This window comes from Papilio polytes, unplaced genomic scaffold, assembly GCF_000836215.1.
Source record: "Papilio polytes unplaced genomic scaffold, Ppol_1.0 DF824124.1, whole genome shotgun sequence".
NCBI classification, from domain to species: Eukaryota; Metazoa; Arthropoda; class Insecta; order Lepidoptera; family Papilionidae; genus Papilio; species Papilio polytes.
The window spans coordinates 74,848-143,610 of NW_013525080.1; the positions used below are offsets into that span (position 1 = coordinate 74,848).

Consider the following 68,763-nt stretch of genomic DNA (forward strand, 5'->3'; position numbering starts at 1 on the left):
GACAAATCTACGATAGACCCGCCCCGACTCCGCAAAGTTGGACTGTTATCAGACAATTTACAATTTGGTAGGACAGGCCCTAAGTATTGTATTTATTTATAAGCACAAGTATATAAATTTAATAATAAATTATGTTATTTTTTTTTAGTTTTTTAAGCTAGCGCTTGTCCACGATCTAAATAAATAAAAAAAAATATGTAACGCATAGATTTTTCGACAAAATTTCAATTTCTCGCTTGTTTGTTAGCAATGAAAAGGCGTCATTTTTGCCGTCGATGAACAAAAATTTCATAAATAGAACACGCTATTTCGCGTTCTAAAATTTCGCTTACATTTTAACATTTATTTCCGCTTTATTTGAATATTTTAAAACAGGAATATGGAGATAAAAGCGTTCTTCTGTTCATCAAATTTAAATTATATTGCAGAACGAATACTGCAAACTAGTTTGTATGTTACCATGAATCCAAGGACTAAAGCTTAACTTGCCTAAGGCCGTAATCAAACTTCACAAGCCTCTGGAGCGTAGAATATATGCTTTGGAACACATACGTTTTACCCTCATTCTAAAGCGAATTGGTGACCGCGCTGCTAAGTGTTTCAAAGCTGCTCATTAAATGAGATTTAAGTGAGTTTTAGTCATATCATTCATTCGCATACATCCTTTTTATTATTTGTTCAAATATCATTGAATAAAATAGCGCCTTTTGAAATTAAATAGCTAATGTTTCAAAATAAAAATTACTATTAAAAATATATTGGCGCGCACATTTTACAAAATAGTTTTTCTCGCTTTATAGAAGAATAGGTTGTAAAGGTGATTTACATTGTAACGTCATTCGTAGTACTATAATTTTGAAGTTTAGCGTATGATTACAGGTTAGGTAATATTAGGTTAGTTCGTTATTGCCAATACGCTGTGGTGAGCGGCAACTTGCCAGCATTATAACGCATATTAAGAGAGAAATCCACTGGAAGCATATTCCTATTTCCATTCTAGGACAATTGTTAGTACGTTGAGTCGAATGTTGTTGGGAATACGTTTATGTTTTCATCGAACTAATAACAAACATTATATTGCTTTCAGTTTTAGCTGTTTAAATTATTTTAAGAGCATTTGAAATTTTTATATGTTATCGGAACTTTTGCTTGCATCTTGTAATACCAGGTTACTTTAAAACTTAAATTAAACCTTGATCGCATTGTCAGCCTACTAATAGAGTACTTAAGAAGTTAGTTTATTTGAGCGTTTGAAGAGAGAATGATAGCGATTATTATGTTGTTAAACATGTGTTTTAGTAGTGCAAATTTAAGTTAAACTTAGATGTAAACTTTGTACTAATATTTGCTTCATTATCATCATCATCATCACCTTATCCTACTCCTGTAGGGTCGGCGCAACAGGTTTTTGTCCTCCACATAACTCTATCATACGTCATCTCAGTCATCACTCTCTTTTTTGATCATGTCACCTTTTAAACAATCCATCCATCTCTTTCTAGGTCTACCTGTACCGATGTACCCTTCCACACTCATATCTAACGTTCTCCTTGTAATTTGTTTATACTCAATTTATTCCTGAGTTTAACTTTATACCGTGTTTATTTATAAGGCTGTAAAACGATAAAAGCACGAAGTATTTCTATACTAACTAAGTAGCTTATTTGAAACATTTTTACATATTTACACTTGTTGTAAAATTTAACATAGAGGAATTTAGATTTAAACAGTGGATGATATGTTAAGTGAGTACTCGCATACGAAACCTCTCCCAGAGTCCGGTTAATTAAGTTTTCAGACGTGGATAGAGATAATTATCTAAACCTTTTTCCTCGTTTAGTTTTGGTCAGACAACATTTCAACTTTTACCGCTACAGACCAAATGGAATCAAGTTCATTTTAACAGAATATTTCATAAATGTTTTACTAACAAATTAACATTTTATGTATGTTTCAAACCGAGATGTTATTTCGAAAATAAAATAATTACTTTGAGCGGATATACACGGATTGCATTATACAGTCCACCGTTTCAGTATTTAATGACTGTAAACTACAGTCCGTCTATGGCGAACATTAATTTTGTATGAAAATTACGGAACTAAAGCTGAATGTTTGGAACTCGACTGCACAATGCAGTCGGTATTCATAGTGTTTTTATAAATAAATGCAGTCGAAAAACATATGAATAAAACTTTTTAGTTTACTCTTTAACGGCTTAAAAGAATATTATTTAATTAGTAATTTAGTCCATGAGTTATGTATTGCATTAAATGTTACTTATTTTTTTTTATAATATAAGGCGGCAAACGAGCAAGCGGCCACCTGAATCCGCCAAAATGGCAAAGCGACCGCTGCCCATAGTTGCCTACCCTTATCCGACAGATGAGGAGACGCACATAAAGAGGATATTTCCCCTTCCTATGTATCTCCTCCTTTGTCAAATCCACTTCCCCTTCCCATCCTCTCCTTATAAGAAAAGTTATTTGTTAAAGCGGTCAATTGCAACAATCGTAATGATCTTCACACTTTAATATTCTATGTTAATTTCACTACTTCAAAAGAGACAGACCAGTAATTTACTGTAACTTTGTAGAGAATTATTTATTGGTATTTCCAAGTCGATATCACCCTTTTCAATAACCTCCCTTAGATTTAGCCTAAATCATGGCTGGTGTTGCCCATGTCTGTTATTGCGATTTTATTATTATTTATGAATCGGTTGTGAATTTTCAAAACAGTCATTTTTGCACTAATAGCTATTTTGTCGGCTAGAATATGAATCCTTTGTACATTGGTGTGTAGACACTTGAATTGAGTGCCGTCAAGCGGGCTACCCTCTTAAACGATGTCATCCAAAGTGAGTAGACGGCTTAGGGTTGTACAACGGGTGCACTAAATTCCATCGTGTGTAATACTAGGTTATCACTAAGCATAACATTAGTCGAAAAATATCTGTCCCGTCCTTTAAAAAAGATGTTCCATTTTTGAATTTAGATCAAATTAAGTAACTCGTGAGCAGATATACACAGTGAAACGGTTTCGTATCTGGCATGTCTGGTACTAGTATCTACCGCTGTCGCCACATTCAAGCTCGTTACTTCAATACCAGTTACTGGAATGGGGTGCTCGTTCCAGTAGCTCGCATTGAAATTTGGCAGATACTAACTAGTGTAAACGTTGTCATTCCCGCCCTAAGGGTGTCACAATAAAAGCGCGGATACGAGGGCGGTCTTTGAGCGCGTTATTCTCATGACAAAAATGGGAGCTTTGTTTGTTCGTATTTGAAGCGCGATGTGTCCCATGCTAAAAGTATTTGATATTTGCTCGTGAGGTCCCCACTTTTTGAACACGATTGTTGAGGGAGACTGAATTTTCTATTTAGCTATAAAATTCTACACCTCCTCGTGCTTAATTTTGACTATATCTGTTTTAATTTTTATAATTTCTGAGCAATTTGTATAGTTTTATCTCATTGATAAATTTATGTAAATTGTTGAATTTGTGTTTTTGTGATGTCTTTTTTTATATGTTACCTTAACATATGTACGTTAATATTAACGTTTTCTAGATATCACTGTTATATTCTATTAGTAAATTATGTTACCTGTGTATAATACATCAAAAAGTGCCTTTCGGATACTCCGAAAGGCACTTTTTGTAATCTATACAAGGCATCATTGTAATCTATACTATTATAATAAAGCGTAAACACATTTGCTGCCTAAGATCTCAGCAATTACAGCATATTTTTGAATTCTTCTTTTTTTTAATAAAAGGCCTTACACTTACGTCACGCATTAGGATATATATTTTCACGCCATTTAACTTAGGGGTAAATATTTTGGATAAAAATCCTAATGTGGGAAAGAGACCATAAGTTGCTGCCAACATCAAGAAAGCAAGGTTGCCATCATGTCATGTCATTTTGACATTTGTTATTGATAATTTGACAAATGTAAACAATACAATAAAATTTTCATAATTGCATGCGGATGAAGCCGCACGGGAACAGCTAGTATTTAATAAAGACTAGAACCTGAATAGAATTCTCTAGAAGCACCTTTCATGTATGTTTGATACAACATAAATTTAAATATGATGTACGCTGAAAATCATATTTGTTGAATTCTGAAATATTTCAAGCAATATCACGTTTAGCAGAAATGTTTAATTCTGTCGGGATTCTCTATTTAGCCACGTCAACATGTTATGTTAGAGAATATGAAATTGTTAGGTAACGATGTACCTTCTGGAACAATACCAGTCGTGGTACAAAACCCAGCGCTACTGTACGCAATGCAGGCTGTTGTACCGAGCAACTGTACACCAACTATTGTTGTGAAGACCTATACAGAAATACATGAGCTTTATTCCCTCAGTCAATTTTAACAATCACTTAAGTCCAGTTTCCCAGCTACGTTAAACCATTAGTTTTAGGTTCGATAACTTTATTTAATTAGTTGAACTACGTAACTTTAGTTTTACCTCGTTGAAACATAAGTCAACCTAAAAGTAATGAATCTCAAGGTTGTTGTCATAACGTGGCAAACAAGCAAACGGCCACCTGAATCCACCAAAATGGAGAAGCGTCCGCTGTCAATAGACATTCGTAGCAGCGGATGCGTTCCCTTCATCGACGGAGGAGGAGACGCACATAAAGATATTTTCCCTTCCTATGCGTCTCCTGCACCGTCAAATCCACGTTCCCTTTCTATCCTATCCTTATGAGAATAAGGGTGGGAAGGAAAAGAGACCAGAGTTGGACCTCCTGTAATCAAAAAATTAATGGGTACTTCAGAAACCAAGCATTATTCAGCTAAATATTATATTCAATTTTCATAATGCAGGCTACACACGTTAGGTTTTGCGTCACGGATTTTGTATATGTTTTGGTTGGTTGTCAGGTTTATGAATACCAGCTTTAGTACCATATGGTAAATTTCTAATCTTGTTTTGTTATACTTACCGAAGTCACTTTATTTCTATATTAGGCACACATTTACAAGCTAGGCATTACCGATATAATGTCAAACGTAACATTTACATTTAAAAATAATTATTTTATGTAGAAACTATAAATATTTGCTTGGAACGCAAATAAAACTGTTGTGAATATTTCTGGACGCGAGTATTTGATATTTTAAATTCGATTCTATTGGTCATTCATGAATGCATATTCAACAGATTATGAACACAAAGAGCAAATACTGAAAATAACGCACTAAAATTGAATTTGGTACGTGTTAAATAAATTCATATTTTAAAGCATATTGAAAACGTAAAAATAAGCGTTTATTTAAACAACAAACATTTTGACAAAATGTGTATGTTTAATATGTACATTTTTTTTAAATGTTATTATAGTGGAAGTCCGCTATTACAAGTAACAAAAGAAAATTATTTAACAAGTTGTTGAAGTTTGCTGGATTTCTTTACAAGAAAAATATTTCTTTTTAGTATAATCGTGCTCGGAATATGTTTACGCTCGATGTAATGAGTTTTGCTTGTTTTATTACTGTAAAAGCAAGTATCTGTTTTCCATTAAGTTCTTTATTAACTCATAAATCGAATAAGGGCTGACTTTGACTTGATTTTTAATAAAAAGCATTTGGTACGCGAGATTCATTTAAATCGTTACAAAACTTTGCCTTATAATACTTATAAATAAATAATTAGGCACTCATGTTCCTAATTCAGAAAATAGGGTTAGGTTTTAGGTATTCACTTTGACATCTTATCATTTTGTAACATAATTTATCAATTGTTTGAGATTCTCATAACATCGTTTAGTATAAAGAGTAAGAGCACAGAACTAGTGTGCCGAGAGGCCTAAATCTAATCCTCCCAAGTATATTTTCTACGGAAAGAAGGATAGATATAATTTAATTGTTCTTCCCTTAATTTTTTAACAGTGGCGAACGTCAAAAACAGCTCCATTTTTTGCACGAATGGACCGATTTACCCGAAGTCACGATCACATAGAAGATAGTCGTGAAGTAGATGCAATTCTGCATTTCGTCTGATGAGTGTGTGCGCCGGCTGACTAACATCCACATTATTCCTTATAAGAAAAGGATGGGAAGAAGTGGATTTGTCAGAGGCGAGGACAGTCAAGTATTCTCTAACGAGATATATCTTTGTTGCCTCTTCTGTCAATTAAAGGTAACAAATCTGCTTTTAAGGATGTTTATGGACAGCGCAGTGCTAATTTCTGTCTCCTGAACTTATTCATGTATCATCTGCTTATTTTCTTGTCTGTTGTGTGGTTTCAGGTAATCCTGCTTTGTCATTTTCTAATCTAATCTAGAAACATATAGAGGAGAATATGGCGTTGTAACGAATTCTATTATTACGGTGGTTGCGGTTTCAAGACAATTTAGTATATGTTGGTATAGGACCGCTTCGGTGGATGCATGACGCGGTCCGTTGAACACAAATGTCTCCCGTTTCGTTTGACTTGGAATATGTACTTTGATATTCCTGTCGCCGAGCTCAAGGTGACCTGTGACCGAATTTAAACAATACATATTGTTCGTATGACAACCGCTTAGTTTTATGACCTTTGTATCCTAGGTATCTAGTAAGAAATAAATCTCAAACTAAATGTGCTTGGAAATTATTATTTAAACGTTGAGATTGTGGAAAAATGAAATTTCCTTCGTCAGTTTTTTCTATGAAAGAGCAACAGTTTCATAAAAAGTATAAAAGGATCGCAGCAATTTAAGGCGTACTTTGTTCCATCTTTAAAATTTCCATTGGAGAGAGAAAAACTTATACTTTGCAAACAAGTTGCGCATTATAAAGTGCCGGATAGCTCGGCACTCAGATAATCGCTCCTATCACATTAATATAGTTTATTAGTTTATTTATTCAGCTCTGAACTTAAATTATATATAATAAAAAAAACAAAACCGACTTCGAAACAAAATACACTAAAAACAAAATATTCTCAAAAAAACAGTACACTAAAAAGTAATGAAATAATTCCTTAAAAATAGTAAACCTCCCTTATTGTAGCTGTTATGTCTGTATTGTACAATTATTATTACTTTGATGTCAGTGTTAGCCAAGGTACATATGCAGTGATATTTATACGTAAGGCTTTCTACATTTGTACCATAACAATTGACAGTTGAAAGTATAGTAACGTTTAAGTAATGAATCTAAATTGACTGACACCGACTTCACATTAAACTTTTTATATGTTTTCTTTGGAAAAAAACTTGTAATAAGGTGGTAGAGGTATCCTAGAAACCTCTTTTTAGCTAGAATAACAAATTATCTGTTAATTACATTTTCCAGTTTTCTTTTCTTTAAACAATTAATGCCAAAGGCAAATTGACAAAGTTGTGGAAATCCTTTTATATGTAAGTAATTATTTAAAAGAACAATTTACCTTGCATGGATATAAGAAATGTATTTAAAAATATAATTCTTATTTATTTCTATATTTCTAAGCTCAAATCTTACTAATCTTACTTCTTACTAGTATTATAAATGCGAAAGTTTAGATGGATGGATGGATGGAGTGATGTTTGTTAGAGTTTGTAGCCTAAACGGCTGAAGAGAGAGAACAGAGGATAGTCTGAAAAAACACATAGGATACTCACTTTTGTTTTTTTTTTTAATTTCACGCGGACGGAGTCGCGGGCGAAAGCTAGTAGCTTGTATAGAGAGATGGGCACATTACTCGATTTTTACTTGTACAACTAAATAGTTGGCTGCGAAACAATCGACAATCGCACAACAGTTGTGCGATAGTTTAGTCAAAGGTGTGCCGTTCTCAGAGGTTTTGTAGAAAAATAATGAAATAACACAAATGTAAATGTTATTCGCTACATCAAAATACTCGTATATTGAGTTCAAAGTGAATTGTTATTTTAAATGAAGTCTCCATATTTATTATCAATTACTATAGTTATTTTATTTAATAATTGAAAAGCTCTTTTGTACTGATTAACAATGAACTGACCAACGAATATATATAATTACAATTAAACTAGTAACAGAGAAATAAATACAAACTCATTATAATATTTCAATGGATTTCAAATTAAAGTTTTAAAACAAACCAATAATTTCTATACTATACTATTATAATAAAGCGTAAACACACACTTCTTTGTTGCCTAAGATGTCAGAAATCACAGCATATTTTCGAACAACTCTTTTTTTTTAAAAAAGTCATACACTCACGGTATGCTTTAGGTTATATATTTTCACGCCGTTAAACTTAGGGGTAAAAATTTTGGATATAAAACTCTAATGTGGGAAACAGACCATAAGTTGTTGCCAACATCAAGGAAGCAAGGTTGCCATGGTTTGACATCATGTCATGTCATTTTGACATTTGCAATTGATAATTTGACAAATTTGAACAATAAAATGAACTTTTTATAATCCATGCGCATGAAGTCGCATGGGAACAGCTAGTCTAAACTAAAATGAATTTTGAGGACGAAATCACGCGCTAAAACTAAATTATACTTTATATAATACACTAGCTGTTTCTCGCGACCTCGCCTGTGTGGAATCAATAAATAATAAAAAATATAGCTTACGTTACTCACAGATAAATTACCTTTCCAATGGTGAAAGAATTTTTAAAAACAGCTCAGTAGTTTTTGCGGCAATCAACAAAAATCCAAAAATACAAACATTCCTTATTTATAACATTAGTAAAGATTTTTTCGATATATGGATGCTTGTTAACACGTAACAACGGCCTACAAAATATCATTATAACATGACACAGATGTAAAACAAAATCTGGAAGAACACAAACTTAATAAGTTTATTTGTAAATCCGCGCGAACAAAGTCGCAGGCAGAAGCTAGTGTCAATATAAATTTGACTAACAAAAGCGGCGAGGTCCGCACTAATCCGTTTGTGCAAAATTTTGGTCAAAGGATTTGGATTAGGAATCTGTGTGGGACTGGTCAGTTCAGAATATCGGGGAACTGACGACCCTCCTGGTGGGGTTGTAGAGGGGAGCGGCGGGGGCTACCGGGGGACAAAGGGGAGGGTAGTGGGACACCCTCAGAGCGACCACTGCCTGCGTTCAGTCAGAAGAGAGCTTTCGTGGCGGTTGGTCGTCGGTATTACCCGCCTGCGATGTGTGCGCTCAAAGTTTACACGGACGGATAAATAATGACTCAGTGCGAAATGTTCGGACTAAACTATGGCGCGAGGCGTCGCGATCGGCCCAAGAGGTAATTATATTTTTTTCTTTGTTTCAGGTACTTAGTTTAATTTTGATGAGATTTTTATAGTCGCTCGGCGCGTTGTTAGCGGCTATTGCGAAGAAAAAAATATATTCGGCTCTGCGATTGCGGAATTTCATAGTATTTAAATGCTTTTTTAAATTATAGGATACTAAAAAATTAAAAAAACAACACTTGTTTTTATTAAAACGACTTTATAAAAATATTACTTTTAAAGAATTACTCAAGTTAAAGAAATGAAATACTTTTTCATAAAAAAAACTAAATAAAAACCGTATTTTTTTTATTAATCCTGTATTCGGAAAAAGAAAAAATGTTGTGTGAAAAATACAAATAAAATATTTTTCCGATGAATCTTCAACCATTTTGTTAAAAAAAAGTCATTTTACTAAAATAAATGGTCTGTAGAAAATGTATTAGAATTTATCTCGAATAAAGACATCCTGTCGGATATCCGTACTGAGATTTCGGTTGTCTCCAGCGCGGCGACAGCGGCCGCGGTGGGCACATAGCGTAGAATTTCACTACTGCGGCATTTATACATTAATAAATATTGTAATCTGTGTTTCACAAAGGGTAACGAAAGGGACAACAATTTGTATCAGTACAAATGTTACGTGAGTGGAAATCTACGGTTATTCAACAGTAACTTTGTTCGCGACAGATTAAATAATCGTCTTTTCTGTCGTTATCTCATACTTGAATATTTCAAGTACCTTAAACATCTTTACTTTTGTTGCTTTCGGTTCAACAGGGTCAAGGAGTCGGCTTCTTTTGTCACTGTTTATTAATATTTCATTTTCGTGACAGTTTTTTGGACAGTAATCTTTTTTCTACAAAATCGTTAATACATTTTTTTGTGATTGACACCTTAATTTGATTTTTTTCAAAGATACTTACAGATAGATTTAAGAAAAAAATGTTTAGAAAAGTCTTTTACCGGATATATTTAAAAAAAAAACAACTGCAGGTAATATCATAAAAATTAGCTTAAGAGCGGGCACACCTTTGATTAAACTCTCGCACAACTATTTGGTCGATAGTCGTTTGTTTCGTATTCAATTCAACTCTTTAGTTGCACAACTAAAAATGGAGTAGTGTGCGCTACATATAAGCTCATATTTTTTTTATATAACATAAGGTGGCAAACGAGCAAGCAGCCACCTGAATCCGCCAAAATGGCGAAGCGACCGCTGCTCATAGACATCCGCAATTGCTTACCCTTATCCGACAGAGGAGGAGACGCACATAAAGAGGGTATTTCTCCTTCCTATGTATCTCCTCCTCCGTCAAATCCACTTCAACTTCCAATCCTCTTTTTTAAAAAAAAAGTGCGGTAAAGAGAAAGGGAGTTCAATTAGGCCTCCGTATAGGAATCAAAGCGAGACTAAACAGTTATGCGATAGTTTAGTTCCAGGTGTGCGCACGCTCTAGCATGAAGGGGTTCATAAATATCAGTACATTTAAAACTTTTGCCTGCCTCATTAAAAATTGACGTTATTTCAACGACATAAATAATGTAAATGATAGTTAACGATTCTATGAACCTGCCGGCGTATTGCGGACCAGTCTGTGAAAAATAAAAATTCTTTTGACGATAGAAATATGATGAAAGCCATAAAAACTTTTTTAACCGCCTTTAAATTTGTGGACCACTAGTTTAATATAACACTAACCGTTGCTCGCGACTTCATCCGTGTTAAATTTAAGAAGAAAAAAAAAGCAATAAGAACATCCAAGCATTTTTATAATCTTACTTAATATTTTAAATGTGAAAGTTTAGATGGATGGATGGATGTTAGAGTTTGTAGCCTAAATAGCTGAAGGGATCTCGATGAAATTTGGCATACATGTAGAGGATAGTTTGGAATAACACATAGGCTACTTGCTTTTGTTTTTTTTACTCCACGCGGGCGGAGTTGCGGGCGAAAACTAGTATTAGTATACATTTTAACTTTAACAAATTAATTTTATATTAAACTTAAATATACCAATGTGCGCTGCAAGGGTAGGCAGAACGAAAAGTAAAATATTAAGAGGTTCGGTTAATTTTTTTAATATCCGTCTTTGGCAACATGATACCATTACATATAATTTGCAGCATAATAAATGCACCCGACATTTCCATTTTATTTATTCGTTAAGTGGAGATTCAATCACACTGTGGAAAGAACGGAGGCTGGAGGCCTAATATCAGTCCCTTTTCCTTTCCATCGTTTACTTAAGACGAAAGGATGAGAAGCAAAAGTGAATTTGACGGTGGAGGAGACGCGTAGGAAGGTGAAATATCCCCTTTTATGTGCGTCTCCTCCTCCGTCAATTAAGGATAGGCAACGCATCTGCAATTGCGGATGTTCATGGGTAGCGGTCGCTTTCCATTTCGATGGATTTAGGTGACCGCTTGCTCGTTTGCCATCTTATATTATTATAAAAAAATATTATAAAGAATAACCAAACTCATGAGTATAGGAGCCACATTTAGGTTTACGTTGCGCCACGTCGTCAGTCGAGAATTTAAGCTAGTAGGGGGGGGGAGCAGATACCATTTCCATGATCTTACTTGTAGCAATTTAGTAACTAATTTTCATTTTTGGAGTGTCTACGGGGTTCTGCCCCTCCGCCTCCCTAAAGAGTCCCAGGTAGTGCAATGGTTGAGAGTGGGATGGCGTAGCGTGCGTAGACGCAGCTGGCACTGATTGGACGCAGAAAGGCTAAGAAGCATGTCAATGTCTCAGTAAATAAAACTATTGTTAGTTTATTTTGATAAAAACAGATGTAAGGGGGATTTCAGTTTTACCTTACGCAAGCTAGATGTAAAAGCGCACTCCCATGTAATAAATAGCTGCGTTGACATTTGATTTTAAAATAGCACGTATTGAAAGGTTCGACGTTTGTTCAGTACAGCACGTGTCATGTTAGCTAACTTTATGTGCCCTTTGGAAAAAATCTATTAGATTTTTTTTACCACGCATAATAGTTTGTCGTTATATGCACTTATCTACACATATAAAATTGGAGTGTCTGTAATATAAAAAAAAAAAATCCAGATTTCGGGAAGATGATGTATTTGTGTTGTTGCATAAAAAAACATTGTCTATCTGTCTGTCTGTTTGTCCGCAAGCCGCGTTTGTTCCAGGTAATTTCCGAAATGGCTGGGCCGATTTCGACGATACTTTCACTGGAGTTAAGCGGACATGGATAGGCATGTTATGGGCTACTGTTTTTTGAATTCCGCGCTGTCAAAATGGCGGAACGGGTGGTCCAAATTTGCGCTAGCAAAGTTTGAGGGCGACAACTTGTTTAAAGTAAAATGTGAATGTAAGAAAGAGGTATACTGAGATAAAAACATTTTTAAAAATAATGCCTTATTTTACTTGAATTCCAATTTGATTGCATAATAAAATCGAACAGATATTCGAGGTCATCGTGTAGCAAACGGCGGACCCCAAAATATTTCGGTTCAAGTTTTTTGCCCGTACCATGATTGGTCGATAAAATAAACTGGGGTCCAGTGATTCAAAGTAACTCTCCCGTGCGATATATCACTATTGGATTGTTTTATGATTCGATATTTCCGAAGCAATCGAGTTCGCAGTTACGATACATGGGTATACAGAGATAATAATTATCTTGGTTATGTTTTTGTAAATAATTTTAATAAAATCTTCATAAAACAAAACAATTGATGCATAAAATATCAAAGGATATAATTAATGATGAACATGAGTTTTCACTGACGAAACATTTTTATAATCATACCTAATTGTAAATGCGAAAGTTTACATTAATGTATGGATAATTGTTACTACTTGTATCCAAAACTGATTAACTAATGTGTAGTTATTGCGTAACAGATGTAGAGCAAAGTGTGGAAGACTTGATTTCTAACTAAGTTATTTTTTTTACCGCGCGAACGAAGTCGCGAGCAATAACTAGTAATACTTATCTCGGGTAATTCGGGTATAGTGATAGGGATATTGACAAAGGAAATAAAAGCATAATGTATTAATATCACGTTTTTGGCAATAAAATATAGTGAATTAATAGAATATTTGCGAGAACATTCTTAGGGTAAATTGCTACATAATTAAGGGCACGAGTGGGTCGGTCTCCGAACCCTATAAAATAAGTAGAATAACATCTCAAGCCGAGACTTCCGTATGAAAAACGTATTACTCGTAATGAGAGACTCTCTACTCGGGGTTTCTTGTTTATAGGAAAAATAAATAATTTAATCCAATGAATAAATTAGTATTAGTAAACTACCCACAATTGTTAAACTCAATATAACTAATAAACCATAGAAGAATCAGGGAAGTAAAAATTCGATCTTTCAAATCGATCCGAATATTTTTCGATCGATCTCCAACAAGAGATAATACTTTACTATTAATATTGCGACCTACATTGTGTTAATGTGAACCAAATCGATTGTATTTATTTTTTTAATATACAGACCTCGGATAAGCAGAAATGGATAAAGATAGAGTTCGGTTTTCAAATTCATGAAACTAGTCGCCAAAATACAAAAAAAAAGAAAAATTTAGATATTATTAACATCTTTGAGAAAACGAATTCGATGAATTAAAAAAGATCCTATATAAATTGAAAATAAGGTTTAATATCGAATTTTATTGTTATAATTTTATTCGACGGACCCCTAAATGTTACGGTTGAATTTATTTCACCCCATTCAATGATCGATCGATGTGAGGACAAGGGGAACAGGATTTGATGCAGCTTGCTATAGTATAATGCATTATTTTTGCAACATTTAACGATCTAAACATCATGACTCTGCCGAGACACTTTGTATAAAACATAATCTCTACGTTTTTCAAAGAGAATGTTCAACTATACGTCCCCAATGACGGGTTCGGAGCCTACTCTAAATTAGAGAGTTGGCCTTAGTCAATCACGCTGGCCCTTTGTTAGTTGACATCACATATATCTTTGAGTGTCTTCTCTGACAAACATATAAAATTCAAAACTAAAAGATAACACATTAGTAATGGATTTCAAACTTGGACATACTATGGTCCATTCCGATAAAGAGCTTAACTGCGCCATCGATACTCTTAAACAGAACTCTGTACAGATGTTACAAATTCGAAGATTTAAAGGCGTAAACAAATGAAAAATTATAATTTATTAATCATACCGGACTCGAAAGACACCTTACACTTCAAACTCGATCACATAATAGAGTAGTTCATCAAATGTTGCTTACGTTAAAAACATGTCTCTTTTGTTAGTCAGGCAAAACACATTTTTTTGTTGCACCAACAGAGCAAGCCTAACTCGATTTACTCAACTTAATATATAAAAATAAAGCTGCACAACCGCGTCACACTAAAAGCATCCCTTTTAGAGAGTGGATGGGTTTTATTCTTCGTTTTTTGTTATCCCGATTTCCCTATGACAAACTTACTCAAACATAAAATATCGCACCGGACCTTTTTTTGTAAATAATTTTATTTTCATGCTTGTAACAGTGATTATAACAAGATTTAGTTGAAATTAAACAATAAATTAGACGAAAATTACCCAACTCTGGCATGCCACCTAGCATTTGGCACGTTTCTGTGGTATAATTGGTACTTTAACCTCTTTAAGTTAAATTAAAACTGTGTATAGGTCGTAAGACAATATTAATGTCATCTTGTAAGAATTAATGCTCGCAAAGCAAACGTGTAATAAAATAATTTTAGTTCTAGAAATAACACCTTCTTAGTCTGTACCAGTTCACTTTTTTTTATCTTTAAGCCTGCTACTGACAGTTTTAACTGATCTGTTAGAGACCTAGAAATGTCGTACATTAAAACACATACTTATCCGAAAAATTACCCTTTTGTCATTATAGTAAAAATCATTCACAATAACGATAAATTTGTTGAAACATTAGGATTATTTCCAACCGTCACCCACTCTGTCCCAACATGGGAACAGATGAGAATAAAAAGGTTTATCCGTCCCACCATTCATTCATTTCGAAGAGGGCACGTTTGGAACTTATTTTACTTCATAATGGTTTCATCTGTCACCTTATTGGTGATAGGTGGACTAAAAGGTGGGACGGATGAAACTTTTGATTCTCATCTGTCCCCACGTGGGGACAGTGCGGAGACGATTGGGATTAATCCTAAAAATACACTAAATTGATGTAAAAAATATAAAAATAATTTCGAGTATCTTTGAAAAGAATATTCTCTAAGGGAGAATTTCTTTTTTGTTTTTGTGTAGTCGATGAAATTAATTTATCGATACAAGATGTTAGATTTGTTCAATGAAAAAGAAAATCTGTAGACATAATATTGAGTGGAAACTTAAAGGGGCACCCCGACTAGGCTTAGGCACATCATAAGTTATTGTCAAATGCTTTGAACGTTGGGCTTGTAACATTCATACAAAATAATTAAATAAGTCCCTTTCTCTTTACCACCCTTTTCTTGTAAGGAGAGGTTAGGAAGAGGAAGTGGATTTGACGGTGGAGGAGATGTCTAGGAAGGGGAAATATCCTGTTTATGTGCGTCTCCTCCTCCGTCGTATAAGGGTAGGCAAAGCATCTGCAATTGTGGATGTCTATGGGCAGCGTTCGCTTCGCCATTTTGACGGTTTCAGGTGGTCGCTTGCTCGTTTGCCACCTTATGTTATATAAAAAAAAACAGATAGGTGTACAAAGCACGATACTGCTGTAATGTGTGATACGTATACTAAGGGCCAGTCCCACTACTGGCTGACAAAGATTAAGATTTGAATAGTATTATACAGTTTAAACCGTTTTGATATACTAATGGAATAAATGTTAATACTGAAGAAAGTTACAGACAATAAAAGTTTTTATATTTTTACATTTTTATGTACACTTAAGTGGAATAACATTAAAAAGATCAAACTAAACCTGTCAGATCTATTTTCATACACTGAATACGAATAAAATAATCTATATGTATCCAAAGGGCATATGTACAGGCTTAGGCAAATTTATTTCAATATCTGACTTTGCATATCAGATTTCGTATTAAGTGCCGAAGTTAGAATAATATTTGTTCAACCAATATACAATATAACGAAAACTTTGATAACGTGGCATACGACATATTTCAAAATAATACATTTATACTTTATTTTTACATGTAAAGAATTTTTATCGCTTGTGGAATTCTAAAGAATACGACATTAAGGGCCTGTCCCACCATTGGCTGATAGAGGCCCAGATAGCTTAAAAATGACGTCACTGTCAGATAAGGGAACAAAATCGGTTATTTCACATCACATATTTTAAACGTTTGATTGTTATCAGACAATTTACAAATTGATAGGATATACACTAAGAAAACATTATTCTCTTTATCAGTCTGTGTAAAAATTCGAATTAATTATTCGTTATTTTTAATTAACATGTAACCTCTAGTCTCCCTACTATTAAAAACAACAATTTAATTATTGTTTTGGTCCAATTAGTGAAGTTGTGAAATAAAATTGACGAGAACCAATGTATCTATGTTTTAAAATGTAATATACAATCGGTAAATCAGACGGTGTTCCACATTCAAAGCTGAACATTTTGAAACCAGACGCGGAACAAAAATCAATACAACGCAGTTTATAAATGTATCTGTAGGAAAAAATAAGTTCCACTCACTGGTATCTAATTAGTTATTCATATTACGAGGTGGAGTTTGTTTCATTGCAATGAACAAGGCAATTTTTCCTCAAGTCGAATACCGCGAATTTCTACGACTGTACCTTGATCACTGCGCGTCCAAGAGGCGTAAAATTTCATTTTTTACTCTTTAACACATCTCTCTTCTTGATTCCCAGACCATTTTTTTTTTCTAAAAAAAATCGTTTAATACGAATTTTAGTAATGCGTTCCGCTCATTATTCTTCAGTGAAAACATTTTTGCGAATATTTTCCGAGAGCCCGTTTTTCAACAAAAAGAGTGGCAAAAAAGTCTCTAAACCGCAGTCTCGGTTAGCCTGAGGTTAAATACAGAAGGGGATGGTTTTGTCCGACCTTAATTATTAAATAGATGATACTTTTTCGTAAAGCAAAAAGTTATCCTCGAATTTGTTAGCCTTATCAGGAATTAGTGGCGTTTAATTGTTCGTTGTCAGCGCAAACGTTTTACGTTGCTGTGCTATTGTTCTCGGATCGCTTCCCCGGTGAGGTATTACAAACACTTCACTTTGCATTTGACTTATTTCTTTTATTTTAATTAGTAGCACTTAATTTGATTGCATCTTTTAAGCTGGGATTTATGTTTACAATTTAGTTTCATCTCTTTGTTTATCTCAATGTAGGCACCTGAGGTAGGACTAGATCGTAGTCTTCCAAATCGATTTATCATTGGTAATTATTGAATTCAGTAGTTAATTCCTTCTTAATCATGTCAACTTTACTTGTTAGACTTACCTTCACCTTTACCAAACTACAATTCATTATGTAACCACTATAAATTATTTTCCTAATACGTCTTGATTTTTTCTCCTTTTAATGCTTCAAGCTTTCTATCCATCAAGAGTAAACAGGCCATAGCTTAACAATAAATATACCCTTTATTTTAATTCATGTACATTTCTATTCAACTACATTATATAAGTTATCTGAGGATATTTCTCAATTTAGGAACGTGTTAATTAACACTCTTTCCACTGAAAACTACTGAATATTATGTTTGGAATATTCTTTGTTATATTTATTTGGGAACGAGCGCTGTGCAGTTTAGTCTGGCAATTAAAAACGTTCTCAAATTCACAGACCAACAAAGTTTTGTTCGGCAAAGCATCGTAAAGAATTCCACCGTAGTGCACTTACAATTTAGGTCATCGTTGTGTTATAGATATTTAATAATACATATCTTTTCCAATTATTCTGATACAAATATTTTAGATTTCCATATTTTCCTTGATCACGGTATCACGCGTGAACGGTTGGACGGATCTCGTTAATTATTTTTGTTGTTTGTTATTATCAAGGGGGAGATTATAAGAAAATTGTCAATTAAATTTGGCATAAACATAATACATATCTGGAAGCATTACTAGTCTTTTAGTTTGTTTTTGATATCGCGCAAAGTCACGTGCCAAAGCTAGTTTAAGGTATTTTTGTTAGTTTCTGGTTAGTAAGAAAAAAATTCATAAAAAAATAAAGAGTATAAAATTGTCATACGTCAAGGCTCAGCTTCTTCGATGTTTTTTCTTTGGTAGCAAAAAACATACATTACTCACTGTCATAAGTTAACTTCATTATATTCTATCATTTATTTATTTTTCACATCTTTGTCGAATGGATAAAATCGGTATCGAGCCTAATTTCCACTTAGCAAAGAGAATACTACAGTTAAAGTGACCCTAGAGAAAAAAGGGGGTCAAAGAAAAGATTTAAAATCGATTATCGGGAAAATGTAAGAATCGTGTCAGAAATACATAATCTCTACCTACCGCTCTGAGTTCTGGGCGTGAGTTATCTTGTTGTATATGAAATATTCACGTTTATTTTCAAAGGTGTAATATTTTACTGACATTTGGGATTTAGCAACTCTCCCTACGGAGTTCGAGTGTACAAATAATAAAAAAAAACTAGAATGTAATAGTTACTAGCTTTCACACGAGACTCCGCTGCACAGACTTAAAAGAACTATGGTATTCCAAGCACCACATAGTAAAATATATCCATCCATCCATCTAGATAATCGCATTAAAAATATTTTTACATTCCAATTGCTACAAATGATAAAAATTGTCTACATTAAAAATATTGATTTTTCTATAGTGAGACGAAATTACAAGACAAGATACTAAAGTCGTTTCAAATATCAAAGTATAAGATAATCTCTTTTAGACTTTCGTTATTAGAAACCGTTCTCAGCTATCGATTATAGCATCTTAGGCGTGACGTCATTCTCTCGAACACTAAGAGCTTTAAAATGAACCAGGCTGGGTGTCATCAGGTGATAGAATAGCAATTTGGATCGTCGACTCGATTAACCCGCACTTTGATATCGTAACAAACCATTTATACGCCGTGAAAGTGATTTTGGGCTACTTACGTTATAACGTATTTTGTTTAAATTAAACTATAATATCGTTATTATTTATCCAAATTTATTCTTACTAAAGAACTAATGTAGATACAACATTGGTCAAATTTAAGGATCAAAAATTTTTGAACACCAACGTCAGCGAAAGGAAACAAAAAAAATGAAAAATTAAATTTTTACATGTTAGGTAATTATTTTAAAATACTTTATATATTACACAGAAAACAGAAAGTGTATTATGATAAAATATTAACATTATCCCTAACTCAAAGTCTGTGGTTAAAAGGTCTTTGACATAATGCTATAAGGAAATATGCGAAATGTAATCCATTTGATGTTGGTTGTGTTAGAGTACAAGAAAGTTGTTTGATATTTTTCATTATGTACAGTAGAATCTCGTTATTTGCGATTTCGTTAACTGCGGGTTTACACTTAGCGGGCACGGCACAGAGTTTACGGCAAAATATTTGACATTTAATATTCGTGACATCCGACCGGCCGCCTTAAGTCTATTGTAGAGACATCATCATCATCATCTTCCTGCTGATCCTATTCCCGTAGGATCGGCACAACAGGTTCTTGTTCACCATATATATTATACTTCATCTCAGTCATCACTACCTTCTTGATCATGTCACCTTTCACGCAATAATACATCCAACATAGACTCTCAGTAAAATTGTCAGTATGCAACTGTCCGTTGAACTGTTCAGCCAGAAGCGTCTATAGTGGACTTTAATTAGTCCTTTTTGTTGTGTATTATCGTCCTTAACCGGTCATAACCGCAGCCATGATTTGAGACGATCCTGATATCTATTATTAAAACTATATTATTTAAAAAGTTAACTGCATATCTTGTTATTTAACTAACATTGGTATAATACAAAATTCAAATGTATCTCAAACATTAACTAAACGTAAACATAAAAGATATAATCTTTTTCGCAGTGAAAATGAAAGGTAAATTCATTTTAAACGTCCCTTTTACCTTTTACCACTACACAAGCACCCATAAGCGGAGATAATCCGCTTAAGTGACATTTAATGTTCTAATACGATTTAACCTTTAATATGACATGGAAATACTCGAGAAAAGAATTACCTTGATGCTACTATGTTTACTTACGAAATGTAACTGAAGCATTTTTAAACATAGTCTGCATTACCACAAAAAATACAACAAGAGAGCACACATCTGCGACTAAACTATCACAGTTAGTTCCGCTTTAATTTCTATGAGCTTACCATATATGGAGGTGCGCACACTACTCGGTTTTTCCTTATGCAACTAAGCAGTTAAGTGGGCTGCGAAACAATCGACAAACGCACAACAGTTGTACGATTGTCTAATCAAAGGCGTGCGCCTGCTTTTAGATGCTGTTTAGTTATGCACATGTTTTTGCCGTCTACTTGATTCAGTTCGTATATACCAATCTTTAGGTGTGGACAAATTAATCCCTCAGTCTTAAACACGCTAAATTACAAACGGTTTTTATTATCTTTTAAATTTATCTTTACCACCCTGAGTATTTGATGGTCACTGATGGACAACCTTAAACTTCCTTTTATATCCTCAACTAATATACAATGAACTAATATATCTACTTTACGTTCATTGTCATATACAAAATACACGTATCAAAATGTAAAAGTAAAATACCAATAACATTTTAGAATTAGACAACTGTATAAATAGAAAATACAAACGTTCCATTTTACAAAGACTATAATTGAAAGAACTCTTTGTCGACAAAAGCTTTTCTTTGCAACGAGGGTCGTTTGCTATAAGCCGTTATTATAGTACATCCACTTTAGTACATCTTACGTACGAGCCTAAAGGTCAATCAGAATAAAGGTTCTATAATATACTATGATATTTATACTGCCTTCGAAATATATATGTTACGAACAGATTAACAATTACGACTGTCTATTATCATTCTAGATATTTTTAACCTGACAAAAAAGATTCCTAATCGGTACACAATTAAATTCGACTAGCACCATTTAAACATTGTCGAAAAATCATAAGTTATTGACAGTAACCCTAAGTCCTATTTCCTGGATTATTGTTTTACAATTATAGTCTAAATTGCATCAACATCTCATCAAGCCCCTACTAAGGGGTTCAGAGCCTATCCTAAGTTAGAGGTGACAAGGCCCTCGTCGATCACGCTGACCCAGTGCGTGTTTATTGACTTCACACATATCTTTGCCGATGTGTCCAAACATCATGATGTTTTCCTTCACCGTAAATACGTCAAGTAAATGATATACATATGGTATTAGTAATACCGATGGCGGGATTTGAATACAGGGCTTGTGGATTACAAATCAAGTTCTCAAACCCCTAAGCCATCGCCACTCTATTATAGTCTAAATATAAACGTAATTTGAACGAGTTAACCGAACGGAAATGAGTTTGATCTGTGCTTTAATATAGAGTCCTTGTACTTTATTATAATCTCTGAAACAGTATTTAAGTATCCATCATAGTCTCAAGTAGACGCGCCGATGTCACGGTACAAATAGAGTTGAACCACTTGTGTCCGGTTTCCCGACTGTGGTTGTATTGCGGCCGGTATACGCAACTATAGACTGTAAATGGCTATTACAATATATTTTATAAGAAGTCGCACACATTTGACTATATCGCACACTTTTTTATGATTGTCGATTGTTTCAGTAATTCAACTGTTTAGTTGGAGAACATAAAATTCGAGTAGTGTGCGCACCTCCATAGAATAGAAATCATAGCGCGACTAAACAGTTGTGCGATAGTTCAGTCAAAGGTGTACTCACGCTCTTAGTACGAAACATGTCACCGGATCATACCAGAAGGTATCGTCTAAAACGTTTCACACGATAATTGCTACTCTGTTAATATTTGGGAATAGTTAAGAAAATTATAGGAAAATAATTGATTTACCATCTATACTATTATAATAAAGCGTAAAAACACACTTCTTTGTTGCCTAAGATGTCAGCAATAACAACATATTTTTGAATAATTCCTTTTTTAATAAAAAGCCCTACACCTACGTTAGGCTTTAGGTTGTATATTTTAACACCATTAAACTTAGGGGGTAAATATTTTGGATAAAAAACCTAATGTGGGAAAGAGATCATAAGTTGCTGCCAACATTAAGGAAGCAAGGTTGTCATCATGTCATGTCATTTTGACATTTGCAATTGACAATTTGACACATGTAAACAATAAAATAATTTAATGGCATAAATCGCACGGCAACAGCTGATTTATAATAAGGATATAAAGGCTTTTGTAAATATAGGTGGTATTTTTAATTACTTCTATAAAACGCAATTGTTTTTTTTTTGGTAAGACAAGACCACCCTGATTATATCGTAAGTAAGTCATTAACCTTTCAAGTAGTTAGTATTCCCTTGCATTATTCTCAAGACGATTGATGTTACATATTTAATCAAGCTGCCTATAGTTACTATGTTTTAAACTGATTTTAAACCTTTTATAAAAGGTACATTGAGTTGTGATATGAAAGGTGTCGTTTTATTATTTTTTCAAAGAGGTAATTTTTTATTTTTATTATTTACGAGCCGTCGGCCGCAAACTGCCTTCATCAAACAGACACGCAGAGAGACAGACCATTTTTTTAATGTTATTATCGTTCATATACCGTTTCGTTATATATCAGCAACGCAAATACATTATCTTCCCGAAATCTGGAATTTTCCTTTTTATATTACAAACAGACACTCCATCATCATCATCCAATTGGCCTTATCCCTTACGGTCGGCACAGTATGTGCTGCTCTTCCATACATCTCTATTAGCCGTCATATCTGAATCCAAACAGACACTCCAATTTTATTATATGTATAGAGTAGCAATCAGAATTCAAACAACAACCGTTTTTAGTTACGCTATTCTGGGTTGTAACCTATACCTACGAATATTCAAAATTAAATTCAGATCGGATTAGACGTTCGAGAGTAACATAATAACCATCCAACCAAACAAAGAGATTTTCACAAAATAATTAATGAGTACAGATGGGAAGACTGTTAATATTTTAAACACTAACTTTCCCTTTCGCTAAAAATAAAACAAAAGCATGTAGCAAAAGTGTTCTTCCAAACTATCCCTTTACATCTTGGTATCAAATTTCATCGCGATACGTTCAGCAGTGTAGGCTACAAGCTCTAACAAACATCCATCCATCTAAACGTTCGCATTTATAATATTAAAATGATAGAATTTGTATAAATCAGGTGGCTTCTATTTAAGAGATTACGGTAATAGGGTTGATTTATGTTCAAAAATTTCTTGCCAAAATTAATACTGTTTGTACAAATTAAGATTAACGGGTAAGCACAAACGCTATTAGCTTATTGGTTTTTGCTAAGCTATTTGAATATTGTGAGTAACCTTATAAGGCAAAATTAAAAAAGCTATCGTAAAAAAAATTATTGAAAGGAATACCAAAATGTATTTGTTATTTTTGTTAATTGAGATTGGGGAGAATTTAGTAATTTATTATACAAAAGTAGCTATTGTATAATACAAAATACTTTTTCTTTCATGCGTATAATTTAATGTAAATGCGTAAAAAAACCGGTATTTGTAACACGTGCGGTCTAATTTTAACCCTTTAATAATGCTTGCAAAGCTTCAACAAAAAGGCCATTCATTCTCCCTTGCTGGTGTAGTCAAAGAATTAAAATTGCTTCCCACTTAGGATTGAATATCGTCCAACGAACAGTCGCCGTAAGAGCTATAATTAGGCATTTAAGTATGTTCCTATGATAAATTTTCGTCCTAATTGAATTGAGCGTCAAATAACATTTACCAAAATGGGTCGGAAATAAACGGCCTTAACTTTACATCTTTTGTTATTTGCCCTTTATTAAATGTATAAGTTGTTTACTTCTTAGCCCTAATTCGCACACGCGTTTTTTAACACTGGAAGTAGTAGCTTTTTAAACGCATTTGGTCATACAAACGTTTTTAAAATGACTCTTGTTTCGTTCGCACAACGAGATAAATACCCGTTGCGTTTTAAAAACGCTGCCATTTGTTTAATCTGCGTTATGAAATCGCTCGTGTGAATGGTGAACTACGAGTACAAGCTTTTACGTAAATCGTGAAAAATAACATTTACATTAATACGTAAAGCGCACTGCTTGTATCACCTTTCAAGGAAATTGCGAATAAAAAACGCGAACGGATGCACGTATTTAAAACAGTTAAAGATAATTTTGAGAAGAGGTTTTATTAATCATACTTATACATATACTATTATAAATGCGAAAGTTTAGATGGATGGATGGATGGATGTCTGTCAGAGTTAGTAGGCTGAATGGATTTCGATGAAATTTGGTATACATGTAGAGGATAGTCTGGAAGAACACATAGGATACTCGCTTTAGTTTTTTTTAATTTCGCGAGGACGGAGTCGCGGGCGGAAACTAGTCAAAAATATTTTATTTAATGGCGACTAGTAGTTAAAATATTTACCGTATGTTAAAAAAATATTAAAAAAGAGCGTTGTTGTTTTTAAATTAATTTGACGTGTGAATATTTGTGACAATTAATAACATCCGGCTTTTTGTCTGTTTATCCAATCGTGGTCGTTTTCCCTCGCCCACAAATTAAATATTACGCAAAACGTATTTTCATAATAAATTATGTAAAATTAAGGATTTCGTTAAAATGTTGTATCCATTTATATGTCGTTTTGCAATTGAATATGTCGTTACTTTATTGAAACTTTTGCTGTGCAATTTGTTCAAAATTCTGTGTATTGTTTTGTTAATCATAAAATAATTTGCTATTTGATATTTGGGAACTAAATCACTTTGATGATGATGATGATGATGATGATGATGATGATCATGATGATGATAATAATATTTGGGAACTAAAACGTGTATCAAAAATCATAAAGCTATTTAGAAAAAAGCTATTAAAAAAAGATAATTTTTAGTTTTAATAGCTTTAAGCTAAAATTGTTAAATACTTTCTTGTCTTAACAAATTTTTTAGGGGGCAGAAAATATTTACGGACGATTACTTGAGTTTTTTTTTACTCCAAACGACTTTAGATCCAGGTCTTACTTAGTTTAGCAGGCGACGTTCAAGTTAACTTTATTTTGCTTCGTTAAATCACTGCAGTATCGGGGTCGCTTACTCCCGTAACTATCCAACTGAATTTCAGTTGCAGACTTTGACTTTAAAGAGACAGGATAAGCCAAGCATGCACATTACCTTTTATCAAATCACAACAGTGACTTTTTAGCTTGGATACTAGTGTGTGTATTTTATGATTATGAGTTCATAAATACGTTCCAATAATACGTAATTCTTATCTTATTTGTTCATATGGATATATATCCTCATGGTTATGGTTACCACACTCTCGGCGTTTGTTTACTCATCATCACCAGCTCACTATACGTCCCCACCGAGGGGCTCGGAGCCTACCCTAATATGGGGTGACTAGGCCATAGTCAACCACGCTGGCCAAGTGCGGGTTGGTTGACTTCACACATAGCTTTGAATTTCTTCGCCGATATGTGCAGGTTGCATCACGATGTTTTCCTTCACCGTAAGAACGTCGGGTAAATTATGTACATATGAAAATTCGAAAAATCGAAAATCACATTGGTACATGGCGGGAATCGAACCCAAGACCTGTAGATTACAAGTCAAGTATTCAAACCACTGAGCCACCGACGCTCTTTTTTCTTTGTTTACTAGTTGTAGTTAACAGCGGCCCTTTGTCTAGTCCATTTCTCTACAGTCAATGTTGGAAAATGATCGTTACGGGCAGGCCATGCGTTGACAGTACTACGACCTCTCGAAAAGTGTTGCAACTTCTTTCATATCAACTTATATAGTTTCGTTAAGTTGTAAGAACTTACTAAAGTCACTTATCTTGTTGAGATGGTTGAGTGAAATTCAGCTAGCATTTTTATTTTGTACTAGCTTTCACCGGCGACTCCGTCCACGTGGAATTTAAAAAAAAAACAAAAGTGAGTCGCCTATGTGTTCTTCCACACTATCCTCTACGTCTATGACAAATTTCATCGAGATCCGTTTAGCCGTTTAGGCTACAAACTTTAACAAACATCGATCCATCCATCTAAACTTTCGCATTTGTAATGTTAGTAAGATAGAGGAAAAATTATCTGCAATTACGTACTTCGCAGTAAGTACCTTGCCCCTTTGAACTAAGGGTAAAATACGATTTTTTTTTCTTTTAGAATATATTTCAACGTCCTCTACTAAACTCTATACACATTGTTAATTGCTAAAACTTTAACTTAATAACAAGAAGTAACTAACTAAAGACAAAATCATTTATTCCTGTTTCTGATGTCAAGTTTACTTGCTTGTAACAAAAATATTACAATAACAAAGCGGCAACGGCGTGGATATTCGTAAAAGTACAGCTATTATTCAGCGTAGGGAAGAGTAATCTTCGCGGACAGCTGCGTAGATTATTCGCAAACTATGGGTGGGCCCCCAAACACGGACCCTCCCGACTAAAGACGAGATTTTCACCCCCTTATCTTTTGACATTGCATTTATACCCGTTTTATTTTGATTTAAATGATATAGAAGTGTTTTTAACAAACGAATATTTAGACAAAAATGCCGTTTAAGTAAATGAAAGTTGAAGAGCAATCGATTTAAAAATCTCATGCAACGATTTATGTCCAGAATTAACTCTAACTTAACAAATCTTGATGTTATCTTGTGTGATTTGGTTTAATAATTTTTAATACCGTAGAAATCGTAATATCTTGGTTTTATATTGATCATTTCTAATCAACACTCCCACTGCTATACGCAGTCATATTTATCGTATACTAGCTATCGCCCGCGACTCCGTCCGCGTGGAATTAAAAAAAACAAAGTAAGTAGCCTATGTGCTCTTCCAGACTATCGTCTATATCTATACCAAATTTCATCGCGATCCGTTCAGCCGTTTAGACTATAAACTCTAACAAACATCCATCCATCCATCCATCCATCTAAACTTTCACATTTATAATATTAGTATGATTTTTTAACAAAATGTTAACAGAGTTAAAGGTGTGTTACAAACAGATCGATCCATCGAAAGGGAGAGAGGAGAGAGGAGAGAAGAGGGAAGAGAAGTAAATATCTACATTTAATTGATTAATAATGTTGTCTACTTATTTATTTAATTATCCATTGTTCGATAGTAATACAAGTGTAATTGAACATTAGAGTAGTTTAGTTATGAACTAAGGTTGTTGGGAATTTTCAAGATTTAGCATGAGCGGTGGCCAGGTAGGGTAGGTAGGGTAGGTAGGTTAAGTGTTGTTATGAATTATTGATGAGATTGCAGCGAACTCTTTGTATTTCAAATTCCCTATTCCGACATAGTGCGCCATTCTCAGTGGAACTTAATGAACCATTCTTTACGATATGCATGTTTATTATGATTACTTGTATTTAGTAACGAAAACTTGGATAATACCAAAAAATTGATAAACCCTTTTTATTACACTTATTTACACAATTTGGTTGGAACCTTGGAACTAAGACTGGGTTCTGAGTTTCAGTACTAGAAGTAGATTTCGTTTCTATAATCTTGAAGGAATGACTTAGGGCCTATCCCACCATTGGCTGATAGAAGCTCAAATAGCTTAAAAATGAAGTCACTATCAGATAACGGAACAAAATCCGATATTTTACACGTTGGATTGTTATTAGACAATTTAGAATTTGGTGAGACAGGCCCTATGTGCAATTTTTAGTGCAAATGAAAAGTAGTTAGGGTCATAAGGCAATGCTTAGGGGGCCCTAAAGTTGTGTAAATGTATACATATTCATACACCTGACTGTACATGTCAGGTATTGGAAACTAAAAGTCCAAACATATTCATATGGTAACAAAACGTTGGTAGAATCGATAACAATAATGTAGCAGCATTTTGCAGCACGGCATTACCCGCCCGTTGGCTGTCTATCAAATAAAAAAGTTATTAACCTACTTCCAGGTGTAATCCGATGCACCACACGAGAATTAAAAACTAAACAGCCACCGACCATCGAAACTTTATGCCCCTACCAACTGAAACAGTTGTACATAATAGTTTGTGTTGTGAAAAAAGTTTTTATGGAATATGAATCCTGTGGTTGACATCGAATTATATTATATAATAGTACAAATGACGCATAACATTTTATTAATTCATTAATGTTTGTTTTCGTGTTTGTGTCAAGGTTATTTTATTCTCAGTTTGTGTCCTTTACAAGTCACGCCTTTTTATAATTTACTGTGTTGTTTGTAACACGGAATGTAGGAATTTGGAAAGAATTATTTTAGGGTTAGGCTCTAACGAGTAGATACTTGTAGAATTTAACTGTTTATCTGTCAATAATTTTATCGTAAACGAAAACCCATAGTGACAGATATCTTTCAACATAGAATTCGTGTTTAGGAAGCGCACCCATCAACTATCAACCTTCGTTGCCATTTTCGACATCCTTAAACCATAATAACTGTAATGATTCTACCATTAATTAATGTTGTGTAGATTTCGAATTCCATCGATATCTGTCCCGGATTCCCATATGAGATAACCTAGTTAAGGGACAAGGAACCACACCTTATAGTAGTTTTACACGAGGACAGAACAGTAGACGCGGTAGTCCCATTGTGGCGTACAACGTCGAATTCACAATACTGTTTCAACGGTGTGTGTTCAAACAATAGCATTACTAGTATACTATTCCGTCCTTGTGCGAAAGCATTAGTCTATAAAAGAACATGTGGAATATATATTAGATTCCTTAGACTACGTAATGAATAATTCATTATGAGACTCTAACTGCATAATCAGAAAGCCATATTCTAGGAAAGGCGCATCGGCCGCGGTTACTGCCACCACGAATTTTTAATGAGTACTGGCCCTAATGTCTACCTTAATTACAACCTCGTCTACCACGTAAGGACATCCTTTTAAAATAAAAGAAGGTGTCTTGATGTTGGTACTGTTTGGTAATATAAACAGACTTCTTCGAACAGTAAAAGTAATTCTCAGCAGTGTAAATGAAAAAATCTTTAATATAACGAAATATAATAATACATCAAAAAACATCTCTTAATAAATTTAGAATATTCTGCTTAATTTTTTTTTTCATTAAAATTCTAATTAAAAAAATCTTTAATTATACACTACAATTTTAATCTTACTTTGGTTTATGATCTTATGTAAGTAATAATTGAAGTTAATTAACTTTCTAAGAAGAAACTCTTAGCTAGACCTTTTTAAAATTGTGTTCATTTTGTTATCGACATCTTTAGAAACTTTTGACATTTTAATTGAGTTTTTATTTCCACATAAACCGCATTTATTACTCTAGGAAATCTGTACTAATCATTTATAACAACCCCAGAGACACCAAATATCATCAATGGAAATCTGTATTAAAACGGACATACCTAAAAAATTATCTATCGTAAAATGATGCGGAAAAATCACAATACAAGTGCAATAAATGTATCTAAAATGACAGCTTCGGACAGCGGTTTTTTCCAATGCACGGCTTGCTATTGAAAATAGAGGTCGACGGTAACTGAAAAGGTGAAAACCTTTGACTTTAAAAGACAAGACCTGTAAAGCGCGCTCATAAGTTCATAAACGAATAAGTTCTAAATTTGCTGGATTGAGTTCTCGTTTTTATGACTAAATTTGTTAGACAGTAAATTTATAAAGATGTAAGTGTCCGAATATGGATATTTACTTTGTCTAAAAAGGAACTTGTCAGAATTTAAAACAACGACGAATCTGCCTAGTCCATTTTTGTATAGTCAATGTCGGTAACTGGAAAGGTATTGGTTATTTGTTCGGTTTGATGGAATCACGTAGCACTCCGTGTCCGAGGCCCGACAAGCTACTGTCACCTAATACAAGGATCCAACTGAACATAAATTGACACTCCAACTCAACCTCACAACTTTTATAAGCGGATATACAAATGTTTAGATTTTTTTCTTCTATAACTATCTTACTAATATTGTAAATGCGAAAGTTTAGATGGATGGATGGATGTTTGTTAGAGTTTGTAGCCTGCATGACAGAATGGATCTCGGCGAAATTTTGCATACACGTAGAGGAACCTCTGGAAGACGGAGTCGCGCGCGAAACCTAATTATTAATAAAAATAAAATAAGCACTTCATGATTAAATAAAAATATTATTCTTCACAAATTGCTTGTTATTTAATCAAAATCAAATCAATTTTAATTAAATTTGATCGATCTAAAGATCGCAATAGCTATCGGAAAACGCGATCTATTATGGGCAAACGAATTTTTGTATCATTTCATTTTCTAATCTATGATCGTATATTGGAAACGATCTTCAAGCATTGTAAGACTTAGAAAAGAAGCAAATTATACTTGGAATTATCATTACCACGACAACTTGTACGGATAGGCAATTTAAATCGATCTTTATATTGACGGCGTTAATATATTTCTGAGAATGTTAAAGGATCATAACTCGCACGTTCAAAGCACTCGACTTCGCCCTTCAATTTGTCTGTATTTTATTATTACTTTGCTGTTAGTGATGTAGGTGATATTCCGCAATATTTTTTAAAAAAATCCGTGTATTATACAATGCTGAGGATTTTAACGGTTTGAATGTACTTGGCTTATTAATTTTATTACCTAATTTATGTGTTATAGTTATTTGTTTTTAAATAATAATATTTAAAATTGACTAAAGTCAAATGATTGCAAGGCACTTAGTTTATGTCATGTTACTTTTTAGAGAATATAAATATTTTTTTTCTAGATTCTCGGAATGTTAATTTCGTGTTAAAAATTTAAAAGAAATTACTGTTGCGAGTTTTGTTATGAGAAAAGTTCTGGATGTAATTTTATATTAACTTGTTTATGCGGATAATGGTCGCTGTTTGTATCATGATAAAATTCTTTGTAACAAGTTAAATGCAATTTTAGAAAGATATTATTTTTAATGCTGTGATTTAACAATCATGAGTTTTAACTCTCAATATCACCATCACCAGCTCACTATACGTCCCCACCGAGGGGCTCGGAGCCTACCCTACTAAGTAAGGGGTGACCAGGCCTTAGTCAACCACGCTGGCCCAGTGCCGGTTGGTTTTCACACATATCTTTGAATTTCTTCACTGATATGCACAGGTTGCATCACGATGTTTTCCTTCACCGTAAGAAAGTCGGGTAAATTATGTACATATGAAAATTCGAAAAATCTAAAATCGCATTGGTACACGGCGGAATTCGAACCCAAGACCTGTAGATTACAAGTTAAGTGCTTAAACCACTGAGCCACCGACGCTCTCAATATTATCTATCTTTAATACGTGATAAGCGTGAGTTTCAAATTTTATTTCTATATAAAAGAGAATGAAAGGGATAACACATTTTTGTAAAAGAATTTGAGCAGTGAAAACCCACGGTAACCTCAAACACAAAGTTTTGTACTAAAACACTATAACATATAATTAATAATAACCAGTGGATTTACAAAAAAGCCAAAAAAAGAATAAAACAGCAAAAAAATTATAAAAAAAGCTAGTTAAGCAATCATTGCAGGTCGAGCATCGCATAGGAAAACAACGTAATGATCCAAAACTAGAGTCGTAACTACTTCAATGAACAGGCTGATTCGGGCACTGTACACTTCAATACGAAATTGATTCCTAGAGAGCAATTTAATTTGTGAACGGTACCGAAACCCTTGCCTACGATTTTATTGAGCACCGAATCTCTTATGAATTTAAATTGAACTTATTAACATATACTGGTTGTTATAGCGTTGTAAGGACTTACTGACTAGACGTTTTTGATTACAATTTTAAACAAATTACTGTTGAATAATGAATACAACGATACAAATCCTTGAATCCGTATTGTCTATATTTCAAGGGAAAGCTACAAAATCAATTGTCTATTGCCTTTTATAGCAAGTATTAATGATTGTTGTAAACCAATCAGATTATCACACTTGTTTTCTCTTTGTTTCAGGAAACCGAGGCCCATAATTCTGATGATGATGACGATAATTTGTGCAATGAATGTGCGATCAGCTGAAGTAACGTGCCCAAATGAATGTAACTGTCGTAATGCCTACGATACCGATTTGGGTCATGTTCTCCGCACAACTTGTACACGAGGCGACATGCACACTATACCTGTGGAGTTCTTCGATCGCAGCGGTGAAGTAATCATCATTTCAGCGCCAAAAGATCGACCTAATTACCTTACAATAGGACCCATATTCACACAACCTACTCCATTCGTCAACCTTCGTGAACTCCATATTGTAAATTCTAATGTCCCATCAATTGGACAGTACTCATTTTGGGGGCTTCAACATCTGAGGTTGATCAATCTCACCTATAACAACCTAACAAGTATAGGAGCTGACAACTTCAGAGGTCTGATTAATCTCACCGACCTCCATCTGGATCACAATAACATAGAACAAATGCCCAGTGAAACATTTCGGCATCTCACCGCATTAAAAACTCTGACTCTATCGTACAACCATATAACTACGTTGGTGCCACGCCTCTTTCGAATGCTAGCTAAGCTTACGTTTTTGGACTTAGGTGATAATCCATTAGACGATTTGAATCCTGAAGTGTTTAAAGACATACAACAGTTGAGAGTTTTCAAGTGCAGAAGATGCCTTCTGAGAAGGATCAATACTCAAATCTACCATTTAGTGGCTAATTTAGAAGAATTGGACTTGGGAGAAAATCAATTCAAATATCTCACTTCGGACGAGTATATCAGCCTTAAAAGGCTAAAAAAGTTACGATTGGATGGTAACCAACTGTCAGTTATAGTTGATAATATGTTCGGAAGAAACCGGGAGTTAAAACTTTTAGCTCTGGGTCACAATAGGCTGGCACTACTTGCACCAGCTGCTTTAGCGAACTTAACTTCCCTAGTACACTTGGACATTAGTCACAACAAAATCGATAGATTCCATTTGCAAACTTTTGCCCCAGTCGTAGAAACACTCAGAACTATAAATTTTAGCGGAAACAATCTACCTTTGGCCGAAATCGCCATCGTTCTACAAATTCTACCAGAAATACACGACGTGGGTTTGGCACATCTCTCCTTGGACGGCATACCACCCAATTTTTTCACATATAACGACCATATAGTGTCATTAGATTTATCTTGGAATAAATTAACCAAGTTTCCATTCAGGTTACTGGCAAAGGCAAAGTTCTTGCAGCGACTAGATTTGTCGCATAACAAAATCGAAAGGTTAGAAGAGGAAGACCTGCAAAGGCTAGAGGCGATAGCGCGAGTGGATTTGTCGAAGAATTTGTGGCGCTGCGACCAATGCTCCGCCGGCACCATGCTTGTGTACATGGCTACCACGGTGCTTAACGGGACTATCCGCCAACTTACTTGCTACTCGCCGCTGAGACTGCGTGGTATTAAATTCTCAGATTTGTCGTTTAACGTGTTGGAATCATGTTCGAGCAGCCATGAGGCGCAGATGAGCGTGCTGGCGGGGCTGCTGCTCCTGAGCGTGGCAGTGCTGGCGGCGGTGGCCGGCGCGCTGTGCTGCACGCGCCGCCGCGCCGCGCACTACTACACCAACGAGGAAAAGCGAAGGGAATGCGACCATGATCACCCTGATGAGCTGTTGAACCGCACCGAGGTCAACACCGTGGCCACCATCCACGCCCCCTACCAGCTCGTCTCTAAAACCAGCTAACAACGAGCCCAAGCGCCGCTCGTCAAACAGCGACCTCAACGTGTTACCTTTGATCTACCGATGCCATCTGCTTCCACTGACAATGAACCGAGTTCTAAAACCGATACGCCGCTAACTTACTTTCTAGCTCGTTCGACGTATTCCTCTTCTAAAGATGATATATGATATTACGACGAAGACGATTTGGTGTAAACCAAAGAACTGAAATGGACTGTTATTCGTAGGTTCGTGTTATTTATAATAACTTATTAATTTAAACTGATTTACTGTGTTTACTATAAGAAAAATATTTTTATATTATAGCGTTTTACATGTGTCCTAGATGTAATGTAATGTATACTTAACATTATAACCAACAGGTAGGTATGTAGAAATTCGTGAAAGACTTTTCTAAAAAGACTAGGTTAAGACTTTCTATTTTATGCTTTATCTGTATTTGGTGTATTATTTCAATCGTGTGCAAACTTTGTGTGGAATTGTTTAATAGTATTTATACGTTATTGTTATCCAAAATTAATCGATAAATATAACTTATATTCCATAACAATGTATAATAATATAACTACATTTTATTATAAGGGGCAAGTGATTAGGTCATCATGGATCTGAAGACCGTCTATCCCATCAATTCTGACACACCTGAGACGTATCTCACAACTTAGGATAAAGTATGTTCAGTTCGATCACGTACAATATCTACCACAAAAGAAATATTATGACCCAGTTACAATTTATTTTAAGATTGTAATGTCTTTAGTTATATATTTTGTTCGCAAAATATGAAATAACTTGTATTATGTGGGCATGGTCATTCACTCACCATCTAATACATCATCACACATCACTCATCACTCATCATTCATCATTCATCAAAGTATCTAGAAACAACAATTCTCATCACCACTTAAAAATAGTGATTAAACAGAAAAATGATTTTTACTTTCATTTGTTTTTTAACAAGCAACAACTAATCTCCGATCCGAGAGAGCGCGGTTTATTTTTTTGTTTGGAAGTTTGGCTTTCGTATGGAACAATTTCGCAAACAGCACTGATAAATTCTCGTTTTTTACACTTTTGGTATTGTATTGGTTATAGATTGGAAAGGAAATGAAAGTATTTTCTTCTGTCAATAAGTGCTATTTTATTCGATTTTTCATCGTGGTGTTTTATCGTTAAATGGTTTTTAAATTACTTATTAGTACTCAAATCCCGAAAACGATTTCTTCGTGAAAATTCAAAATAGCTTCTCTCTTTCTAATAATTACTTGAAATAAGACACCAAATATATCAATTATTTATGTTTATTTTATATCTGTAGTTATTGCTTTCGCATATAATTATCTCTTATTGTAGTTTACTATGTCTCGATATTTAAATTAAATGTTCGTCTATTTTTTGCAAATTATCATAAAATAGATATAGTGAAATAAATTAAATTAGTTATGGTAAGTACACACGATTGTAAACTGTACTATGTTGGACAACTAGTGTGTTTCAACCTTTATTATTGTAACTAGTATTAATCGTAATAATTTATAGTTACATTGGTCTCTAAGATCGATGATGTAAATATGTATGAATTTAAACATCTAAGTTATATCATAACTAAATAGGAATTTAAGGTCTTCTAGGTTTTAATATAGGTTATAGTACGACAAAGTTATCTGACCCGGTGACATGTCATCACTTTTGGAGCGGTTAGAAAATATAAAACCAATTTAGGTATAGGATGAGTCGTAACTACACTAGAGTAGGCTTCTTGTGACATTTTTTGACATAAAGGGCTAATAAGCGATTGTAATTTACCGCCGTATCACACTACTTCCAAATATCTAAGTACTCAAAAGCCACGATACAAATCTTCCTTTGATATTTCGACGTGCGTCATTCGATTTATTGATTCGTTTATTACACGGTTGTTATTTAGGGTCAGATAAGTTTGTCGATATTACATCCCCTTTCTATTTGTACTTGTTTTGTTCAAATTAATTATAACATGTTAATATTTTGAAAAAAGAAATGATTTATGTATTTATGAAATCTACGTTATGAATTTAAATTTTATGTATTTGTATTACAAAATTTTAAAATGTATAACATTTTATTTACGTTTTAATTGCTTTAATTATACTATTCTATAAATATTGATAAGCGATTTGATAATAAAATATATAAAAAATACCAAAAAAAGTAGTTCATAAGATAAAATACACCACACATAGGAATAAAAGTATGATAGAGTAATATAGTTTTTACTAGTATAGTAACTATTGTAAGTTTTTTATTATCTATTTATGGCACCTACGTAGACTATTGTAAGTCACAAATTTGCGATTTACACCTTGCTGTATGTGTAAAGTAATTCGATAACTATTTTCTATGTGATTTTAAAAGTAACCCTTGAAAGAAAAACAGTACATTCTGGCTGTCTTTCGTATATTCTTGTTGGTACCCTAGTGAATATTAATGTTTAAAGTTTAGTCGCCGAAGATGTGTGTTTTAAACTTAGAATAGTTTACGTAGGAGCCCTTTGGTACTTTTTGAATTCCTACCATTGGATGGAATTATTTTTTTCTGTTTCATTTATTAGTCTTTTTTTTTAATTCAATTTTATTACATGTAATTTTTCCATTTATTTTAACATAGCTTTTTCGCTGTAGATTAACTTTAAAAGTAAACTAGATACTATACAGGAATATGCTACTGACTTATTATTTTTCATATAACCGTATTTTTTAGTTCAAATATTTGATTACAAAAACAAAAAATGCGTTCAAAAATCTCACATTTTAATTTCAGTTGGAACAACGGAAAATCATAATTTACTACCGGCAACTATGCCACGTTATTTTAAAATGGCTAACATAATATCAATTTTGAAACTATGAATTCTATTATGTTGAAAATATCGCTTGGCATTAATTAAAGGCGAAATTGTATCCGTTAACAGATTGATTACCGCGATAATTTTGTATTGTGTTCTTTAAATTAATTTGCATTTATAACTTATTTTATATATTTTCCATTTAAAAACTGTAATGCAAGATTTAAGTATAGAGTTTAGATAGAATAACTAGTTCTAATATTAAGGTATAGTATTTTCCATAAACAATTGCTTCAATTTTTAGTTTTTTTTTTCGTGTCAAAAAGTTAAATTTTTAACCATAAGGCTCTTCGTACACAAGGAAACGTAAATGTTCACACGAGCCGTAACATTGAATCGTCGACATAAGTTGTTCACTACAGGCAAGTAATATGCATTTACAAAATGACAACTTTACGATTCCGATCCATTTGAAAAATCGCGACAACTGTTTTACCGACGTTCGTTTCAAAATGTCGGCGACGTGAGCCAGTCTACGAACTTCTATGACATTGCTTTGGAAATGTCGCTTATGAACTGAAGTTGCCGACTTTCGGAGGTTTACAACGCCTTGTGTATGAAGTGCTTAACAGTAAAAGTTATTTATATTACAATTATGAAAATAGAAATGATGTTACTTTTGGATTTAACCAATAACAAAATTTCTTTCTCGAAATGTTTTATTAATAAAAAAAAAACTTTCTTTTCATTTTTCCGAACGCATTTGTTTCTATTTTTTAGCATTTAATAAGTAAGTAAAGGTTTAAACAACAATTTAGAAAATAAGTTTAAGATAAGTATTAGCTTAGTGCACATGACTTAGACTCCTTTTCCACTGAAGCTACTATGGCCTCATGTGGCTGCTATGTCTATAACCTATAGCTATTTACACCTAGCGCGACGAAGTAGTTGCGTTTGTATTTGAAGTGCGTTTCCTACACGACAGACGCCGTAGCAGCAGGCGACGATACCATATGCTCTACAGCAATATTTGCAGCGAATTCTCCAGAATCGCTCCTATACGCGCGGCTACTTCCTCAGTGAAAAAGGGGTCTAAGCGCTTTAATTTAAGAATTGCGTGGGGTGTTCAATAAGTAATGAGACACCAGTGGTTTTAATTTTAAACTACAAGCTAATAAGATCAAAGAAGCAAGATTACTATTATAACATTTTTTCTTTCATAACTGCATTTCCTTGATGCATAAATGTATGTATGTGTGTGAATGTATCTCTATGTATGTGTGAAAGAGAGTGCAAGCGTGTGTGTGTGTTTTTACCTGCGTTAAAGAGTAGAGGTTTTTCTTCACCGCCCCGGCTTACTCTTACTCCTATCCTACAAAAAAGGACATGTACAAATCGACACCTAAGGAGGCAATCCCGAGAAAAAAAAATATTTTTGAACTTATGTTTGAAATAACATGCCCATTCTCTTTAGTTTTTGAACACCCTTGATAGAGTAAGTATAGTCGATTTTAATGGAAATGAGAAATTAAATTTACACATTTAACAAGCTCATAATATCGTTTATAGTCAAAGGACTTATTGACAAAAGTTTACTGTATTACCACAAATATCAGTCAGATACTGTTTAGTATATATGTGTTTTAACTCTTAGACTACCGCTGATTGATAATATGGACGTCAGCGTAAGTCTTACAATAAATATGTATCTTCACCCTGCTTTCAGTATAAATACTTTATTATTGATTATTATAGATCACAAACCAACGTCAACTAATGTTCCGATAATCATGATTTGTAAAATCTGCGTGGGCAAAAAAACTGTAAAAATATACGTAGCATACATGCCACATTTACTGCGGCAAGTAAAATCATAATTCTTTACCTGGTGCGGCGTCGGGCCATACTGTGCCCCCAATGATATCTCCGTCAGTGAATGGCAGGTCTTTTTAGACCCACCAGCACAAGGGTAGATTAAATTACTATGACTTTTTGGAAACATAATGTATAATGTAATTTATACACCTAAAATAATAGTTTCGCACTATCAAGAGGGACATAGTTTTCTTCTTCTGCACCAGCTTAAGTACCGCGTCAGGCCGATATCGGCCTGTTACACAGTGATCGTGTTAATATCTAAGTTGTTTGGTTAGTGTTTTAGTATTTAACTTGATGATATATATCATAATCATTTCTTTTTTGCTATGTGATAAATTTTATAAATGTTTGATTTTCCGTTTTTTTTTTTTAAAATTCTCATTTCTATTGAATTTGACATTAGGGTAAGTAGATTAGGTGTTGCTAACAAAGTCATTTCGTAAAAAGCGTTTTAAATCCCTGGTTTTGTTTTATTTTTTTAAACTTTAGTTTAACGTTAGTAAAAGTTTACGTTAACAGTTTTTGAATGATGATTACAAAAAATAGTGTCGATGTAGAGAGGCAGATATTTTTATTCATTGCTATGATTTTACCGTTACTATGAAACACACAAACTAACTTAATTTCAAACACTATTTCAGTAAAAAAAAGCACAAAAACTTAGACAATAGTGTTTCGATTGTTTACTTTGCTTATTAAATATAAAAAGTAATAAAACGGCCGTAAAAATAGTATTTTTTTAAATAACACGAGACATATTTTTTTTACTTAAATATTTTTTAAGTAACTAATTTATTATACAGTTATTTAATTATTATACAGTTTTTTAACTTTAACGTTTATACGAAATGCCTCTGTTCGCAACACAAACAATTTTTTGGTTCGTTAAATTTTAATTTACAAATTTTTCCAATTGTAAGGGAGTAACACCAAGTATCTAATAAGAGACATAATTATAACAGATTCATATTTAATCAAATGCTATAGTTTCATAATAAATAACTTCAATCAATACACCAAATGTTTGCGAGGAAAAAAACAAAAAAAAAACAAAAAATTACATAGTCACAAAAAAATTACAAAAAAGGTTAATCTAATTCAAAATAAGTAAAAGTAGTAAATGTTCTTGTTTGTCTTATCGTATAAAAAATTATGTTAGGGTTAGATTTTGTGTCCGACTGTACATAATTAATACGCTTTTGTAAAAAATATTTTAAAATTATTCTCTTTTGCATAATATCACGTATTATACTTTCACTAGTGTAATTGTAACTGTGGGGTTTCACTGTCACAATAAATTGTAAAATCATCTTACGCTTGGATTAAACGAGACTAAATTGTAAATTGTCTCATAACAATCTAACGTATAAAACATGTGACGTCATTGTTAAGCTACCGAGCCTCTATCAGCCAGTAGTGGGACAGACTGACTAACCTTTTTAATACAATTATTATGGCAGTGAAATTTAACAGTGATGTAAAATAAATGGAAGTGTATATAAAATACGAATTTATAAAATTTAAAAGTATTCGTGATTATTAACAAGAGTCTTGAATAATGTATCCAAATTTGAACTTTGTTTTAAAGTAATTTTGTGATACTATTACATATCTAAACATGTCTTGCTCAAGATATTTAAGTATAGACTAAGCGGGTACTTGAGCAAAAAGTGTGTATTTATGTCAAAAATTCGGTATGAGTTTTTAAAAGATTTGAAATGTAAAATGTTTTAAGTTTACTATTAACTCGATCAGAAGACAATCTAACTTGCAAGTGTTTAAAAGTAATTTAATAAATATTTCATCGACGCCAAAAAGTAATTAATAATCTTAAGATTAAAGTAGTTTAAATGTCTATCTAATATCCAAAAATATAGAGCTTTGTAACTAACTAGTAACATACAATACAATTCTTGTAATGTACTTATGCTATTCACAAGAGAGCAGATTAGTTGAATCAGCTGAACGAAACACTGTACTGTTTTCAGTTGCTCTACCACTGTACTACCCTCGTGTAAAAATTACTCCTGTTTAAAATCTGTACTAATATTTATATACGACTTTTGTTACAATACAGTCCGCTTTGTACAGTCTCGAGCGAAATCCGAATTATGTAAATAACTATACTTTCGTATAATATTTAAAAATCCTCATAAAACATACCTTGTATCAGTGTTTCTATGTGGTTTCACAAAACTAAAACGTCCCTACGTTATATAACACCTATGTATTAGTAATTTTAACTCTTAATATTTGATAAAACATAAATGTTCGTGAATAGATAACAAGTAGATATATCTTACATATGTGTCGTAGATTACATCGCGTTTAACGTATAATCAATGTTAAATAATTAGCTGTGGTGCTTTCCGTATTCAATTTGTGCTTACGATTTTCCTTCATTTGTGATTGTAATGACATAACCACTGCCGAAACGTCACAAAAACTATAGCTGTCCTGTTTATTCACCTTCGAAAAACTGAGATAGAAATATGATTTTGTAAGCACGCTTTGGCAGTGGAATGCACATATTTGTTTCGCCGATTTAAACTCTACCAATCTATTTGCAACGTAAATTACATTTTTTTAACCACAAGGTAAACCAGATTCAAAGATTTTTCGTGTATTTCATAAAAGGCTTACTTACCTTATTTTATGGTACTAATTTGTTCTTTTAACCTGATTTATTTTACGTACTTATGGTGTTTTTGTATCATTGAAATTTTCAGTATTTAAGTAATCAAAATGTGGTGCCAACAGGACGTGAAACATCTCGGCAAAGTTTTACTATAACTTGTCTCATTATTGAACAAAACAGTCCGTGGGTTTTTAACTTTATGCATTTTCGTTTACCGTTTCTTCTGTTAAATTTAATTACGATTGTCAATTGCTATTTATTGTGATTTCTCTCAATATTACGTATAATTCCCATTTTCTATATGTATGTTTAAACACAATAGAGTTTGTCTTTTTCGGCTTAATGTTGGTTTAATTATGTATACAATTAGATATCGATGTACGCAAAGTGTTTTGTAATAAAAAATATAAAAATCCATATATTGTTTTCTTTTGAAATGAGACGTAAATTAAGAATAACCACGTGAATAACTCCAGAAACATTCCAGCAGAGTTCGACAATTACTGCTTAATCATAAAATCGCTATTGCTATCGCTTCCTTTACAATTTTTTTGAATCCGGATTATTAAGGAAAAAAATTTAAAATAAGAATGAATTAAAAAAGAAAAGATTTGTAAATAAAAAACTAAAAATTGAATGAAGGATAACATTAATCTTTTGTAATTCTATTTTTATTGAGGAACCATTTCAACCTGACAGACGATAGTCTCGAAATAATTTCAGTTTAGAACAATACAAAATCATAAAAACTACTCTAATATACAAAAAGATAAATAAACCTCAATGATATTTCACTAGCGCTTTAGTGACTTACATAAATATTGTTTCAGCTTATGCATATTGTTTTTTTTATGTTATTCATTTTATTCAATTATAATTGATTGACGCACATCGTTTACAACTTGAGCAAGTAACCTTCGGTATCTATTTCAATAATTATTTTCAACTTTTATTATATGTAGCAAACCAGTTAAGACAATTTCATGGTTCCAAGACATACAAATAACGTAAGATATACCACCGTTGTTATAAAACGAATGGGATTAAAGTATTTAAGTGTAAAAAAGACAGTTCGCAAACTAGGCGCGAGATTACGCGTCTGTGAAATATAACAGTCGCTTTGTTCGTAAATCCGAAAGCTGCGAATAACTTGCTGATAACGTTAGCTCGTACGTAATATATTCGTGAATTTATATACGATAATGAAGAACGGAAAACAACAATAAAAAAGTTATTTGCCAAACATTTCTAGAATAAACAGAAAAAAAGGAATTGTTGATAATAATCCAACATTAAAAGCTTTCGTCGAGAAATATATAAAACTAGCTGTTTCCGTGCGACTTCATCCGCATAAAATTATAAAAAAAAATCATTTTATTGTTTACATTTCTCAAATTATCAATTGCAAATGTCAAAATGACATGATGTCAAACCATGGCAAACTTGATTTCTTGATGTTGGCAGCAACTTATGGTCTCTTACCCACATTAGGGTTTTATCCAAAAAATTTACCCCTAAGTGTAATGGCGTGAAAATATATAGCCTAAAGCGTAACGGAAGTGTAGGGCATTTTATTAAAAGAAGGGTTATTCAAAAATATGCTGTAATTGCTGACATCTTAGGCAACAAATAAGTGTGTGTTTACGCTTTATTATAATAGTATAGATCAATAGATTTGGTACTTATTTTATTCTTTCGGAACATTTTTCTTTTTACAGTAGAAATAGTTATTGATATTATCTGTTATATTACTGTAATACTAATATTGCTTTTAATGAATTCGATACCGCAAGCCTTAGGCCGCTTCTCGTTTTCTCGTTTACTTATGCAATCCGATCTTGAGAGAAGGAAAAAAACGATTTATTTATTCCAAGCGTCCAACTAGTTTTACTAGTCAGGAGTCCTGTAAAGAATGTGACTCTAAATAGATATAAAACTATTAACTATACTAATGGCCACTATCCCAGATACGTTTAACCGTTCGTTAATGTTTTTGGTTTAATAAATTGAAATGCGTTCATGGTCTACGTAACTTGAATTTTATCCTCTTGAAATTTACTTTAACCTAACACTAATTAATCGCAAGGTTATCATACTAATATCAAAAATGCGAAAGTTTAGGTGGGTGGATGGATGTTTGTTAGAGTTTGTAGCCTAAACGACTGAAAGGATTTTGATGAAATTTGGTATAGATGTACAGGATAGTCTGGAAGAACACAGCTACTCACTTTTGTTGTTTTTTTTTTTAATTCTACGCGGACGGAGTCGTGTGCGAAAGCTTGTGATAAAATGAATGGAAACTTCAGCAACCCAGCAGAATTCAAATAAGACCTAACTTAGTTTATAAACTGGTGACGTCTACGTATAGCCTTAGATAAACACGCGCTAAAAAATTACAGTCAGGTCAGGCGACTGAATATTCTTCATGGTTGAATTAACTTGAACTGTTGCTGTCGTTAGCACGCTGTAATTAAAGGTGTTAATGCGAAACGGTCGATCGAGCGGCGGGCGATTTTCAATTTGCATTTGAATCGGCGCCAGTTCCCCTATCGTCGCCGACAAAGGTCGGACGGTGATTTATTTTGTGACGCGGACTGCACAGTTTACTTCCCGATTATCCCGGGATGTAATACTCAATTTTCGAAGTCGCTCTCAAAATAGATTTAACATCAACCTACGCCATGTTGTGACGTCACACTTTTACTAAGTAGTAAAATCATTAGAAAAAATTGTATTCAATTATTAGGTATTTAAGTGTACATTTTTTTATTATAGTTTTCAAGACAAATAGTAATTTTATAAAAAACTACATTGATTGACTCACTTAGCGACTTCTTAACGTACCTGAGTGCTGAAGTTAGCCATTACGAAACGCAATTCCACGTTGCGTAATTCTACACGGACGGAAAACTAGAATAATTTCAAACAAAAGGAATTTTTACCTTTGATACAAAATAGAACAGGGATCACATAAATAAGATTTTGTCCGAGGCAAGATGTAGATATTATGTAAATTATATACACATAATGTTAACTTCCACATATAGGTGGAATCTACTAAAATAATATAAACCATATATAAATTAATATAAAATAATAACATACGTATGTGCTAGATTAACCGTAAAAGTCAGACATTAAGTTCAAATTAGGTGTAAACAAATGGGCCAGCTGAAAATGCAGCGACGGCCACGACCGTCTACTAAATCGAGAGTCGAAAATATTTGTAAAAATTAAATCAGAACACTTTGGTGCCTACATCTCCTAGAAACCAAGATCACTCAAAAAACAACTTGTAAATTTTTCGGACCTTGCTTTAAAAAAAAACTCTATTTGATAAAAAAAGTGTTTTTACTACTAGCCCCAATTGATCATAAGCTTGCACCCCCATGACCTGCGCCCTTTGCTTTAGATTACTAAGATACTGTCAAATAGTGTCTTAGCATAGGTTAAAAGACTCATTTAATAAGGAAACAGAAATTCCTTATAAATTGTCAAACATCTACAATTTAAGAAGTGAGAAAATAACATGAAAATTCCAAATTGTGTTTATTTCTCAAATAAAACTAGTAATCTATCATATAGGATTATTCTGTCTGGACAATTTCTCTCGCAAAAGCTTTTCCAGTTTTGAGTAACAAGTGTAAATATGACACACTGTTTGTTCCGGAACACGTGAAAGGGTTACTTTAAATGGATTTTATCCGTGTTCGTGTTTCCCAATTTTATTCTGCATTCGATTTCCGAATAAACAATACCCATTGAGCTATTCATTTGTTTTAAATTCACATTCACATCTCGGTTACGACAAACACAAGTGTGCTATACAATAAAAAAACTACCAATCAAAAACAGCCAACAAAAAAATTCATCTAAGACACTGTCGTAACAACAAGTAATTAACAAAATTAGTAATCTTGTAAAGATTGTATTTTTTTTTTATAATATAAGGTGGCAAACGAGCAAGCGTCCACCCGAATCCACCGAAATGGCAAGTGACCGCTGCCCATAAACATCCGCAATTGCAGATGCGTTGCGTACCCTTAATTGACGGAGGAGGAGATGTGCATAAAGAAGACATTTCCCCTTACTATGCGTCTCCTCCACCGTCGAATCCATGTTTCCTTCCCATCCTTTCCTCTTAAGAAAAATTAGGCCTACGGCACCACACTCATCAGACGAAACGCGGAAGTGCTTCCACTTCACGCCTGTCTTCTGTATGGTCGTGGTATTGCTCCGGGCGAGCCGACCCATTCGTGCGAAGATGATAAAGCGGGCTCTACCACAGTGTATATACGAAAGGTTTACATGGATGGATTTTGCTAGAGTTTGCCTCCTAAACGGCAGAACAGATCTCGATGAAACTTTGCATAGACGTAGAGCACAGTGTGGCGGAACCCATAAGCTACATACTTTCGTTTCGGTTGATTCTAAGCGGTCGGATTCGGGGGCAAAAGCTAGTTCATTATACTTAAAAGAGCCTTAAATGTCCCGAATTCATTTTACCATTATCAAATCATACTAAATATTGGCATAGTTATAGTAAAAAAATCTATAGTCACCGCAAAAATCTGTTCGAATCAAAGAGTGTAATCTCAAGTCAAATCACGTTCTATAAAGGAATTTTCGCCGCGCATGCAATGACAGAAAGATAATACGAAATATTGAAAACTTGTTTGGGAAACAGCAGCTTGTTAGAGATTAGGATGAGATAAGAAATAGGACAAGGAAAATCGAGAAGTTTCTTTTAGTTAATACCTCTCTACATTAATAGTATTTTCATTTGATCGCTGTGAGAAAGAAATAATAATTGTTAAGATTTATTATGGTCGTCAATCGTCGAGCTTACCCTTAATTTGTAATCAGTAAGAACTAGTGTTGTAACGGAGGCCATTTTAACGCAAGCGAATGCGGATGCGGAGGCGAAGGGCTACACCTCTGCAGAAGCGGAGGTTAACGGAAGCGGAAGCGGAGGTCAATAATAAAATATTAATTGCGATTTGTTAAAGAAATAAAAACTAAAAAAAAGTTAATTCAAAATACAGATTGGTACATAATAACAAGCTACAGTTTATTTTACAAATATATTGTATAGCAATTATAGTTAGTTCAGCTAGCACACCCGCGCGGGCCGTACGTAAATTAACCTCAGTTATAACTCCACATAAGAAATAACGGAAGCGGATGCGGAGTTATCATTTCTTGCGGAAGTTCCGCATTTGCGGATGAGGCAGCGGATTTCCGTTACAACCCTAGTAAGAACCACGTGTCCACTGTTGGACAAAGGCCTTTTCCAATGTCTTTAATAGTATTCGGTTTTCCGACTAATTCGGGGTCATCGGTCTACCTTGACGTCACACGCCTCTTAGCAATAGTACTTATTCCAAGGTTTTCCTACCCTGTCTGACGTAGTTAGCTCCACATGTGTCATATAACATTTTCCATACACGTCCTCCATTTCCTTTTGTCTCAGAACATCTTTGTGTATAAATAATTCCTATTTTCTTCTGTTTAATATTCAAGGTTAAAAGTGTGATTAAAGCTTGCACATTTAAGTATTCAACGGGTTTCCCAATAAAATGGAGATTAACTAAACTGTAGTACCAGAGGTTACATTATTATAGAATAGAATGACGTGAAAACAATAACACGACACGGGCCTTTTGAGCACGAGTGTACTTAAAAAAGATTAACGTGTTGCGAAACAACTTTGTTACGAGAAAATACTGCCGAGGTAATCATGTTGCCGTCGAAAATTACTTTCCGACAAACAAAAGACGACGTAATCGACAGACTTATTTTGATACTCCACTGGCAATATTATACATATGTTGTTAGACACGACACATTAGATTGAATTTATTTACTTATCTTCGTTAACCCTATTTAATTGTTTTTTATTATATAAGGTGGCAAACGAGCAAGCGGCCACCTGAATCCATCGAAATGGAAAGCGACCGCTGCCCATAAACATTCGCAATTGCAGATGCGTTTCCTACCCTTAATTGACGAAGGAGGAGACGCTCATAAAGAGGACATTTCCCCTTCCTATCCGTCTCCTCCACCGTCAAATCCACTTTTCTTCCCATCCTTTCCTCTAAAGAAAAGGGTGGAAAGGGAAAGGGAATAAAATTAGGCTTTAGGCACCACACTCATCAGATGAAATGCGGAATTGCTTCCACTTCATGCCTGTTTTCTGAGCGGTCGTGGTATTACACCGGGCGAACCGGCCCATTCGTGCAAAGATGTTAAAGCGGGCTCTACCACTGTTAAAACATATTAGCATGAGTACACTAGAACATATAAGCTATTTTTTTAAAGTAAGGTGTGAGAGCTAGTGTCAGTCCTACCAAATTGTAAAATGTCTGATAACAATGAAACTTGTAAAATCTGTAATGGAAATATTGGATTTTGTTCCCTTATCTGACAGTAAAGTCATTTTAAGCTATCTGAGCTTCTATCAGCCTGTGGTGGGACAGGCCCTAATGTTTTAAGTCAGTTGTTTCATTTTTAATGTTCAGTTAAGATGTCATGTATTTAATGTTTAATGAAATGAATAATTAAACAAAATAAATGTTGTTTAAAGTTTATGGACAGTTAAACAAGACGGACACGGCCACCGCTCCGACATTAATTAATGTTTGCGGACTATTTTGTTAAATTTATGTCCTTTTATACACCATTTAGTGCTTCATGAAAAACCTACTCAATATTTTATATTACTTTAAAAAGTTTCTTTAAATTATTAAGATGTATATAACCAACAACCATTATAGCCTAAATCCATAATAAGCTATGTTTTTTTAAATGACATTAGCTTCTGATACAGGATGATGATGATATTAATAAGGAGATTGTAAAAGTATCAAGTGGTCTGTATTTGTACTAATGTTGTTCTGTCTTCCAATCGAGTAGCTAAGAGCAACTTTCCGATTCATGCATTGCACCAAAAATACTCCAATAGAACGTGACTCGAATCCAGATGTCCTTTTTTTAAACAGCAGTTGACCAAGATATCTCTTCCGTACGATTGATATTTATAAGCCTTATGCGGTTTTTTTATACATTTTTAAACTAAGTTAACAGATGTTATAAAGCGCCTGCAAAATTATATTTGCAATGTTTTTGTTAAAAATTATCTTGTCAAAAATACAGTAGTGAAGAATGTTACATTGTATTTGAGAACTAGTACTGACTAATATGAAATAATAGAGAGACAATATTAAAATTCCGTAAATAGCCGTCCCATATCCATTATTGTTAGCAAAGGACATCAAAAACAACTACTAAAAAAATTAAGGTACCTTTTATTTCAAAATTATTGAAAGCCTTGTCTACCATGGTCTATTTGCAAATAAAACTTTATAAATACCTGTATTAACGAGACTATTAATACGAAAAGTGTGAAATTTTCATTTAAAAAGTAAGCTTTATGGATAAACGTAAAAATATAGTTGTCGTTTTAAAATGGATCTTATACGAACAGTATAAGGTAAAAAGTGCTTTGACAACTCGGTTTCATTTGTTTTTTCTGTGTCCTGGAACACATTTTGATTTTGAGTCGCATCAAAGGTATTCGACGGTCGTGCGTAAATTACACAACCAATATTATTTCGAATAGTGAGAGAAATAATTATTTTTGTAAATCGCGATACGTTATTTATTTATTTACTATTTTGTATAGCATTTTTTTAAAACTTTACCTCTAAATCAGAGGTTGTCAAACTTGTTTCATTGTAGACCCCTTTCAAAAGTTCACTATTTTGTAACTTGGACTTTGGACCTACATGTTTTTTTGATATCAGGGGGTGATGTTTTCCCAAATGTATGTATAATAAGGTATACGAATTGTTATTTATCATATTTGGTTTACGAGCGCATCGAAGAACGAGCCTTCAGTTCAAAATTAGCTGAAATTTCTCTGGATTTTCAACTCTTGGACCCCCAATTTTGTTTATAGCGAAGTGTCTCCTATGAACCTCTGGGGGCCACCTAGACCACTTTAAACATCGCTGCTTTGATTTTTAAATTTAAAATGTTTGAAAATGTACTCTATTTACAAAACATCTTCAGATTCAAAAGTACTATATTCTACGATATGTGGCATTTGCAAAAGAAATCCTACTTGCTTCTCTATGTTGTTACGATTTTCGCAAACCAAAATGTTGCTATTTCAGTAAGCTGACTCGAAGCCATTTGCATCCGCTTATAACGAAAATGCAGGAACTTCTCACATTATAATAAATAACGATTTATCAACAACAAAAAAAACCTTTCAACCTACCAACAAAAAGATAGTACTTTTTAACATGCTTAAATGAATACATCATCTTTAATAATATCTTAAAGAGGAATAACACATATGTATTTAAATTACTAAACTCAAAAACTGTGCAAATTACAATAAATCTTTTACCATTGGAAAGCGACATCATCACTGAGTAATAAGATTTTTAGTAATTCCGCGCGTAAGAAGTCAAGCAAAACCTAACGTAAAACATTTAGTTCCATCCTTTTGTTACGTTTATACATTCGTTACACATTAACAAAATACGTAAAGTTCTGTTTGAGGTCATTTTTACTTGTTTTTTAATAAAACACACCATTAGTCAGTTTTCATTACATACTCGATTAAAACAATTGTCCGTACCCTGGATAAGAATAATGACAGTCGTTTTGTATCTCTCGCTGTAAAACAAATAAAAAAAAAACAGACCGAACTTCTATTGGAAAAGGTCGACACTCGTTTTAATTATTTATTTACGTATAGATGTTATCATGTTTTCTGTGTATAAGTAAGTTAGTTTAGTATGTTTGTTCCTTTTATATTCTTGAATTGCTGACAGACAGACAGTGAAACAAAATTTGAAATACGTTTTTGTTATCAGCAACGCAAATACGCATTTTTCCTGATATAACAAACATACAGTCCAATTTTATTATATGTATAGATATCGTGTATATACACAAGACGATTATAACGTTAATTAATATAGGTTTTTCCTATATTATGGGGAAATATACAAATAATGTTAGATTTAACGTTCTACTAGTGTTCACAATGTATTACGAGATGAAAAAGGTCGCTATCGATCCAATTCTTGACCTCCTAATCTTTCCATTACCTAATATGTAATCCCATTTATTAGAAAACCAAAGAGACTATGTCTCAACATAAAAAATATATATAACTTTCTTATAAGACTACAAACATTTAGTAGTTACAACCCAATAGCAACCATTGACATTGTAATTTTACTATTAACTAGAGCAAAAAAAAAATATTTCTCCCAAGTAGGGTTGATAACAAGTAGGTGACCAGCCGTAAAAATTAAGCCAAAACATGAAAGTTTATCAAACCTTGTTCGAGGACAGGAAGATAATGGATAAAAAATATTACATGAAAATATATCAAATTACATCGCTTGATAAAATCAGTTCAGCCGTTTAAGCTCTAGAAGGTGACTTAAAAATATAACTAAATGTTCATTAAGCCCTTCGAAAGGATAAGACAGTTAATACAAATATTTTCTTGTGAGAAGAATATATAAAAATTACGTGAACTTAAAGTATTAATAGTATAAGAGTAAAGTGATTTCTCTCTGTTATTTTATATTGTTACCACAAAATAATACTTAGCTTTTCTCTTACTTGTCTCGATCTTACTTAACGGGTTTTAGAGAACTGCTATAAGTGTTTTATTTATCTTCTCACTGCTTTTATTTTGAAATAGAAATTCTTTTAGAGCAAAGTGTTTTTCGCACTAGATACTTTTCCTGATAGAATCTGTTACTTTCTGAATCTTTTTCTTAAGGTAACTTAGGGAAGCAATAAACGTAGAGAGTAAAACGGAAATTACGTAAGTTATTTTTTCCAGTGCATTCGTTACATGCAATTTTTACTAAAATTCTAAACCTTTTAAAATCAATCGGTCACGATTGGGATAACCCTCAAATAAACTGCTTTTATACAAACTGAATTATATTTAGTTAAAGTATGATAAATCTTTGTAAGGTAAGTTGCGAATAGTGAAATGTAGGAAAGAAGTTTAGTGCTATCAAACCGCACTTGTTCTCAAAACAGATGTAACAAAGTTGTGTAAAGTTTTGTCACGTACAATAAAACCCAAGCCACCGCAGCGACACAAGTCTAGGAGAAATGCCAACGATACAAAACTATAGGAAAACATTTGTTTAGGTTTTTTTTCTTGTAAAAGTACTCATGCTTTTATAAATTCGAAGTATTGAATGTGAACTATATATCAATTTGTTTAATTTACACAAAATGAGATGTATTAAAAAGTGAAATTATTTTATATATATAAATTTATTCTCATTGACAAAAAGAGGATTTTATAATGCACAAATTTTATTAACTTATAAATAACTTTGTATTCCTTCAAATAAATACAGTTTAAATTTTTTTCATCGTTGATTTTTTTAACTTTGAGCAAATAAATGCGTGGAATGCTTTATTCTGATTCGGTAACATTTAAAATGCGTTAATTAAATTACACGGGCTGTTACAACACCGCTTAAAGGCGACAGAAACAATTATAACGCTTCTATGGTAGATTTATTTTATTCAAACCTGTGGGAAAAAGTGTGACTAAATATATTTAAAATTAAGGGATGATTACATAGCAAGAATCAACTTTACAGAGGCTTTTCTCAGGTGAGTTGTCCCTATCGCCGGGAGAAGAAACGCACCTGCTTCCCTATGTAATCTAAAGTCTACACTCAGCTTTACTTTTAATTAAGTTACATTTTTCACTATTCTACTGTTTGCAAAGGAAGGGATTACGAGTATTAAGAACATTGCTACGATTTCATTATTAATACAAACATGTTAGTTTTAAGGTAGGTTTTTGTTCATGCAACATTAATGTATTTTTTACTATTAAACCTAGTTTATAAGCATATGCTATTACTGAATCCATTAAAGGGAAAGTGTACTAATTTCAAGTGTGTTTTTTTTTTCTTTATTACACAATCGTGGTAATTTTACAACGAAAATTTGCACTAAAAGTGTACAATTACACTCCCCGCACTAATCATTACCGGGAATTTGACTCAAAACTTTACAACGACTACTAAAGTACAGTCGGCGACACTGGCGGTGTTCCAATTTAAAAGGTACAATTCTTTGAACATTTTTAGGACAGACGCGTAACAAAAACCGATATAACACAGATTAAAAATGTGTCTATAAGGAAAAAAAAGAGATTAGCCGTAAATCTAATTATTAACGGCTAATTTCTTTTTATTATTCCTTCGTTAACACCAGTTACCGCTATCTAATTAGTGATTTGTAGGTAGAGGAGGAGTTTGTTTTGATCCAATGAATAAGGCAATTTTTCCTAAAGTGGAACACCGTGGATTGCCGCGACCGTACGTAGTTGCTAACAGTACAAGGTTTAAAATTCACTAGAGTTTTATTTTTTGAATTGATACATTTCATTGAAATTATGAGAAGGTACCAATTACATTACTGCCTGTAGTTATAAGTATGTTAATATTAATAACGAAACTTGGTATTATTAACATTTGTGTAGGGCCTGTCCCACCAAATTGTAAATTGTCTGATAACAATCCAACTGTAAAATATGTGATGGAAATATCAGATTTTGTTAGCTTAACTGACAGTGACGTCATCTTTAAGCTATCTGGGTTTCTACCAGCCAGTGGTGGGACAGGCCCTTAGTGTGATAAAAGAGACTGATTTAACACGAGCGATTGTCTCTGTTTCTCGTTCTGTTAAAACAATTTTCAATTCTATACACCATTTTCAAATTTTTCAATTAAATATATTTTTAATTCCATAAAGTTTTTATTAACAAACGTTATGTTGATTAAACAACAAAACAGGGGTTATTCCGGCTAATGAAAACTCTAAGAAAGTCATGTAAAAGAAGGCAAATAAATTGAATTAATCACTAACAAAACGCCCGTAATTAGAGGGAGGTCACTAAAAGTAAAAGTCGTTACCGTAAAGGTAAAATGCCGCGCTGCAGAAAAAGGGAAATTGCTTTTATACTATCTACTTATATAGTAGATAGAGTGAATGTTGTGATTTCATTGTACTTGTACATTATGTATTAATTCTTGTCCAGTGTCATACTAATTATCACGTTCGCGGCGTAACAGGCCGATATCGGCCTGACGCGGTACTTAAGCTAGTGGAGACTAAGAAAACTATGTCCCTTTCGCTAGTGTTAAAAACGATTATCTGAGGTGTATACATTACATAAAATGTATACATTATGTTTCCACAAAGTTATAGCAATTAAATCTATCCTAGTGCTGGTGGGTCTAGAAAGGCCTGCCACGCACTGGCGGAAACATCATTGGGGGCGCATTGTAGCCCGCCGCCGCACTAAATGAAGAATTATAATTTTAAATGTGTTAATGTGCCCTTTACTATCGTTTATTTAGAACAGAAAGTCTTTGAATCACTTTTTAAACCTTAAGCGAAAAGATTTTTATACTAGCTTCTAAAGGTACTTAATTCCAAAGCTTCGCTTTAAATATACTACATACTAGCTTGTGCTCGTAACTTCGCCTATATGTAATTTAAATATAGAGTTTACATTTAGTTTAGTTCTGCAGTGTTAGTTGTCACAGTTCAGCCATTCTGGATTTACTTATATGTGGTTGCAAACATCTATCCATCCAAACTATCGCACTAATGTAAGTAATTAGTAAGATAACTAGTGTTATTCCTCTATATAACTCTTATCCAAATTACATTGTTTTAGTGGTAATAATATAGTTATCTATGTACATAATCTAATTAAAGCGTCCTATAAATTGGAACAATATTGTGTTAGCGTTATCTGTCTACACCAGGGAGAAACGTGAGCGTGAATATTGAGACAAGAAGGTAAGAATACATTTCATCATCATCATCAGACTTTATCTGCCCACTGCTGCATTTGTAAAGCATTTTTTTAAATAAAAAAACCGCCTGACTTCCACGTATGACTACAGGTTACAATGAAAAATGTCATTTGCATACTGGCTTAACATTTCGTTGATTTTCCTCATTGGCTACGTGTATGCCGCCCTTATAACCGGAGCGTAATAACGTTTGCACATTTCTGCTTACTTAATCACCCAATCAGTCTCGCTGCGCGGGAGGTATCAGGTCATTGACCTGCGGACCGATATCATAAAATAAAATAAACAATGCGTTTTTGTTAAACCGAAATTACACACATATACTCGTAGATACACACACTCTTCTTTATTAAAATATACTTATACTCCAATTTATTATAATTTCCAACTAAAAAACTTCTCTATCTACGAGTATATATCTCCTCTATCATGTGACTGCCATTCCTGGGCAAAGATGCCCCAACGACCGCTACGAAAAGCTACTCTAGAAAACTCAGCTTTGGTATCATTTTGGCTAATTATTAAAAAAGCGAAACGCCCCAGTTTCGCATGCATGGGATGGATATGTTTCATATCTTTCTTGTCATATCCATACCGTTCCCGTTGACATCCTGGTTATTATATAGCCTTATATGTTTATAATAATATAGCTTTCTAATGTTAAGAGTTTTTCAAAGAAATCAAATTGTAATTGATTCCTCTTTGTAAAGAAACACAAAACTATCTACTACTAAATACGATGTAATTAAAAAAATGCTGTTTTAAATGCAAATAGAATAAATTAGTTCTTCTAAGTCGAAGTGTTCTCTTCTCCATTTAGTTTTGCAACAGTCGTTCATTAAAGTAGCGCTTCCATTTGACAGGTCTTTAAAATGTTGACGCCGAGTACGTTTCTGTTTGCCAAATTGCCAAGTGCACTCTCTTATTGCTACTATTACAAAATATAACTACAATTATATACAAAATGAAAAAAATAATATATCGTACTGTTCACAAATATTCTATAGTACAGAAATGTTACATAAACTTTAATGTTTACTGTAACAATACTAAGAAAGAAAATATTAATAATAGAGGTAGTATATTTTAACTTATCAATTTTACTAATATAAATGCGGAAGTTAAGATATTTTTGTTACTAACTACCTTCAAAACGCCTTAACGGATCTCGATAAAAGGTACAGATGTAGAACATTGTCTGAGTTAACTAGGCTACTTGCTAAGTTTTCTTTATTTCTGCGAGGACGAAACCGCGGGCAAAAGCTATTTGATATTACAATATTATTTTATTTGCATCGTTAACTTACCACTATTCTTGCCCTCAGTATGTGCTACTCTTCCATACATCTCTATCAGCCGTCATATCTGAATACACTCCCTTCTTAAGAATATCCTCTTTCACACAATCGATCCATACATTCTTCGGTCTTCCTCTACCTTTGTAGCCATCCAATCTTAACACTTTCTGGTTTATATCCCCATCCTCTCGTCGCATGACATGTCCATAGCACGCTAACCTTTTGCGTTTTCTACGATATTATTTTATTACAAATTACTATAATTACTACGTATCTCTTTTAATATGAAGAATTATCTCCTGTTACGTTTCAGTAGTCAAAATCAGTGAGGGTGGAATGATAAATGAATGAATCCTAATAAATCTTACTAAATTTCGCGAATGATCGACGTTTAATAGCTCCTCATAAAGCGCCCTTTATCGCTCTCTTGTACAAGATTGACTACGAAGATTATGAAAATAAATCATTTTTTAAGTTGTTAAGAAAAGCTATCGTGTTTTTGACTGGTATATTCAAAGTAGTATCTTAATACTACTCTTAAAGTCATAAGAACATAAAGGACTTTAATTAGACAGTATTTTTTATTTAATGTATTGCCGAATCAATTTTATATGTTCTTTAGAGGAAAGGATGGGTAAGAAAAGTGGATTACACGGTGGAGGAGACGCATAGGAAAAGGAAATGTCCTATTTATGTGCGTCTCCTCTTCTGTAAATTATGGGTAGGCAACGCATTTACAATTGCGGATGTCTATGGGCAGCGGTCGCTTCACCATTTCGGCGGATTCAGGTGGCCACTTACTCGTTTTCTACCTTATAAAATTAAAAAAAAAAACAAATAATGCAAATCAATTCAAGAGTGTCGTTTTTATGTTAAAATGCGAAAAGAGTAATTTGTACTCTTTCTGAATGAAAGTACAGAACAATAATCTTGTCAAATATTTGTTCAAGAGTAATGTTTGACTTGCAAAATAAATAAAATCACAAAGCTACTCTACATTCAAGAATCCCAGCCGACATTAATTACATTTAAAAGATTTGCAAAGCTTTTCCAAAGCTAAGCCCCCTGAGGTATCAAGGTAAGCTTTGCTAGATATTTCGAAACGGCATTAAATTTTCTCTGTGTATGTGATCGACAGTCACTTACATCTTATAAAAGATTGACTACAAAACGATTGAGGTAACGTTAAATAAATCAAATGATATCTCAAAGAGCTTTATTGGAATTAAACAAATAAGAAAATATATACGAATTGAGAACAACCTTTTTGAAGTTACAAAAGGACCTGTATTAAAAATGAATACTCAACGACTCGGTGAATACATTAAAATTAGTGTTAAAAATAAATTTAAAATGGTTAGATTCAGTCCCATTTCCTTTCCCACTCCGTTCTTATAAGGATTAGACGGAGTTGAAGACGCATAGAAACCTTTCTACCTGTACCTACAGAGTATATTCTATGCGGTCCGTCCTCAGTCGATAAAAGGTACGTTACCTGAGTGTCTATGGGTATTGATTGGTTAGCAATTTCAGCGAATTCAAATTTTGAGAGACATTTTGGTGCACTTCGAAGTACAGTGATCATACGTGACATGATAATTTCTCAAACAAAATATATAACGTACATTTCTTGCTCTCTGGTCGGTGGTAATATGGCGACTTGCCAGATTCATAAGCTGGCGACATGTAAACACTTAGCTTACTGCCAAACACTTCCTACTTACATTGGAATTCTTTGAACACAGAAGTAAGCAGTTTTTTAAAGGAACGACTAGAAAAAACTAAGGTATCTAACTGCACTACATGTTTAATATATTCTGTAACACCAAGGACCATTTATATTTACATCATTAACTCAGAAAATTGAAAACCCTTGTTGGAATCCACACATCATTAGATAACGTAATAAATTGACTTTTACACCTGGTAAGGTGAATAATGGCGTAGAAACTTCGACTAAATCAATTGCCTCGCTTCCGAAGGACCTTTTTAATCCTTACTTCTTCAATTTTAATGGGATTTCGAGATCTATTGTGGAAGGATAACGAATGGGTCTCCTAAGTCTTTCGACAATTTATCACTTTTGTTAAAATCCCCGGAATATCTACCTACATTACTCATTGATCCGCTTTCCACTTTCCTTTTCAAAATGTCGGAATTATATTATTACACTAATGCTACTTAGTTTAGAAGCAATTATAACAGTTGCCGCTTTCTTTAGTGACAATTCGAGCTTTTATATATCACTTGCTTTTGCCCGCGACCTCATACGGAATGCTAAATAATCTAGTAAATAAATAAAACCCATGTTATTCTAGCTGTTCTAGCTTTCCAATGAGGATATAGTTCTTAAAATTATTAAGCCCATACCAACATACAGGTGTTTTTTATATTTCGTCCAGACAATTTATAGCTATCTTAAGAAGAAGAATTGAAGAAGCATTTGTTTCAAAGCCATTTGTTTTAAGAATGATTTTAAGGATTGTTAAAAAAAGTTAATTAATCGTGGAATAATTGCCTTTTAGTTATGGTTCTTAAGCATTTAATAGCGCATACAAGCAACCTTAATTTAAATTTACTAAAAACCACTTGTCTTGGCAAAATATCAACATTTATTTTGTTAGCTCTCCGCAGAGTTGGCGCGTTAACGTTGCCTCGTATGTGACAAAAATTTAAAACGAAATGTTACGTCTTGTCTCAGTGTAAACGTCAGGCTATTACTCAAAAAGAAATTTACACAATCTCGTTAAGTTCACTGCCATCTTGCTCTATTTTTTAAAAAAAAAAACAGAGATAGCAATCTTGTACATGACTCACTACCACCTTTATCGACATTTGACGCGGTCAATGAATTTCAAAACATACAGAGTGATTCAAACTAACAATTAAAAAACAAAACACTACATCATTTTCAAAATATCCGTGTTCTTACAGAAAACATCTTCTACAAAAAACCTAATACTCTTAGTAATGAGAAATAATACAAAAATACTACAGACTATTTAACCTTAATTATTAATAAGACCGTACACGATCTCACTACCAACGAAATCTAGCTCTGATTTCCCGAGAATTACAAGTAATTACTTACATTTAAGGGAATTTTCTCTCGGATACAGCAAAAGAAAATAAAACGTCCTGTATATCACCACTAAATACACGATTCGTTTTTATACGTTTTAACAAAAAAAACACTTAGCAAGTATCCTGTGTTCTTCCAGATTATGTTCTACTTCGTGCCAAATTATATCCAGATTCGTTAAACCGTTTTGGAGATAATTAGGTACATGATAACAAAAACACATCCACCTATCTTTTCGCATTTATATTAGTAAGATACGATTGAATTTTATGCCAACCAGGTTTAGCGTAAAACTTTTTACTTGTTACTTTACGTAACATTGAATCCTTTAATTCCTCGCAATTTAACAGGTAAAGAATTTCTTGATAAAAACAGCAATTGAATGTCGAAATTATATTTCAGGTTTAAGCTTTTAGTCCGCTTTAAAGCTTCAAATGTAAAACTAATTCAAACTGGACTAATGTTTACATTTAACAGTGTTACTCTCGTGAGGGAAACCTTTGCCATGTGCCCGTGTTTCAAGCAAATAGTCAAGATAAATATTATCCTAAAATACAGTTTAGGACTATAATTTCCTACCCATTTCAGTGAAATGTCATATAAAGTTCAAAACACAGCTTAAAACTGTACATCAACGTGTTATTTAACAAGAATTTAGTATGTAGTAGTCCTTACAGTTTCAATTTTTTGTACGATATTAGATCTTTAACGGGAAGCGAATTTAATTCTTTAACTGTCTAATAAGTGTTAAATTTAACAAATTCACCGACTCATCTTGTATATTTCCGACACAGAAAATAATATTTGCATGGAATGTATTAAAAGTTTGACTTCATTAATATTGTATACTACCGACAAATTGTTGAAATTCCGCAAAAAAAATCTTTTTTGATGCTATTGTATATAAATAACTAAATGATTTCATAAAAGCAACACACTTTTAAAATTTAACATGCTTGTTCAGTAAAAAGTTTCACAAAGTGTGCATAAACGTAATATGTGAACGGTTGGAAAACGAGAGTGCATTACCGTGATAGCGTCATGAATTCTTTCCCGCATTGTATAATGCACATTTTTGTATTACGTGCTATTAAAATTTAGCAAAGCATTGATACAAACCGACTTTATTTTTTAAACAAGTAGCAAAAGGCATATCTATGTTATATGGATGAAACGAACGGAACACAACCTGACCTGGCACAGATAAAAAAACAAACGCCTAGAGGGGTAAGCAGACATTGCGGAGTTTTACTCGTATTTGACACAAAGGTACAGTCTCTTGCTTCGCCTAAATATATACTTACTGGCTAGTTATATGTATATATTTATTTATAATTATAATTAAATGTTTTATTTTAAGAGACGACAGAAAATTTCAGTCCGTGTATAGCGAATGTTTGTTGATCCCACAACCGTACTCGGTACCAGCAGCTTGCAGTCCATGTATTTCGCCCCTAAGCCCTAAGTAAATGTTATTTTATCACATATTAAGCTAATTAACTTTAGTTATATCTATTGTAAGGTGTAATGTATATTTGAAAAACGGTGTATTTTTAAACTCTTCTATACACGAAATAGTATTGAGCCAAAACACTTCAGTACGTGACTAGACTTGACAGATCCGTTTTTCGTCAAAAGTTTCCTGAGATTTCTATTTTGTTTGTTTCGGTAAAACGAAAATAAAGAAAAACTTTCTATTACACAAACGGCCGTCGCTTTATGTTTTTCTATAAAACTGTATGTTCTTTTTGATGATACGTGTAACTTTCTGATATAATAAAAAAGAGTATGCAACAAATTCTTGTTGCAAATTGAAAATGTTTGTGAATTAGTGAAAATTACAATGAAAAAGTATATTTATTGACATTTCTACAATATCTATAAATATTATATCTCATCACAATTATTACAGATATTTACATTTATTTTTCTGAAAAAGAATAACTTTTACGTGTGATAGAAATTTTCTACAAAATGTTATCAGGCTTGAGATTCAAGTCTCCTGTTGTGAGGTGGAGAAAAACCAATTTCCCACACGAAGGATTGCTTCGTACAATTTTATAGTGAGTTTATAGTTTATGCAACTTATTTTATAAACATACCTTTGAAAATGTTATGTTACTTAATTCTACGTATTACATATTTGCGACTAAATTCAAAGATGTGTGTAGAGCTAAGCAACGTGGTGCGCCAGAAACATAGTCACCTCTAATGTGGGTATTATGGCCGATGGCGATAGCTCGGAAGGTAAATTTCATCATTCGCCAGAAAAACTACTAACTACAAATCAATCATTTTATAATGAAATGGTTTTTGTTACGTAAACTTTTTTATTCAAAGTAAACTAATTGGAAATATATTAATATTCCAATCAATTTTATTACAAAATAAATCAACAACTTATTCCGTAATCAAAAGGCCCTCGTATTAAGTTTCCTTTGTGGCCCTAATTGTTTGTTAATTAAATTTTCCGTACCCATTAATAACGTAATTGAAAAATCATTTCATTTAAAATGCAATGTAATTAAAATTACTTTTTGTTATATGAATTATGCATTACTACTAACATACTCGTGAAACATAAAACATACTCTATTTTATACAGGTTAAGATCAGTGCGTTTTACTGCTAATGGTCTGAGAGTCTCGATGATGTAGTTAAGCGATCCACATAAACAGTATATTTCTCTTTCCTATCCGTTTCCAAGTTCCCTTCCTATTCTCATTGTCTGAGGAAAAGGATGGAAAGGAAAAGGGACTAAAGTTGGGCCTCTGGCACCACACTCAACAGACGAAACGAGGAATTGCTCCCACTTAACGCCTGTCTTCTGTATGGTCGTGGTATTACACCAGACGAGGATGTTAAAGCGCGCTACTACCACTGTAAATTACATATATTTCGGCAAAGAAATTCAAAGATATTTGTGAAGTCAACCTATACTCAGCGTGCCAGCGAGGTTGACTATGGCCACGTCACCCCTAACTTTAGAACAGGCTCCGAGTCAGTGGAGACGTAATGTTGATGTATGACTTACTATTTAGAATCAATAGTTAATTTATTTATTTATTTTATTTATTTATTAAGATAAACCAACAGGACAAAATTATGACACATACATTTTTACACAGCACAATAAGTAACATGCAGATAATTTGTCCTAATTATAGGTTTACACGGCATACATAGAAAAATAACAACTACAACAACAGTAACAACAGTAGACAGAGAATGTTTTTATCTTTTTTTTTTTAACCCAAAAATTAATTTACAATTTATTTCATAAAAAAAAACTTGGAACGTCTTCGTCTGCTATTTCTAAAACACGTAATTTAATGTCTATTTATAAAGAAAAATATAGTAAAGTTTCCTGTTTATTTTCTTAAATATAAAAGGAATGAGTGAATGTGTTTGCTAAATATTTCACTTTGAGCTCTTATCCGCGCCTTCGAGTGCTTTCTTGCGTAAAACTGTGCAAAGAGCTCCAGCAAATATTAAATAAGAAGTTTAATAATTACGATATTTATCAGTAATAAAAGATTTTTAATAACGAATTTAAAAAAATTACCTTTGGTTCGTTTCTTTTTTATAACAAAAGGGGGCAAACGAGCGGCGAGAACACCGAGGTGTTTATATTACAATTTTTCTTGGTAGACATTTGATAATAATACAAAAACGGAATATTACTATGTCTTAACATACAAGACACGGAGAATAAATCTAATAATAAACGATACGATAAAAGAGTACATACGAGTATAATATAACTTAACTACTCTTGACTCTTAAACTGATTTCGATTTATTTATAGATTAAATTCGTATACTTTTTTTTTGTTTCAATCATATAAATATACAAGCAGTATATAACAAACTGCTAACAAGGTGAATTCACACGTTCACAAGGAAATAACTAATACAGTTAGTTACATTGCAACGCGTTAGAATTTGCCGCCGGAAGCAAAACAAATACTAACATTGTTTAAATATGAAACCTTTTATAGAACTAGTTTTGCTCGGTGGCTGCAAAATATAGTCAACCTTGTTGATACTTGAACGTCGAATGTACATAAACAGTAGCACCGTGCTACAATCAATATTAGACTAGTAAACTAAGAAACGTGACTTAGTTCGCTTCTATAACATTACAAAATTTTTCCCACAATTTTATTCGCGCGAAATTAGAATTATAATCTAGCCAGACTATGTTCCATGTGTATGGTAAAACGCTGTCGCCCGCAAACTTCTTTTTGATTTAAAATGATTTAAAAAGAAAAGTCACCTATCACATTCCCTTGTACCAGCCACCTTCCAATGAAAGTCCCGTCCAAATCGGTCCACCCGTTACAGAGATAGCGGTCAGGTCGCCATTTTGACAGCGCGGGTATAATAAAATGCAGCCTATAATATGCCCGCCCATGTCAGCTACCCTCCAGTGAAAATCCCGTTTAAATCATCATACCTGTTTAGGAGATTACCCGGAACACACGCGGCTTGCGGACAGACAGACAGACAAAAATTTTTTAAACGCGATTTTCGTTATCAGCAACGCAAATACATCCCCAAATCTGGAAATTTTCCTTTCATATTACCAACAGACACATCAAATTTATTTTATGTGTAGATGTATAGAAGATATAAATACAGATTATATATTATTCTTATATTTTTTTTTGTAATTTGTCTTATAACTGTCGATTGGTCCTTAAGCCCTTAACAAACAATTAAGCAGGAAATTAGCAGGATTTTTTAATGTTTTATACTCCATGTATAAGGTCAAATAAACGGTAAAGGTAACACAATTGAAAATCAAATGTAAAACATTTATCAGGTCAGGTATGCTTGAGCGTTTCACAAATACCGTTTTAGGTGAGTTAATCGCTGTGTTTGCAGTCGAAACCAATGCGAGGCTTCCGCGAGCAGTAATGCTGCATTGAATGATTTGCGCAATTATCAAAGGTTTGTTTGCTTAGCTGGTAAACTGATTCTATGTGAGCGATGAAAGCGGAAATACGCCGCATTTCGTTATGCTTCTAACCAGTCAAATAGTCAAATGGTCATTCAACAAACGGTATTGACAACACCGTTAGTACACAGGTAGCTAGCACACACACTACTACATGCATGTGTTAACGGTAACTTATTATACAACCGGCTTTAACATCTTCGCAAATTAATGTTGTCAGCTATGTTCTGAAATCGCAACGTTTTCAATCTTAGTGAATACAAGTAACCTGAACAATGGAAAGATATAAATATGTAAAGATATATGCTCGCTTTTAACTTTGTAAGCTCATACGAGATCCAGTTAAGCAGATTTACTATAATAAAGCCATGTAGAAAGCCCTCTTTCTTGCGAAGAAATCTTTTGTCGACAAAGATTTCTTTCAATTATCGTCTTTGTAAAACGGGAACGACTTTGCTTCTTATATTATCATGTCACTTTATCTGTTAGTTGGAAAGTCTAAGAGTTCGTGTGCCCGAATTTCGGTAACGGCTTAACAGATTTAGAGGCGATTTTCTCTAATTTATTTTAGCTTTACGTAATTTAAAGATTACTTAATGATGTAATCTTTAAATTACTTATTAATGTATTGATTATTTTTGTCATCTATTTATTGTAAGAAAAAGGGTATTTTAATTAATATTAACAGTGACGGAGATGTTGATTTATAATCTAAGTTGTCCTATATTTGATCAACTAGCTTTTTGTCACCTTATGTATTAAAATAAATTTTGAATATGCGTTCTAAATAATTGGCAAATTGTTCAATTTAAATAGCTTATAATTAGCAACAAAGCTTAATTGTTTGAATTCGATTGTCCAATTAAGTTTTAATTTGATTTCATTTAGGATCGCGACAAAAATTATTGAAATTTAATTTCATGTCCTTTGATTAATTTCGACAGGCACTCACCACTGATTTAATCGGCTTAATTTTCGGTACCTGTATCGCTCGCAAGTAACAGGCATTAATTAAATTTTCGATTCAAACGTTCCTTCATGCATTTCCATCAACGGCTGTACAGCATCGGCCGTACCAATTACCATACCTTGCATTCGAAACAAGCGTTTTGTTTCAACGTTCAATATTCGATGATTGATTTATTTGCGATGTTCTCTATGTACCTTGCTACTGATTACTATCTCTATTAGACTAGAAGTCTCGAAAGATTTAAATTGTGTTCGTGTAGTGTAAATTTTATCTGAACAAATAACTTATCTTTGTTTCTCAATCCTTATCCTAGTTCAACTGACAGATAGCGTTTTCAATTTAATTTTCTTTTTAGAATTTCAATACATTGACTCATGCTTTTAGTTGGTAAAAATAAAAAAATATTTCAGTGAACGAAATGCATAAGAGAAATAAAAGTGTTTCATGCAGTGAATGATTTACTTCCATCTGGCAGTAGAAAATTGTATTTGAGTTCAGTATTAGATTATCGAATATCGAATTGTGAGGCGCTGTTCGTCCGAACGAGTGCTAGTGCAGCGTTCACAGAGACAATTGCTATTGTAAAATAAAAAGGATTTCATATAATTCAAGAACATTTATCTGTTGAAACTCTTTCATATTTTTTTATTATGAAAAAAGATACAAATTCCGATATCACTTTAAAATAGATGAGTATTCAAAAGTACTTTTATAACGCTTTTGAAATCGAAAAATCCAGTAGCCCAACCTTGAATTAAATGGTGATTTGGAACTTAGATTTGGACGTAAAATTTATACACATCGGAGGTCGAACTAATTTATGTCTTAATTAACTACTATAGATTGAAATTAGCTGCAAACGATAAGAACTCCTAAAACACGCACTGTTTTGTTGTTGATATTCATTGCCCTCTTTCTTTAATTTTCGTTAACATTTATCAGATAGAATGCTACCAATCAATTGGAGACAGAAGGTTTCCGATCTACTGGGTGCTCAAACGCGTTGACATGGTCAGCGAGCTATTGCAGACTGCTGTCAAAAAGAGTAAGGAATCTAGGCCATGTTTTGCGACGTGAGGATTACGGCCTTCTTCTTCGCTTGCGAAAGACGCGCTGGAAGAAAAAAGAAATCATGGTTGCAAAATATCAAGGAGAGACGAATATTGTCAGCGTAGAACACCTATTTTGCTTAGCACAAGACCGGGAAAAGTTCGCTGAGCTGACGGCAATCCTCCATTAATGAAGAGACTTAGAGAGAGAGATTCATCCGATAGACATTGAGTTATTAAAACACTAGCTTTTGCTCGCGACTCCGTCCGTGTAGTTTTAAAAAAAAAACAAAAGTGAGTAGTCTATGTGTTCTTCCAGACCATCCTCTACATCTATACTAAATTTCATTGAAATCCGTTCAGCCGTTTAGCTACAAACTCTAACAAACATCCATCCATCCATCCATCTAAACTTCCGCATTTATAATATTAGTATTATTTCTTGTTAAACGTTACAAAATCCGTTTTACTAACTATAAAACACATACATATAAGTCAGATGAAAACGAAAGTGTTCTCTTTGATTCGGACGCCCTTTTCTATTTAATTTAACCAGCTCTTTATCAGAGCGTTCGCTCTTCAGTATCCGCCGATCAAAGATCTCGTTTATTAGCAAATCGATCTTGTGAATCGAGACGATTAACTAGTGTAAATCGTTTTATTATCATTTATTTGATTTGGACTTTCAAGGACTATTCATTTAAAAAGAATTAATACGAAGGCATTAATATAGATTAGATGTAAGTTACCTAGATTGGTACGAATTAATGAATAGTTGATAATGTAGGCGACCTTTAATAAAAAGAAGCTTTTAATAGAATATCTTCCTTTCGTTTTCCAGTCCAACGAATCATTTGTCATGGTAACGGAAGGGGACGAGTCAATTAACATGCCTTATACACTTAAGATTTTTTGTATTTCTCTATAGAAGAAAATACATAAACTCTGTTTTCTGTTTGAGGTTATTAATAAGAAGATTTTTTATTGGGTGAATGGTCAATAAGATCCAACAGTTATTGTGTTCTAAATTAATGCAACGCTTTTATATTTTAATATTCAACGGAATGCAGACGACGGAATCTCGATCGATAGGCAATTTGCAGGATTGACCGCCGCCTCCAGTGACAGTTGACTAACAGATATATTAGTAAAAAGTCTGTTCAAATGTGTAGTGACTATTTTATCAACAACTGACAACTTCTATACAGTTATGCTTTTAATTATCTATTTTCTTCTATCTTTACATAACTATAATAAATTGGAGTCTGTTTGTAATATGAAAAAATTCCAGATATCTGGAAGATGACATTTTTGCGTTGCTGATAACGAAAATCGTATTTTTAAAGTTGTCTGTCTGTATGTCCGCAAGCCGCGTTTGTTCCGGGGAATCTCCGAAACGGCTGGGCTGATTTCGCAGGGACTTTCACTGTAGGCATGTTGTAGGTTTTTTTTAAATTCCGCGCTGTCAAAATGGCGTAACGGGTAGTCCAAATCTGCGATAACAAAGTTCGCGGGCGAGAGCTCGTTTATTTATATTAGTGTAGGTATATAATGTTAAATGTACAATAAGAATAACAAAAAGAAGTATAACTAGTTATGTTTTTGTTAACCAAAAGAAATGTTATAAAAGGAATGAGAATAGATGTTATTTACGTCTATATGTAGCACATAAAATAGTTTTATGACGTTCGGAGCATCGGCTAAAAACTGGATAAAACAGGGAAGCTAAGCTAAAGTGACAATTATTTATCCTTGCGGCGCTGTAACGGCTGACCTGGCGCTTTGCGGTGCCTCTTCCTATGATTCATTGTTACATTTTAATTCTTACTTTTATAGTTGTGCCATAAGCACGTTCGACATTTTATTTATTATATTTTTACTACCTTTTTGCCATTTCTCTAATCACGAGAAATTAAAAAAAAAAACAAAAGTTAGCAGTTTATGCGTTCTGCAAGACTACGTTCAACATCTAAGCCAAAAATCTATATCCTTTCTAGTTTAGTATGATTTTAATTAACTATATAATACTAGATTTCGCCCGCTACTCCGTCCGCGTAGAATTAAAAAAAAAAACAAAGTGAGTACCCTATATGTTCTTCCAGACTATCCTCTACATCTATACCAAATTTCATCGCAATCGGTTCAGCAGTTTAGACTACAAACTCTAACAAACATCCATCAGTCTAAACTTTCACATTTATAATTTAAGTATTACTAGTAAGAAGTATGAATGTCGGACAGATCAGCAAAAGCAGCGCCTCTCATTACTCCTGATATCATTGTTAGACTATATCGGTTTCATAAATGTCACACAGGTCATTATCTTCGCCAATGACGTTGATAATCTTGACACGTACTATTGGCAGTGTTTGGCCATTATTTGTTCAGTTAATACGTGACCGGCGAGACACATGACAGATATATGATGACGTGAATTAATAATATCGAGCCTTGTTTACCGCCTCAGTGATTATTGAGGTCAATTCCAATTGATATATTACACCCAAATGTATACACATCCGCATTACAGGAGAATTCCACTGCAGTGACAATTGTATTGATACGTAGTGTTGTCTCCTTTTTGTTCAAGATAATGAAAGGGATAACGTTATGAAACAATGCAATTGGCACGGCAGTCGAATTCTACGTACGTTAAACTAATAATGTACCGATACGCAGATCCTTTTAATTCAAAAATCATTGTTTGTACATAGTTTGTCTGCGCAGAATTAAAAAAAAAAGATAAAAGAAAATACGTGTGATATGAGTCTACATTCTGTACCTGTGTCTAATTTAATCAAGATCTTTTTTTTATATAGTATAAGGTGGCAAACGAGCAAGCGGCTACCTGAATCCGCCGAAATGGAATGGAATACCTTCTAACGTTCATACATCTTATCTTCTTTATAACGATAAGCCTCTGCGATGCTTACATCTTTACTTAGCCTTTTAATGTAGATTCAGTGAGTGAAGTAACCATTAAACGATTCTGAGTACAGTAAATGAGTCATAATAAGATGTTATTTCCAATATCTTTATCTAGAAAAGAATAGAATTAATCAAGTAAAAGGAAATATGGAACAAAAGAAGAATATTAAAGAAGTCAGAACACGAAGAGATAACTAGGAAAT

General features: G+C 33.3%; 1 protein-coding gene across 1 annotated transcript; it reads left to right on the plus strand.

Moving 5' to 3' along the window:
- Positions 1-9,117: 9,117 nt before the first annotated feature.
- Positions 9,118-34,237, plus strand: LOC106099386 (insulin-like growth factor-binding protein complex acid labile subunit). The gene is made up of 2 exons (XM_013277923.1): positions 9,118-9,215; positions 32,313-34,237. The coding sequence occupies exons 1-2, from the start codon at positions 9,154-9,156 to the stop codon at positions 34,030-34,032; spliced, it is 1,782 nt and encodes a 593-aa protein (XP_013133377.1). The 5' UTR covers positions 9,118-9,153; the 3' UTR covers positions 34,033-34,237.
- The last annotated feature ends 34,526 nt before the right edge of the window (positions 34,238-68,763 follow it).

Coding starts and splice junctions, on each gene's coding strand:
- LOC106099386 (XM_013277923.1), top strand. CDS start 9,154: ATGACTCAGTGCGAAATGTTCGGACTAAACTATGGCGCGAGGCGTCGC. Junction 9,216..32,312: donor CGTCGCGATCGGCCCAAGAG/GTAATTATATTT, acceptor TCTTTGTTTCAG/GAAACCGAGGCCCATAATTC.